Source organism: Marmota flaviventris, chromosome 1, assembly GCF_047511675.1.
Source record: "Marmota flaviventris isolate mMarFla1 chromosome 1, mMarFla1.hap1, whole genome shotgun sequence".
In the NCBI taxonomy this organism is placed as follows: Eukaryota; Metazoa; Chordata; class Mammalia; order Rodentia; family Sciuridae; genus Marmota; species Marmota flaviventris.
Window position 1 is genome coordinate 110817949 of NC_092498.1, and position 72089 is coordinate 110890037.

The following is a 72089-nucleotide window of genomic DNA, read 5'->3' on the forward strand; positions in this document are numbered from 1 at the left end:
AAGACAGACTGACTTTTATGGGGGTTTATAGATAATGTCTGCCCCAAACTTGAGTTATAAGTAATTCCTACTGATTTCTCCCCTTTAACACTTTCATTTTGCTTTTAGTTCCATAGTATCAGGGAACAAAGAAATGATCCAGTCGTTCTGCTTGTTTCAAATCCATTGGCAAGTTGTTCCGTGTATAAAGTGCTAGCAATACAATATACAAGGTCTCAGTCTTTAGGACAATCAAATTTCTGATTAGAATTTTACTTCCTCCACCAAATTTTTCTTTCCTTTTTTAAAAAAAATTCAAAAGACAGCATAGTATAAAACTAACTACTAAATCCACTTATTATATCAACTAACCACATTTTTCAAATTTAATAATGATTCTGCCTATATGTAATATATAGGTAACTATCCATTAATTGAAATAACTATGTCTTATTTTATCTTTGATCATCTAATATACCTGAAATGTTAATAGTTACAAGTATTTAAGATTAGGTTTTAGTCTCTAAAAATTATCTTTAATGGAAAAGAAAGTTGTAAAGCGATCATTTTAAAATAAAGTTTTAAAATGGAGACTATATGAATAACTGTTGATTAATGAGAGAAAGGAAAATTTATTCTCACTGAGGAGGAACATCAGCATAAATGAACATTTGACAGAAAGAAATATTAGAAAATATTTAAGAACAATGATAAAATACTAGATTTCAGTAGTGTCTGTGGTAATATATTTTTTTTTATCTCAGATTTTATTAATTTGAGTTTTTCCTTCTTTCTTCGGTTAGCTTGGCTAAAGGTTTATCAATTTTGTTTGTCCTTTCAAAAAAACAATATGTATTTCATTAATTTTTGTATTTTTTATTATCAATTTCATTTATTTCAGCTCAGATTTTAATTATTTCATGTCTTCTGCTGACTTTGGTGTTGGATTGTGCTTCTTTTTCTAGGTTAAGAAGTAGGTTTAGATTGTTTATTTTGTATCTTTCTATTCATTTAATAGATGAGCTCAATTCTATGAACTTTTCTATTCATTTAATAAATGAGTTCAATTCTATGAACTTTCCTCTTAGAATTCCCTTTATACAGTCCTGGAAATTTCAATGTTGTATCCTATTCTCTAGAAAGATGAAAAGTCTTAAGTGTTCAGGAAAAATAAACATAATATTACTAAAATACAAAATAACGGGAATGTTAGACCTTGAATGTTTTAATATATATACTATAATGAAAATGTATATTGTGAAGAAAATATTATCCTATAGATAAGAGCTGGTCTACATCAGGCAAACAGGAACTAAAGCATTCTTGAAGGAAGGAATTAACATATCTCCACTTGTGTTTTATAAGATATGATTGTGACAATGTGGTGGAGAATAGAACTCAAAGGAAGAGTGGACATAAATAATAGAACTCAAAGGAAGAGTGGCAGCATAACTGAACACAGATCTGTGATTTAAGGACATTATGGTGCCCTGAGTTTTAGTATTATAAACTGTTACAAGCAGTGAAAACAGATTTGAAAGATATTTTACCTATAGAAATTCCATTACTCATGTGAAAACGTGTGAGGAATGATGAAGAGTCAAGAAATAAACTTTCTTGAACCATGGGAGTGTAGTTATGTCTTTATTGGAGATGCAGAATGCTGTGGAAGAGATTTCTCAGTGCCTATAATGGAAAGAAGTCTCAATATTTCAGTTTTATGTTTTCCAGGTGGCCTATGGTTTTTAAAGCAGTCAAAAATGTCTGTATTGAGCTCCAAGATGAGGTTTTTGTTTTTATCTGATATTTATCTTTTTGTGGTGACTGGAATTTGCCTTAATAAAGTATGGTCAGACATATAGTCTTGGAAAAGTTTGAAATAAAGGGAAAGGTTTCTGTTATACACATAGTACCCTCAAAGGACAGACAGCAGGTCAAACAAGGTGACCAAGTGCAGCGGCCAGGCAGAGGGGGAAGAACTATGGACAAGAGATAGTAGTGGTTCTCCTGAGAGGAGATGGCCAAGAAAAGGCTGGCATATGAGCAAGTTTAGTTTGGATCATTTAAGTAACTTGGCAGTCACTTGACAATAGAGGTGGTCTCTAGTTGTCTGACATTGAGTCTTGTTGTGCCAGAGAGAGACCAACAAAAGGAGGTATTGAGTATCATTCAGGATTAGCTGGTTGTCGTAACAAGGGCAAGCTCTCAGGAAAGATGTTTACTATCTCTAAGAACTAATTAAGCCTGGAAGGAATAGTCCCTCTAAGTTCAGCAAAGTCTCAGATGTCACAGCATCAAGAAGGCACACAACAGACTGGGCACAGTGGCATATGCTTGTAATCCCTGCTGCTCAGGAGGCTGAGGTGCAAGAATCATGAGTTCAAAGCAGGCCTCAGTGATGACAAGGGGCTAAACAACTCAGTGAGACCCTGTCTCTAAATAAAATACAAAATATGGGACTGGGGATGTGGTTCAGTTGGTTAAGCACCACTGTACAAAAAAAAAAAAAAAGGCACACAACAAGAAAATGTATAATTATGTACAATGAACTAAATTCACGGATGTTAATCTGATGTTTTGGGGAGAGTTTATATACGTTAAAGGAGAGCTGACTTAACTATAATTGTGTAGTAGTCCTTATAAATACTGGGGAAATTGTCAGTTTATTGTCTATCCATTGTGGATATGAAGTTAAGTGTATGTTCTGATCACTGCAACTTCAAAAGTGAAGACACTATTAGGAATAGAGAGAGAGAGAAAGAGTAAAAAGGTAGTTTTTATTCATTTTCTCTGTGCTTTAGAAAATAACTTTGGATTTCATAGAGGTCAGAACAATTAGTTGAACATTTCATGACTTCAGAATTTAAGGGATCTTTGACATTTACAAGTTAGGATATGTACAGATTTCTGTATATTTTCTCATTTTTGTCTTCATATCATCTGAAGAAATAGATAAACTTTAAATAAACACACCTTTACAACTTAAAGACTTAACTTAAAAGTCTAACAAAACAATTGAAAATACCATCATTGGACTTTCTTTAATAACATGAAATACTTGAAATGTGACCATATTATTTTTAATGACTCTAAAATTAATATTTTAAAACAATTTCCTATTTCCATACAGGGTCGAGGCATGGGAAGTATTTATTTTTTATCAAAGGTATCTCTGTTTTTGAACATATTTGAGAGATATTTTAATTTTTATTTGTCATTGAATTTCAAATTGATAGTTCAAATTGTGATTTGACATTTGAACATCAAATAAATACTAAGGAAAATAAGGAAGTTAAATTGAATAATTTATAGCTATGATATAGTCAAAATAACAAATATTTATTCCTCAATTTCCAAATAAAATATTTTAAACAACATTCAAACTATACCCATACTAAAACGGAAATTATAATCTCACACTAAAAGATCCAGGACTTTCTATTGAATATATTTTATAGGGGAATAGAATTACATTTCTCCCTGACTCCATTCAAGAAGAGAATAAAGGATATTCCAAAAATAAGAGATATTTTATAATTAAAAGGAGTAAGTCTGGCACAACCAGGGATGACAACTCTCAATTCCTCTTAGATCACCTAAACCACGAAGTAATAGAATAGCTTCAAGAAGACGTTAAAGGTATACAGTATTTTAAGATAAAATATATCTACTAAGTAATATGTATGAGATCTATCATCAAAGGATGTCTTTCTATGGTTGTTATGTTTCATTGCATAGGCTGTCATATTATAGAAACAGACAATCTCACACTGCCTATCACATGAGAGCCTACTGGAGTGCTATGCTGGTCATCGTCAACCAAGGACCCAAGCTGATGAAAATGACATCTTATTTATTGCTGAGTAAATAAAATTCCATTGTGTCTATATGCCATGTTTTTTATCCATTCACCCACTGAAGGGCATTTAGGTTGACTACACATTTTAGCTATTGTGAATCGTGCTGCTGTAAACATTGATGTGGCTGTGTCCCTGTAATATGCTGTTTTTAAGTCCTTTGGGTATAGACCCAGGAGAGGGATAAAAAAAGAATAAAATTATGGCATTTGCAGGTAAATGGATGGCGCTGGAGGAGATAATGCTAAGTGAAGTCAGCCAATCCTAAAAAAACAAATGCCAAATATTTCTTCTGATATAAGGAGGCTGACTCAAATTGGGTAGGGAGGGAGAATATGGGAGGAATAGATGAATTCTAGATAGGGCAGAGGGGAGGAAGGGAAAGGGAGGGGGCAGGGTGTTAGCAAGGATGGTAGAATATGATAGACATCATTATCCAAAGTACATGTATGAAGTTGCAAATTGTTGTTAACATATTTTATATACAACCAGAGATATGAAAAATTGTGTGGGGTATATGTGTAATAACAATTATAATGCATTCCGCTGTCATTTTTTAAAAAATCAATAAAAAAGAAAGTGTTATTTCAGTACATACTTCCATGGATGATGGCAAATCATGCACTACCATGTAATTTCCACTTAACATTTTATTGGATACAACTTGTCATATGGCCACATTCTCTTTCTATAAGACATATGAAATTCTATGTGCCTAGAAGTTTGAAATCTAAAAATATTTGGTGAACAAAATAATGACCCTTATGGTCCACTTTTCTTGTCAGCAAATATTCCACTCAGGTCTCCTCCTGCAGAAAAATGCATTTACCTATTCACCAAAGGAGTCAATCCCCCAAGTCTTACCCAGTAGTTACTTTACTTCCACATAAGTTATGATGCAGTAGTAAAGTGCCCCAATTCATTGCTCTAAAATAGCAAAGCTTTATTGCAGGATTGATGGGGCTCTGCTCCAAGTTGCATTGAGGCTTGGGCCTAGGCTCATGCCAGAGCCATCATCTCAAAGATTGATACTCATAATGGAAAAGTGTGTTCTAAACACTCAAGCCAGATCACACTTTTCTTTTCACAGCAAAGAAAAGTGATTCCCCTATTTCCCAAGTACCAAGATGTCTCAAAGTTAGATAGTAGGAATACTGGTAAGTTTTTAGAAGCAGGTGCTCCTTTGGGGAGAATGTGAAATATCAAGGGCTGTGTAGATACTGGAAGTGATGCAATGGCATTCCAAAATTGAAGGCTGAGAAGAAGAATGTTGGCTCTCCTAGAGGGCATCAAGGTCCCAGATAACAAACTTAATAAATACACATTCTTTACACTAGTCAGAGACCCTTCAGTGTGACCTCAGGGATAAGGCAGCATCACTCTGCATACACTGTGTTAGTCTGTCTTCTGCTACTATAATAGAACACCTGAGACTGGGTGTTGGTAGTTAATTTTTCATCACTCTAACAAAATAACTGATGGAATAAATTTGTAAAGTAATGTGTTCATTTGGCTCACAGTTTTGGATATTCCAGCCTATCATATGAGTTGCCAAACGGTAATGACAGAGAAAAAATAGCAGAGCAAAACTACTCAACTCATCAGTCAGGAAGCACCAAAAAAAAAAAAAAAAAAAAAAAAGAAAAGAAGAGGAAGGGGACTTGCATTCTCACTGTAACTTTCAAGGACACACCTGATGGCCTAAGTACTTACCACTAGGCCTCAATTTCTAAAGGTTCCATCATCTTCCAACAGTGCCACACTATTGGGAGATGATGTGTATTAAAGGACTAAGTCTTTAACACACACACCTTTGAGGGGACACACATGCAAAACATAGCATTGGGTATTTTAGCAGTAACAAATTCATTGAGGTCATAATTCTGGGTGCTGGGATGTACAAGAGCACGACACTGGGATTTTATAAGGGCTTAATTGCTACATCATACCATGGTGGACAGCAGAATGATAGAGAGTACAATGGTGCAAGAAAGAGAGCACTGGACTCACTTTTATAACAAATCCATAATTATAGTAACAAACCTGTTGTCATGATAATCACATTAATTCATTCATGAGTGCAAAACCCTCATAAGCTAATCACGTGTCATGAAGCCCCACCTCCCGACACTGTACCATTGGAAATTAAGTTTCCAACAGTGAATTTTGAGAGACACATTCACACCATAGCACACACTCACCAGGGCCAGAAGCCCCATGGGACTGCAAATGTCCAGCCTCTCCCACCCTGGCTCCACTCACTCAAATTTTCTGGTTCATGTAACACCTACTTCTTTGCATTTCCTACCAACAGGTTTTAATTGCTATCCGAACTACTTGAGCTGAATTACTATATGCTTGATATATATTTAGTCTTTTTTATGCATGGGAGGATCTACAGAGTGGATATAAACATGAAGTTTCACAAAATAACTATGAAACTAAAGACAATTAAGATCTGAAGGAGGTAGCTTCAAATTTTCTCAACAATGTGGCATCTATTCTTTTATCTTTACTGGATGGTGCCTTTTTTATGTCTGGACAAATTTCCTGTATTTCAATAAGCCATTCTCTACTCTCTTTAAAGTCAGGAAGTTACATGAAGTAGTTGTCAAATCCTATTCTTTGACAAATAGTTGCTGGTTTGGGAAAAGAAAGTAATGATCTGAGAATTATCAATTTCCTCAGAATGTTTAGAATGCTCTGGTCTAGGAAGAAACTTTCAAAGGCTGCCTGATCATTGTCATTTACCTGGTATTCCTAGGAATGCCACTCTAGGAGGCAAACACAGCATTGAATTTTTTAACTCCAGGGATGGTATCCATTCACCCACTTAACAGTTAAATTCATAGTAGCAAGGTCACTGAAATCCATGTTCATGTATCATGGGTTAGGCTACATGTCCAAATGTGACTGTGTGATTTTGAGAATCTCAAGATGTATATAGGCACATGAACCATTATGATGATAGAGGAGGAAAGCATATATATATATATATATATATATATATATATATATATATATATATATAATGAGGTTTCATTTGAACTAAAAGAGATAGTTTACATGATGTTAGGTAAAAGGTTATGCCAGGATACAGACATGTGGTGACAGATGATCTTTGCCAGAGTTGGCATATATCACATGCTCGATAAAGTTGTTCAGAAATTAGTAAGACTCATTGGTATCTGCATTAACCTTACTATTCCAGAGATCAGAAAAGGGCTGGCAGCTAAGAGAGAGCCTTTCTATTGCTTTCTATTGTTATTCATTATGTTAGAATTTTTCTTGAGTTATAAGGGCTTTTGTCTTCAATATTTTTACCTATTACTAAACAAACAGCAGTCTCAAAATACATTATTTTTAGAGTTACAAAATTAAATCATGGCTTCTTTCATACCAGCAAGTGTCCTTTACACTGCTGGTTATGGGAATTTACAGGAGACCACACTTTTTAATATATAAGCAACTTTAGTTAACATACCCCTAAAGGATGTTAAATTCACCCTGTGTAGCTGCTGCATTGAAAAAAAAAAAAAAAACCTACAATCACAGTGAGACTAATTCACAGAGGTTTTACAGTGACTTTTTGGAAATTAAATTAAAAAGTAGATTTCGATTACATTTTGTGACTTTCAAGCTTTAAAGATCTTATCAAGAATTAAATTAGGCTAACTTTCTCCATTTTCTCCCCCTTAGGGAGCATACATTGAAGTAGTTCTTTCCTTTAGTGGTCGGATAAAAATATCTTAATTTAGGTGTTTTAAGGGGTGATAAAACTGACCCTGGATGTTATAGACCAATCAACTTCATTAATGCTGCAGTTAAATTGCACATGAGAATTTTATTTCACTAGTTGGAAATTATGAAAAAAAATGTAAAAGGACAGATCTAATATACTAATGGTAGTTAGGTAATTTTCCAAATATCCCAAAGCAAAGCAATTTTTCTTACTGAAAATTGATCTGTTCTTCACTGATATTTCAGTATATTTATTCAAATTGGGATGATATACAAAATGTAATTTGTTAATTCACAGACAGTATCCTTTGGGGTCCGTGCCTGGACTACATTGCAGTACCCTCTCTTTGCATTCAGGTTTTTACCTGATATTAGGACAAAATATTAAAAATTCACAGCTTTAAATTTTGGGGATATCTACTGAGGAGTGGAATAGCTAGGTCATATGGTGGTTCCATTACTTCTTTTTTTGAGGAATCTCCATACTGCTTTCCAGAGTGGTTGTACTAATTTGCATTCTTGCCAACAATACATGAATATACATTTTTCCCCACATTGCCATCAATTATTTGTATTCTTGATAATTGCCTTTCTGACTGAAGTGGCAGAAAGATCAGTAGAGAGAGAGGAAAGCAGGAGGAGAGAGGAAGGGACAGTGGGGAAGTACTGGGGACTGAATTAGAGCAATATATATCCCATGTTTTTACGATTATGTAAAAATATGTGTATTTATATATGACTAAAAAGAATCAATAAAAAATAAATAATTAAGAGAGAAAGGATTCACAGCTTAATAAACAATAAAATATTTGAGAGGGATCCAAAAAGTTCTCTTTTCACTTTATTTATATGTGTGCCTAATTTACTTAGACAAATATATTTAAATGCATATTTATATACCCGACCATAAATATTTGTCTGTGAATGAATGACTATACATGTAGGGCAAACTAAATATCATGAGTGATTGTATCTAGCATCATTTTAATTCCTCTGCATATATTCACTCCTTCAGTCCTCAAAAGAAAGAAGCCTCTATGAGCATGAAGTCCTACATGAAAAAGTCGCATGAGAATACATAAGAACATGAACACAAGCCACAGAGACTCAACCAGGGGTGTATACTTTCCAGAGAGTTTATAAGGGCTCAGACCCCACTGTGCACCTGCTGAGTCACCTCAAGGATTAAGACTCAGCAGTTTTACTTTTAACAATTTCTCAGATAGTGCTAGTACTCACCAAAATTTATGAATCACTGTCTTGTACAGAAATTGTCTTATTTATTTCATATTATTTTTTCAATAGAGATTCTAAAAATGGTAGTTATGTGTTTCAGCATCATTGCATTCTATGCTCCAATTCAATCCTTTCTGACAGTTTGTAACGGTACTCAGATTCACTCCAAACACAGTAATCATGTCTTAAAGAGTTATTGCTTCACACGATAGAAAGTTTTTATCACTGATAATATATTCCCACTATTGAAGAACTTCCATTTTGACCTTTACAGATTTTTAATTGCATTCTTGTATAATGACCTTCTTTCCCCTTTAGTAGCAAGCTGCATTGTGTAATACTTTATCTTTTAATTCAATGTTCTTTATTGCTTTTAAAATTTTCTAGTCGTAGAGGCCAATTAACAGGCCCCTGAGTCCCAGATGGGAACTTTCCCCATCAGGAGATCATGCTCACAGCCACTCACTGCTAATATTTTCTCTAAGGACACTGCAGCTTCATCACTAGCCTGTGATCACACATCTTTGCCTAGCACTATGGTCTTTATAGAGACTGGCACATCTTTTTGTCTGAAAAGATTTCCAGATTTACCTGTTCATAAGCATTACTTCATTCCTTTCTGTCAGGCTGTATCATACAGAAGAAAATAGACCTTTGTTATCTCCAGTACCATGTTCCCTCCTCCAGCTGGTCAAAGCTCTCAGTGGCGTTCTGACACTTGGATGAAAACCTCTGATCTAAGAGATGCTCTATCTTGCACATCCTAAGGATCCCTGAGCTCTCTTTGCTCAGCATGATGGGAGGGTAGATTATCTGCCTTTTCAGATTTGGGAGAGAATGAGCAGCATCCAGGCAGGTTCACTCCTGGGAAATACAAACAGACATTTTCTCTATGATCTTTTTGGTTTCATTTTCAGATTTATTTTTATAGACAGCTTCATCATAGCATCTTTGGGAATAACTTTTAACAGTGAGATGCAAAAAATAAAACATGTTTATCACATTTATATTGTGAGGTATAGAGTTTTTGAAGCAGATATTATAAAATATCAAGAATTGGATCCCACCTTTAATTTTTCATTTCCTTGATGCCATAATATTAAATGGAGTACAATGCACATACATCTATTAGTATAACGTATAAATCTGAAGAAGCCTTGTGAAGGTCATTCAAGGTTATTGTAATTTATAAATTGAAATCCTATTTATCACATGTTTGCAGACATCCTTAAATGGACAGTTGGTTAATTAATTATATAGCATATCACAGAATGGAAGAACTGAAATGGACATTCAGGAAAATCCATCCCAATACCTTTATTTAACGATGAATAAATGAAGTCTAAAGAGATTATATTATATACCCAAATGCTTTAGTTTAGACATTATAAGACAGATGAGGCTGGAAACCCAAGGAATTTTAAGGAAGCAGGTTTATTTAAGCTGCAGTGTTCCAGAGGGACGAATGCCTAAAAATCTCTAGATCCTGGGTCTGGAAATTGTTTTAGATTTATACCCAGTGAGGTGGTTACAGGACAGTGGGTGGGTATATAGCAGTTATTCTTTGTCCCATATTTTTAGACTAGACAGAGGTTTCACGAGTTTTTACCAAGAAAACAGAGACAGTATCTTCTGCACAACAACAACTTGATTGTAGACCTAGCTCTTACAAAAAAGAGGAAGCTCAAACCACAATGAGAGATCTCTGAAAAAAACGATGCTAACATTCTTTGTAAAATCTAGTTGCGGAAAAGCTTAATTATGGTGAGGGTCCTTGGAGAAGCTTAAATATGGTAAGGATCTTTTGGGGGGCTACAAAATATGAGGTGTCCCCAAAGCTCACAGATGGGAAAATGTAAGAATGTTCAGAGGTGAAATAATTAGATTAGGGGAGGTATAAATTAATGAGTAAATTAGTTCACTGATAGGAATTAACTGGACAGTAACTGTGGGCAGGTTAGGGTATGACTAGAGAAGGTTGGTCACTGAGGGGGAGCCTTTTGGGTTTAAATTTTGTCTCTGGTCCCTTGAGCTCCCTCTCTGCTTCCTTCTTGCCATATTCTGAGCTGCCTTCTGCCATGATGTTCTGTGTCACTTGGGCTCAAAGCAATGCAGTTGGCCAACCATGGATTTTACCTCTGAAACTGTCAGCCAAAATAAATGTTCCCTCCTTCAAGTTGTTTTGTCTGATCTTTTGATCACAGAAATGAAAAGCTAACTAAAACACCAAGGTCACAAACCCTGTTTAATTACCATTTCCATAAATATGATAAATCTGTATTTGTAAGTAGCACTCATTTCCTCACAGACAGAGTGTATAAAAAAGCACTTTGTAAAAGAACATAGGGGCAATATGTAAAAATGAAAATTGTTGCTAGAGAAGATTGAGGATATTTTCAAAGTCATTGTTGGTGTTCTATAGTTTCATTTAAAAATGTGAATTTAGAAGTTGTTATTTAAATATATCTATATAGATGTTTAAGGGGACAACTTTTCTGTGTAAGAGTTACTTTTTTGTGTGTGTTTTGTTATACTGCATTTTGTTGTTGTTCTTGACATTACAGGGTCACAGGGGGAATCTGATAGCTGTTGACAGAATTTCTGAGAAGCACTTACCTTCTCAGTAGGGTAAGGGCAGCTGGTCATGGAACCTAAAGATAAGATTTCCAATATTGGTGCTAAGAAGAATGTGAGACAAGGTGAGATGAGAACAGTTCAACAGAAACTAAGACTGTTTCTAGCAATATTTTCTTCAACAAATAAAAATATCCCTGTAAGATTATCATCTGCTTCTTCATCTTCTTAAAACAAAAACAAAACAAAATAAAAATTTAAAAAGCTTACCATAGGATGTTATTGAATTCTAAATCTAAACTGTGTAAACTTCAGCAAATTATTCAAATTTTTTTGTCTCACTTTAGTCATGTAAGAAATAAATGAATGCCTATAAAACACCCAGAACATCAACTCACATTCTATCCATCATCTCTATAAACTGCCACAATAATTATTAGTGATAGCTCTCCTCAGAATTATGTACAGTCATATAAATTTCCAGAAAACATTAAGTTCCCTGGCATATTAGTAAGCTTTCTGTCACTCTGACAAAAAATACTGGAGGTAATCAACTTAAAAGAAGAAAAGATTTATTTTGGCCCATGGTTTCAGAGATTTCAGTCCATGGTCTATAGGTTCCTTTGCCATTGGGTCTTGACAAGGCAATGCTTTATACAAGGAGGGCATGGTGGAATACGTTGCTCACACCATGGCAGCCAGAAAGTGAAAGCGAGAGTGGAGAAGAAGAAGGCTGGGGCTCCAATTTCCCCCTAAAAGCATTCCCCCCAATGACTGAACTTATGTCTATTAGACTCCACCTCCTAAAGGTTCTACCATCTCCCAGTAGGACCATGGGCCCATAAGTAAGTTTTAACAAATAGGCTTCTGGGAGATAATCAGGAATTTTATTAGACAAGGTTCTCTAAAGGAACAGAATTAACAGGAAGTATAATTATAAAAAGGGGACTTATTAGGTCTGATCACGTGACCAGAAGCTGGATAGTCCACAATGGCCCTCTGCAGGCTGGAGAGCAAAAAGAACTAGTAGCCGCACAGTCCAGGAGGCTGGAGCCCCAGACCCAAGGCTTCTGGGGAATCACTGGCAGAGTCTTGCATTGCAAGAGTGAAGACACAAGAGTCTGATATTTTCAGAGGATCACAGCAGCAATCAAGAACTTGTTCCAGGGCTGGGATTATGGCTCAGTGTTAGAGTGCTTGCCTAGCTTTTGTGAGGCACTGGGTTCAAGTCTCAGCATCACATAAAAAAATAAAATAAAGATACTGCATCCATTCACAGCTAAAAATATTAAAAAACAAACAAAAAAGTTCCAGAAGAATTGAATTTGCATCTACTGCTGCTTCCTTGGTCTTCCAATTTTTATTTCATCTAAGCCATCATCCTATTAGTCCCTCTTGCCCAAGCTTAGGGAGGGTCTCCATTTCAGTTGGCTATCCCACATGCCAATCATTCCTAAACACACCCTCACTAACACACCCATTATCCCCTTAATCCTAGGCATCTCAATCCAATCAAGTTGACAATTCAAATTAACCATTACAGGAACCAAATTATAGAATTTGAAAAAGAAATATTGTAACTAGCTAGTGTTGGTTATTTTCTCTTGTTCTGTTTCATTTAAATTCTATTCTTTTGAGAGCTTCCCTCAGCAATCTTTCTTAACTTGAATTCTCATCTCTTACCTGCATTCACATTAGTGGTAACTCTGAGTTCCAAGACTATTTGCAATAGAGTATTTTGTAATATTAATAAATCAGGTATCAAAGAAATAAAACAGGCATGTAAGTAGACCTTGGCAACAAATAGAAAAAGAATACAGCTATAAGCATGTTCAGGTGAAACACACATTGAAGATCTACATGCTTGTTATCCTACATGTAATTTAGAATTTGGATCTGTGGTTCAGGCAAGAAATAAAGATAAGAGAGATAACCTTTGTTCAAATCATTATTAAAGAAGCAATATTTTAATTTATATGATAAATAAAATCTCAAGAAAGAAAGCATGAACAGACACACAACCCCACATAATAGGATCAAATAGATATAGCAGGTAAAAATGCAGTATTATTCTCAGATGCAATGAGTATAAACCAGAAACACATGATAAAGAATCTGAGACTTCTCTTCTGGAAGATGCCTTCAGGGATTTAAGAATGAACATGACATCAGACAGTACCAACCAACCAACAAACAAAAAACAATAACAACAACAACAACAACTGTAAAGCTTATAGATAGGCCAGAAATTTACAGAAAGCCAAAAGGCTAGCATTACTGAAAGGCCTGAGAAGGAAAAAAGAAATGCAAAGTTGCAGTGTGAATTTTGACTAGAAACAGAAGAGTAGTCTCTCACCTTGTGCTATTGCCTTCAATTTATGTTATTTATTTCTGTACTCTCTTCCCATTTTCAATCATACAGACTTCAAATTCCTTGTGTTTTCATTATTAACTTAGAGAGCACATAAAACAAATAACAAAGAGTTAGAACCATGGTTTCCTGGTAGAGCATTTGTGTAGCATGTGCAAGGCCCTGGGTTCGATCTCTATCACTGGAAAAACAAAACAAACAAAAACAATAGGAAAAAGCAAAAAAAAAAAAAAAAAAAAAAAAAGATAACAAAAGTCAATCCCTGAGAAACCACCTCTATAAAGTTACTAAATATTGTTTATAAAATGTTTAAAGAGTTAAATACAAGATTGAAGATGAATTGCATGCAATAAATAGAAATGTAAATAATATAACTAAAATTATGTAGTAAGTTTCAAAGTAGCATAAACATAGCTGAAATAATAATTAGTTAATTGGAAAATATATCAGAAAAGATAATCCAATAATGCAGTTTAGTGATGCAAGAAGATGAATTAAAGTGTAAGAGACAAAATAAAGTGAAAATTCTAATGAGCATTCTGGTGGAGTCCTAGGAAGAAGAGCGAGACTAAGGGATTGGATGAGATTTGGGAAATATAAGGACTGCTATACTTCTAGAATGTCATAAAATCAAATATTCAAGTAGAATTTTGAACAGCTGGCTGGAAAATATAATAATAATCATAATAATTACATAATAATATATAAACTTTGGAAAATAAAGAGGAAGAAAACATTTAAGTAGAGAAGAGAAAAAAAACAAAATATTACTTTCAAAAGTAAAATAAACTGACTACTGTATTTTTTTTTTTTTTTGCACCAGGAATTGAACTGAGGGGCACTCAACCACTGAGCCACATCCGTAGCCCTGTTTTGTATTTTATTACAGACAGGGTCTCACTGAGTTGCTTAGTGCCTGCGGCTGGCTTTGAACTGGCGATCCTCCTGCCTCAGCCTTCCAAGCTGCTGGGACTACAGATGTGTGCAGGGTGATAGCTGTATTTTGACAGATGGAATTAGAAGAAAATAGAATGATATCAATAAAAATCTGGGAGAAACTTTTCTGTTTATAATTATATTGCAAGTGACTATATCCTGTAGGAATGAAATTTAAATAATGACATTTGCAGACTAAAAAATATTGAGAGATTTCATCATATCTGACTCATAATTTTAAGAAAATACACATAATTTCTTCAGGATAAAGTAACATGATTACAGAAGAAAAGTTAGAGATTTAGGAAGGAAAAATATAACAAGAACAAACTTAAGTGAAAATTGAAAGGAGTGAAAACAGATATAAAAAGAGAACATGCCTCACATACTAAGAAAATGTTTACAAAGGACTCATATGCAGGGTACATGTAATACTCCTAGATTTCATGAAAAGATAAGTAACATAATAAACAAGTGGCCAAAAGATTTGAGTAGACATTTCAACAAAGGTTTCTCAGCATCATTAGTTATTAAGGACATGGTACTTAAAATAACAATGAGCTATATGTCCACCAAAAAATCAATATTAAAAAGTCCATTCATGACAAAAGTATGAAGCAAATAAACTCTCCAAATTGTTGGTAAGAATTTAAAAGTGATAATCTTTTTTGCATTTTCTTCAAAAGTATCACAACACATTAAGTAATATAAAAGTATATAAAAGTAAAAACTGGAAAATATAACACTATGATTCAGGCATTGCAATCCAAACAATGTAAGAGAAGTGAAGATATATGTTGACCTAAAACATTCATAAATGTCCATAGAAGCTATACTTATATATAATAGCTAAAAGAAATAGATAATTATATAACTATAAAAATGAATCCTAAATTCATGTGACAATGTAAACTAATATAAGGTAAGTATGCTGTGCAAAATAAATTACATGAAAATAATACATAATTTATGATTTCATGTACTAAATTATAGAATTGTTGATTATTTTGACAAAAAAAATGCTCACTAGTTGTTCATGACTAGAGCCCATGATTATAATGAGGGTGGACTTTATAGCTGGGTGGAGAAATTTAAGGAATGATCACTATGTTCTTTATCTTGATTATTATGATTCATACATATGTAAAAACTCTCTAAAATTTAAACCTTAAAAATGTTCATTTTACTACAGGCCAAATATATTATACCTCAAAAATCCTGTTTAAAAAGAAAAAAAAATAGACAAACAATGGACTAAATCCTGCTATTTAATGACAAAATATCCAGACTAGATTAAAAACAACAACAAAGCCATATAGTATTTAAAGAAATATAATTAAAGAATAAAAAAGCTTACATGTATAATTAAAATAATTTTTAAAAAGTGCTGCCAAATAAATCAAAATAAAGTAGAAGACAACAAATAAAACAGGAGGAACTAGAAATCCATTTCAAATTATATTAATTCTAGGGAAGAAGAGTTGATGTAACATTTAAATGACAGAAAACATACTTCAGTACATTAATGGAATATAATATGATCATTTGAATTATACAGAGCAACATTTAATAAAATTTTTTTGGAAATAGCAACAAAATTCACAAATCTTTAAGTATATTGCTCTAGAAAAAAAGAGAAGATGCAAATGTCCAAAACAAAAATAAATGTATATCACCAGTGAATCTATAAAAATTAAAAGAATTATAGAAGAAAATATTAAATAATCTCATTATTACAAATTGAAAACCTAAAATAAAGCAGATATTTGTGGATACAACTTATCAAAACTATTCCAAATAGAAATGGAGACTATAAATGAATCTATATCAAGTAAAAATATTTAATTATTAACTAAAATTATTCCCCAAAGATTTTACCAGTAATTATTAGCAAATATTTAGTTAAAGAAGTGATTACCAACAATCTTCAGAAATTTTGTCAAAAAAATAAAGAAGGAAAGTCAGGCACAGTAGCACATATGCATATTTCCAGCTACTCTGGAGGCTGGAGCAGGAGGATTGTTTGTGCCCAGGAGTTTGAGACCAGTTTAGACAATATAGCAAGACCTTTTCTCAGAAATAAATAAATAATAAATAGACAAGGAATACAGGAACACTTTTCAACTCATTCTGTAAAGCTGATATTGTCCTGTTACTAAAGCTAAACAAAAGACATCAAAAAACACACAAATTATAGAGCTGCAACCTACATGAATGTATATGCAAAATACTTACAGAATATCAACAGATAAAATCCAATATCTTATCAAAAGAAATATAAACCATTTACTAATTCAGCATTTATTTCAGATATAAACAACATTTAATGAAATACACTATAAAAATACAATAAAGAACAAATGCAACCTTATCATCTCAATGGATGAAGAAAAGCACTTGATAAAATGAGATTTCATTCAACTCTCAGTGAACTAGCAATAGAGAGAAAATTTCTCAGTCTCAGAACACTGTAAACACATTCTGAGGGATGTGAATGTATCAATGATTTCCACTTAGGTAGAGAACAAGATGAGGATGTTCTCTTTCATCAAAAACAAAAACAAAACAATGATGATAAATTGATTTTATTATTAATAAATGCCAAAATTTTGAATTCTAAATGTATCAAATCTCCAGCAATTCATGCCACATATGCAGACATGTACATAAAATTATTAGAACTCAACTTTCAGTAGTCTCAGAAAATAATACCATACAGATAACAATTAGTTATCCTAAAAATGACAAACAGACAATGACATTAAGAAAACAAATTTAGTCAAACTAACATTCAAAAAGTCAAAATATGTATGAATAAATTTTTATAATAAATGTAAAATATACAGTAAAAGGGGCAAATATGATTTAGAGAAACCAAATGTAGATGCATTACACGTTTATGGGTTGGACAACATATTTTCCCCCAAATTAATTGTAAGTCAATGTAATCACAATAACAAACATTCTAAATGCTACTCTTTTTTACTAACAATTGCAAAACTGATCCAAAATTGTATTTGAAAATGCAAAGGACCCAAAATTGCCCAGTTAATTTTGGAAAATATGAAAAAAAATGGGACTTGAACTATTCAACTTCAAAATTTACTGAAAACTAAAAGTTGATTTTGACCCAAGAATAAGCATAAATATCCATGAGACATGGTTGAAAGTCTAGAAATAAAGCCTCATTTTTGTGGTCAATTGAATTTTGACAAAAGGGCCATGAAAGGTGAGGGGGAAAGGACAAACTTTTCACAAGTAGTGTGGAGGCAATTGGATATTTACATTAAAACAAGGACTCGGATCCCTATAACACGATTGAATGAGTTCTCCCCATTCCATGTGTTGGTGATTTCACCCTTAGTAAAAGGGTGTTGGGAGGAAGGGCTGATTAAAGGTGACTTTAATTTTTCAGAAATGAGTTAGTTTTCTGGACAGCAGGTTTTTTAATAACTGAAGTATTGGACTCCCAACATCACCCCCTCTTGTTCTTCCACCTTCCCTTAGGAGATAATGAAGCATGAAGGCCCTCACTACATAAAAACTTTTGATAGTAACAAATTACCTTGTCTGTGGTGATTTTTTAGAGCAGGAAAAAAATGCACTGATTCACACATAGAATATTGACCTAAATGTAAAAGCCAAAGGTCTAAAACTCATGGTAAAACATAGGAGAAAACCATGATGGCATTGAGATGGGCAAATGTTTTCCATTATAACAATGAAAGCTTGACTCATAAAGGAACAAATTGATAAAACTGACTTCATTCAAATTAAGAACTCTGTGCTCTAAACACACTAATAGGAGGGAAAAATGACAGAAACTGAGAATAAATTTGCATATTATATACATGATTAAAGACTGTGGTCATGAACACACTAAGAACTTATAATTCAATTACAAGACAACTTTAATATATGCATAAAATACTGAAATCAGCATCTCACTAAAGAAGGTGTATAAATGGTTAATGCAATATATGGAAACAAAATGTTCAATATCATTAGTCATCAGGGAAATGTAAGCAGAAATCACAATAAGACATCCACCACTACATACACACTACATAGAATACAATTATAAAAGACAACAATGAATATTGAAAATAAGAAGAAAACGGAAACTTCTCTTTGCTGGTGGGAATGTAAAATGATAGTTACTTTAGAAAATAGTTTGTAAATTTTTTATAAACTTAACCATAAATTTTATATATTACTCAGCCATCCTACATTGGAAATCTTCCAAAAAGAAGTGAAAACAAATGTTTACACAAACATGGGTAGCAAATCAAATATTTTTAGCAATGTTATTCATAATAGTGAAAATAATCCACATATCCAACAACTGGTAGTCTTAACATGTGATATCTCCATGATATATCCATATATTCTTCATTGGTGAAAAGGAAGTACTGATACCTGCTTTGGCATGGGTAAAATCGTATGCTGTATGTTAAGTAAAAGATTCAGACAAGGATTATATGTTATATGATTCCATTTACATACATAAATGTATACAGAGATAAATAATTAGTGATTGTCTGTAACTAAGGTAGGTATGACGATTATCTAAGAATAAACCTAAAGAAAATTCGGGAGTGATGAAAATTTTCTGAAACTGTATTTAGTGAGATTTATACAAGTTTATAAATTTACTCAAAATAATTGAATCATGCATCTATAGTCCATGAATTTTATGATTTATATTTTTCATAATAAGGTTATTTTTAATAATATAAAATAAATAAATATAAATATTTAAATGTCAAGTATATAGATTAGAGGAAAAATAATTGCCACATAATAATCAAAATTAAAAACCCCTTCTATTTAATATATTTTATTTTATACACAAAAATTACAATCAATAAATGAAGATAAAATATAAAATTATATAATAGACTAAAATAAGTATTTGACAATAAACTAAAATAAGTATTTGACAATAAATGATATCTAATTGCCCAATAACCATAAGAAAGAAAACCCCTAATCTCCTTACTGATCAGAGAAATGAAGATAGAAACCACATTAATATACATTATACTCACACAAGAATGGTTAAAAGTTTGGAAAAAAAATCTCGTTGTTGTTGATATTTATATGCCTTTGGAACTTTCATACATTTTTGGTATATCCACTTTGAAAACCGATAGATTGTGATTTTTAAAAATATTTTTATTAAATATTTGTTGATAGACCTTTATTGTACTTACTTATTTATATGTGGTACTAAGAATTGAACTCAGTGCCTCACACATGCTAGGCAAGTGCTGTACCACTGTGACACAACCCCAGCCTACATTGTGATTTTTTAAGTATGGAATGCTTCATAAATTTGAAGGCCATCCTTGTGCAGAGAGGATGCTAATCTTCATATCAGTCCAATTTTAGTATACATATGCTGTCAATGGATGACCAGGTGGACAGATCTTACAATATGGAACATACTTGAGATGTTTAACAAGAGAAGTGAACAAGTTTGATATGAGGAGCTTCATTAGCAACAATCAAAATCTGGTTGTAAATCAAGTCATGGCATCTATAGTCAGGAGACTGTAAGAACAAGCATAAATAATTTACAGGTGTATAACAAATAAGGTCAAATCATAGAAGAAGGATGTTGAGTAAAAGAAGACAGGAATAAAAAAATATGTTGTGTGATTCTACTCCAAAAGTTTAAAAATTTAGAATAGTATACTTTAGATCTCAAAAATGATAGTTACTGTAGCATAATTATACAGAGATCAAGTAGATGGTTAATAAAGATTGGATTAAGGTGGGAAAGGGAATCCATTGTCAAAGATTTAAGGGGGCTTCTGACAATTGGCAATGTTCTAATCTGCTTTTGGATGTTAAGTACATTGGTTATAGTTTTGTGAGAAATATATATAGTTGTATATTGATTCTGACCTTCTTTTATGTTCATTGTGTATGTATGTGTGTGGTGTGTGCTATTTTAAAATGATCAAGAATAAAAAAAGAATCAAGAATTTTGGTTAGCAAATACAGTGTGGTAGATTTTCTTTATAGAGAAAATAATTTATTTTAGAAAAGGAAAATTATATCTAACATGAGTTGTTCTTGAACTTTTTTTAGAAAATACCAATTATTGCTATATTCATAACTTATTAATCATTTTCTCAAAAGTCTCATGTATTGTAATATTCTTTTTGGATAATATAGAATATGAAAAAATAATGATAAACATTCTTAGACATTCATCTCCAATAATGCATTAACCTATGCTTCAATTTTTATTTTGTATATTCCTATCAGATGAGGGAGATTGGTTATTAATAAACAAAACTATAGTATTATCCAAATTTATTATTTTTGTCTTAAGTAACTTATATCCTGGCATTACCAATCAATATTTGTTAATAAACCTTATAAATAGAAGTTCATCTTATTATTTTATCATACTTTTGGGAGCAATCTCATAAGTGTAGGGGTTCTGTGTTTGGGATCAAGTTCTCTGATAGCTTTATGAGTGTGGCATGCTTGGTGGCTAGGATATTTCTGTGCAAAGACACAAAATGCCTGACTGCTGGGAAAACTTCTGTGCAAAGACACAGAATGCCTGGCTGCTATAGCAATGTCCTTCATGGTTAGGCTCTGTGTTAGAGTCTCGATCAGCCTCGACCTTGATCTCCAGCACACAGTTCCTGGAAATAAAAGAACTCTTTTGTTAGACAACTACAGTGTTTCACTGAGCCTAAACTTGTCCATATAACAGTAATTTTATACAATAGACTCCCTTGAGAGCTACACAAAGCTCCTAACTTTACACATTTCAACTTAGTATGTAACTGAGGAATAATCTGCAAATGTTGCTAAATCTGTAATCTGCCTAATAATACAATTAAGTATATGTACTAATGATGTCAATGACCTAAAGTAAACAATTGATATAAATAAAGCTTGGAAGCTTGTCTTTTCTGCCATTCTGCCATCTTTTTTTCTTGCCTCTGCATCTTGTCTCTGTGTTTCTTTTTATTTTTCTTACACATAGGCTTAAAAATATGATTTGTGTCCCCTGGTCTTTCTCCATCTCTCAACAAGACTGATCTTCACAGAATATAAACTAATACTGAACTGCACACTCTAACACTGCCTTCTTCTTTTACTTTTTATTATCATCAATATTTGAAATCATTCATGGATATATGTTTTTCTCCCTCTTTTCCATAAATGTTCAAGTACCAGTGAAAACCATGGATATATAGGTGATAACTGTAGCAGGCAGAGTGACAACACATAATGCCTGAGAATACTTAGTGACTTAGTAATTTAATATTAATACCCCTTCTCTGTCCATGGCTGAATTTAAAAGTTATACACACACACACACACACACACAGAGAGAGAGAGAGAGAGAAAAAAAAAATGGAACTCACTATAATTTGTCTGGCATTAACATTGATAAATAAAGAACTTCTCTCTAACAGTTCTAAGTTTTCTGGGAATCTTAGAAAACATTTTTCTCTTGGTGTGTGTCAAATATGACCTTTAATAGGAAAGTTGTTAAACCAATGGTATATTGCAATTTGATTGCAAGCAGCTGGAATTCATGCAGCCATTTTTAACAGCTAATATGTCAATACTGTAACTAGTTAGCTATATTTCTTCAGTTCATTTAGAATTCTAAGTGTCTGAAGAAGAAACACATATGAAAAGAAAAGGAAGCATATTTTAGCATTAGCATATACACATTTCATATGTAGTAATACAGACTGTTAGAAACACAATTTGTATAGCAAAAATGACATTAAATTAAATATGGACTATAGGTGCCTCCCTATGTAACAAACTGTAACATAACTGAATATGTAAACATAGTGCAACTTAAATCAAAAGTGTATTCTTGTTAACAAGTAGCCAAATCTCTTTTAAAGGACAGGGAAGCTTTCAGGCACTCACAAGCTATAAATTGACAAAGCATGTTCAAATAATGCAAACTTTGAACTGTAACTGATCAGGCTCTTTTTGTATGTCATTTCCCTTTTCTGACCAGAGATATTCCCTGCCCATGTTGTGGACTCAAGCTCTCAGAAACACCCTTGGACCTGCCTGCTAGTGGCTCCTGAGTCTGTTTTTTAAATCTATGTTAAATTTAAGTTGAATAAGCTTTCTTTAAAAGAGCATAAAAATCATTAACTATTTTTACTCCTCAATCAAACATGTTGAAACCACCCAAACTTCTGGATGTTGGAATCAAATAAATCAAGAAAAATTCCACACACACACACAAAAAAATTAAATCTCAAACAAAAAGAATTCTATAGACAGCCATCTGAGAAAAAAAATAATTCGGCTTCTTAATTTTTCTGACAATCCCATGTAACTGATTAACAACTCAGTAGAAGAGATAATTTTTTTGAGATGCATTTGAAAACTTAACAAGTCAAAAAATGAAAAATTTAAAAAAATGATCAAAAGACTAGATTAGACATTTCTCTAAAGAAGAAATACCAAGAAACAATTAGAAAGTGAATAGATATTTAATATCACTAGTCATTAGAGAAATGCAAGTTAAAACCAGAATGAAATACATTTTTCATACCTATTAAGATGACCTTAATGAAAAAATAAATAAAACTGAAAGTATCACATGTTGCCTTTGGTGAAATGTTGATGGAAACTTAGAATGGTGCTGCCTCTGTGTAAAACAATGTAAAACAATGTGAAGGTTCCTCAAAAAATTCAAAGTAAAATTACCATATAATCCAGCAATTCAATTTTTGTGTAAATACCTAAAATAAATAAAAGCAGGGATTTGAACAGACATGTGTCCCTGCCATGTTCATAGCAACATTATTCAAAATAGCCAAAAGATGGAAACAACTCAAATAATCATCAATAGATGAGTGAATATACAGATTTTAGCATATATATACAATGGCATTTTATATTCACTCTTACAAAAAGAAGTGATTCTAATACAATATAGACATTAAGACAGAGACATCAAGCTAAATGAAATAAGCCAAACAAAAAAGGGCAAATATGATATAATTTCATTTATACTAGATACCTTTAGTAGTGAAATTTAGAGACAGAAATTAAAATATGGTTTTCAGGGTGTTGGGAGACATGTAACAGCAATTGTTTAATGGCTGCAGAAGTTAGAGAAGTTGAAGATCTTTTTCTGGAGATAAATGGTGGAGATGGTAGAACAACAGGATTAACATATTAAGCAAAAATAACTGTACACTTAAAAAACAATGCAAATATAATAACAGTATAAAATTTTCTCTTAAGTAAGTTTGCTTGTTGACAAAAAAAATTGTAGTCAATGTGTATTGTGTATACCTTCCAATTGTGGTGTCAATTGACTTCTTATATTTCTCATTCTTGAACACTATGTATTCATCTTGTTCTGTTTCTTGTCACCGGATACTTTTTTATTATCTTCTTCACAGATACACAGAAGAGTTCTAGTTCCTACCCTCCTTGAATTTATTTACGGGCATTTTACTTATATTAGTTACTGGATTACATGTGTCACTTTTAGGAGAAACATTTAATTTGCAGTTTGATTTAAAACCCTTTATTCCAAAGCTGTAGTAAATATGAATAAAAACACTGGTGTGTGTATATGGAAAACTGGAGCCATCAAACAGAAAATAGGTACTTTGAAAATCACCCAAACCTTAATGTGACTGAAGATGGAAGAAACAAACTTTGATCATTTAAATACTTTTTAAATTGACACAAAGAATTTAAACACATATATTGTCACTCAAAATTAAAACATTTGATGGGGTATATTTGAGCAAATTTGTTAGGTAATGGATGACTTCTCTATACGCCAGTGGTGACAGTAAAAATGGATGCATACATGTTGGAGGACCAATTTATATTATAAAATTTAGAATGCATGTATCCCTAGGTGGCTGAATTTCAACAAGACATAAAAATGAACATACAGAGATGCTTTAGCACAGCATTGTTTTAAAAATGGAAAAAATTAAATTGGGAAAATATTAAATGTGTATTGGTCAATGACATAAAAATATCATTCATAAGTAATATAAAATCCTATGGGGCAACATAAGAAGCATGAATAGCTTGGTTTATTGTTTCAGAAATATATTCATATATTTCTGATGTATTAATAATGTAATAACCTATGAGTTCCCTTTTACTAATGGAAGACCAAGTAATTCAAATCCAACTAGACCTCTGAGAAAAACTGCATAAGCCAGAAACAAGCAAATAACTGCTTTTTTGATATCATCAGAGAGGTAAAAGGAATTGAAGAATTATACAGTCAAGATCCAGCAAAGAAAAGTACTAAGGCATTTGTTTTAAAAATAATAGAAGCTGAGAATCAACAGGATTTTGGAAGTTTTGTCAGATGTAGACATCACTAATGGAAGCACAAGACACCAATTTAAGGAAGACCTTGTTATTTCTATGTTATTTGAGTTGAGATAGTTAAGTTTAGTGCATACATAAGGGTTCAAAATCTAGCACTGAAACCTCATATTGGATTAAGTTGAGATGAGATTATTGACACCTCTTAGATCTCTTCTAGAAGCAAAACAAAACCAATTATAAACTGAGAAATTGGACACAAACATAATGTTCAAATAATCTCCACAAATATTCATACACATTATCTGTGATGTTATTAAAACTATCCAGGCACACAGGGAGTAAAAATTTGTGACCAAGTAATAACAGGAGCTATTATGCAATAGATATAAATCCTTAAAAATCTATCTAATGAAGTTTTCAGATACAAATTTTAAAATAAATATGCTAACATGCTAAAAATCTGTTATTCAGTAGAATACTGGAAAAATGGAAATGGAAACACTAAATTAAGAATTAAGATAACTGAAATGAATCAGTAGAAAAGTTTAATAGCTGATTATACCTACAAATAAAAATAAAATATACTGAAATAAGAAGTATAAATATTACTTTATATTAAATGTGAAGAGAAGCAAATAAGATGTGAAATGTAAACTAAGAGACTAAAATCACAGTGGATCATAGAAAATGCTTATAGTGGAATGTGAACAGGAAAGGGGAGAATACTTCAGTGGCAGTACTTGAACATAAAATTGCTGAGGTATCCCAAAAATTGAAAAAAACAAAAAGAAGGTTTGAAGCCAAAATAGATGATTCTTTATGAACTACAATTAGGATCCCTCAAAACCAAAAAATAAATAAGCACATAACAACATAATAATACAGTTAAAAGTCAAAGTTTGTGAGAAATTCTTGAAAGCATTCTTAGGTAGAAGACACATTGCCTTTAAAAGACAAGTGACTTCTGAGAGGGAAGGAAAAACCAAAGAAAATGGTATGAGATCAGCACATGTGGTAAATAATGCTAGCAAACCTAACATGCTATACCAATTTTAGGAATGAAGCTAATATGGAAAACTGACCAAAAACCCTGTGCTAAAAAAAAAAAATACTCAAGGTTTTTATTTAGGTATAAGAAAAAAATCTGTGTTAAACAAATATATAAATAAATATATCTACTTGATCTCATATATAAGAATAAATTTCAGGATAGGTGTTGATGTTGGGAAAAACAACATTTAAAACAATAGTGCATCTAAGAGATAATAAATTTAAAATTCCAACATCATTCAGGCTGAGAAAGTTGTCTAAAGACACAAGTGCTAACACAAATTAAAAAAAAAATTACAGGAAAATTAAAAATTTTTATTCAATAAAGATATTAAAATGAAAAACTACCTTCAAAGTTGGAGACATATACTCGTACAAGCAAAGGGCAAATTCCTTTTTCAGAATACATAATATTAATCTTCCTAAAAAACAAAACAATGGGGGGCTGGGGTTATGGCTCAGCAGTAGAGCGCTCACCTCACATGTGCAAGGCCCTGGGTTTGATCCTCAGCACTACATAAAAACAAACAAACAGACAAACAAACAAATACATAAAAGTTATTGTGTATGACTACAAAAAAATGCAAAATAAAAACAATATGACAAAACATGAATTTCAGAAGAAGGTGTCTGTGGTAGGCACCTCAGAAGATGACTTCTAATTCTCCCTTTTCCCTGTGGAATACCTTCCTTTTGAGTGTGGGTTAGATCTAGAGACTTGTTTCTGAGTTAAAACTACAGCAATATTGATTGGAAATCATTTTCAAGAGTATGTTATAAAGATACTCACTCTTACTCTCTAGATCTTTGTGAGGAAAGCCAGCAGACATGTGCTGTGAATGGCTGGCCATGCTGAGAGACCTACATAATAATTGGCAGGAAGATCCAAGGGCTGCCAATAGCAATGTGGATGAGCTTGAAATTGGATCTTCTCCCAGCTCAGCCTGGACAAAATGTATGAGACCTTACAGAGACATATTAAACTGTGTTCAAATTCCTTACCCCAAAATTATAACATGACAAATGTATATTTTTAAGCCACTCAAATTTGGGCAATGTCTTCCAATAGATAATTAATACATAATTCAGTGTTCAATAAATATTTAAAAAGTAGCTCAAGATAATTTTTTATTAAGAATAACTAAACTCATTCATTTTTGTCTGGCAGCCATCAGGTAAGTCAAGATGGGTATATACAAGTACATCTAGGAATTATGAGATGAGAAGCAGTCCTATGTGATGTGCTCTCTTCTGAGATTCCTGGGGCTGGCAGTATCACCAGTTCTCTGTACTTCAGAGGACTCCCTGTCCCATTTGGCCTGATAAAGAGCACAGAACAGAGTACAAGGTCAAGCAAGGTTATGTCACATAGAGCATTCTTGACTTCCATGCAGGCCATAAATGCCTAATTCCTAAAGGTACAAACTGTGGCCAGCCTTATGTCCAGATCTCGTACCAGTTGAAGTTTACTCAGAGGCCTTCATTCTGATGCCAAAGAGTTAGCTGGATGCCACAGTGTGGCTCTAAGACTCCTGGATTCTTACTGGGTTGTAGAAAGTTCCACATACAAATTCATTTAGTTATCCCTCATTGATCCATTCCAAAAGTCTATCAAAAGACATACTGAACCCCATGGATCACCAAACCAGTTCACATTCACAGGGAGATGTACTGGCTGACATCTGCAGGCCTCACATGGTGGGTGGGCTTGGAAAGGATCACAAGTTCCACCATACTATTGGTGGTTCTCACCATGCAGCCAAGGAGCAATGTACACCAGTTTCACAATGACTGTTAATATAAGCAATGTTTATAATACTCAAACCTCATAAAGAATTTAGAACAGAGATGTGTGCTTAAAGGTATTATCTGTAAAAACTAGTCTGCAGATTATTTTGTGATTTTTTTTCAAATTATGGAAGTTAATGCAATAGTGTTTGAAGATTATAAATGATTTTTTTTTTTTGCTTTATGTTATTAGGGAGTTATATGTTAGTGTTTAAAACATGCTGAGTGTAATAATAGGTGTAAAATAAATCCTTTAAAACAGGAGTGCTGAAACTAGGTTGGTAGATTTGTTTGGTGCATGAGATAAAACCTATAGTTTTATTTGGATGATGCAGTGTTCTGCTGGTTTATATAAAAGTTGCTAGTTTTTTTTTTTTCTTTTGAGTTTGGCAAGAACAAACTTTTAAAATTGGATTTTGATTAGAATTTTTTAGGATAAAAGGAAGATAGCCTAATCCTGTGCTATGGTCATATGTAGAAAAGTGCAAACTTAACTAACGCACACATTTAAAAATTCAATACAGTTTTTCATTTGTGAAATTGCTGTTTCTGAAAAGAAAAAAAAAGTTTCCAAAATGCCACCAGAAAAATCGAATAAACCTGTGTCAAGAAGTTTCTCTTTCAAGTTAAACAAATCCAGGTAAATTGCCTAAGAGTCTACAATACTGGATAAGTTCGCTTAAAAGGTAAAATTTCTCAGTTTATTCCTCTGGCTGCATGGAATATAGAATCCTGAATTCATTGCACAGTGGTCAGTAGTGATGTTTCTACTGGTATGCTTTGAAACTGACGGAAACTAAACATGAATTAAATAAGAATTATATGACTTAATATTTGTAAGCTAGTAACAAATGCTATGATGTGAAGTTGATAAGCCAGTAGCCTCTCAATAAGTGCCTCTCAAGTGTGAGTTTTGAAAACGAAAGTGAGTATTTTTTTTCTTTTTCTGACATTTTAATTTTACAAGTGAGAGTATAATTTGTTGATAGGTAACAAGATTATTTTATTTTATTAGCTACACATGAAACTACAATGATCTTGGCAATGCATATATTTGAATCAATTGGGGTATAATTTCTCATTTTTCTGATTGTACAGATTGCAGAATCACATTGGTCATACAGTCACCTGTATTCATATAGCTATCATAATGTCTATTCTATTCTGCTGCCCTTCTTATCCCCCTACTCCTCCCCTCCCCTTCCATCATTTCTCTCTATACAATCTAATGTGACACACTTTTTTTTTCTCCTCATAACATCATACATGTATTCTGTATAACATTGAGGGTCTCCTACCATCTTCGATGCAACTCCCCTTCTCCCTCCTTTTCCCTCCCACCTCTCTTCCCTATTTAGTGGTAATCTTCTTCTCATGTTCTTCTACCCTATCCCATTTTGAGACACCCCCCTTATATCAGAGAAGACATTTGGCATTTGTTTTTTAGGGATTGGCTAACTTCACTTAGCATAATCTGCTCTAATGCCATCCATTTCCCTGTAAATGTCATGATCTTGTTATTTTTTTTTAGTGCTGAGTAATGTTCCATTATGTATAAATGCCACATTTTTTTTTTAATCCATTCATCTATTGAAGGGCATCTAGGTTGGTTCCACAGTCTAGCTATTGTGAATTGTGCTGCTATAAACATTGATGTGGCTGTGTCCCTGTAGTATGCTCTTTTTAGGTCTTTTGGGTATAGTCCGAGAAGGGGAATAGCTGGGTCAAATGGTGGTTCCATTCCCAGCTTTCCAACAAATCTGCATACTGCTTTCCAAATTAGCTGCACCAATTTGCAGTCCCACCAGCATTGTATGAGTGTACCTTTTTCCCCTGCATCTTCGCCAGCACTTATTGTTGTTTGACTTCATAATGGCTGCCATTCTTATTGGAGTGAGATGGTATCTTAGAGTAGTTTTAATTTGCATTTCTCTGATTGCTAGAGATGGTGAGCATTTTTTCATGTATTTGTTGATTTTTAATCAAGACTTCAAAATACTTACTGTAATGCTAATTTGTGACCATTATGAATCCTCTAGTTACAAATGATCTAGCTATGTAAAAGTGCATCATCTTTGATTAGTTTGGTCAACAAATTATCTTGGGCCAACTTAGCTTACTCTTTCCCTTAAAGCTAGTGAAAAAAGTCAATTGACATCAAAGCAGTTTCCATATGTGTCTTCTGCTGTCATTTTTTTTTCTCTACCTTGCTCAAACTACCCTCAGAATCCTCACCATTGCATAAGTTTGATCCATCAGGTAAGCATACCAACACATTATTCTGTTTGTGTCACATCGTCCAGTAGATTAGTCTACAATTCCCAGGGTGCATTTGATTGTGGGAAAAATATAGGAGGAATTGCCCTTATAATTTTAAATTCTGAGTGTGGTGACTTAAGATTAGATCTTTTGATTTCAAAATCCAATTAGTGCTTTTCCTGTACTGGCTTTTCTTATTTTCTATAGCGGTTTCAAAATAGTAAATTAATTGATTTCCAGAAAATATACCATAGCAGACTCATAGAACATTGCAAACTTTCTACTTAACAAAATAACAAAACAGAGTTTGGGTGTAGAAGTTGTTTAACTAAAGGAATAAATGTCTATTAAACAACAATAACAGGGCTGGGGATGTGGCTCAAGTGGTAGTGCGCTCGCCTGGCATGCGTGTGGCCCAGGTTCGATCCTCAGCACCACATACAAACCAAGATGTTGTGTACGCTGAATACTAAAAAATAAATATTAAAAAATTCTCTCTCTCTCTCTCTCTCTCTCTCTCTCTCTCTCTCTCACTCACTTTCTCTTAAACAAAACAAAACAAACAAACAACAACAACACGAGGGGATCCAAGATGGCAGACCAGAGGTAAACAGCATTCTATGTAGCTCTGTGACCTGGGACAAAAATAGTGAGAATACTGTTTCTCTGTGAGGGATATTTCTGCTCCCATGCAGGAATTATGGCCACCATGCCTGGGTGGGGCTCAAGGCCTCAGCATCAGAGTAAGTCTCCCAATTACTTGCCCAAACAAGACTACCAGGTGCCTGAGCAGGACCATCAGCATCAGTACCAACAGCATCAGTACCAACAGCATCAGTACCAACACAGAACGTTTGGCTGCGAACCGAGCAGGAATTCTGGACACTGCCCCCATGCAGGACACCCAGCAGCTACCCATGTACAGAAACTCTGGCAGTCACTCCCATGTGGACTCCCATCTACCAACATGGGGCTCCCCCATTGCCTCCATCTTGGAACTGTGCAGCAACAGAGATAGTCTTCTACTCCCAGTAGCCTGCCTGTATCCAAGAACTTTGTACAGGCTCCAAAGACAGCTGAAACTGCATACAGCATGCCACACAGCTGTCTTCTGAACACATCGCTTACATCCAACCATCACCCAGCTTCTCCCACCCAACCCAATACCCCATCACTGAAAGCAGATCCCTCCATCTTGGGTCACCTTATGACCATCTTCAGTGGGACGAACTCCCAGTTTGGAACTCCAGCTCGCCAGGTATCCAGTTTCAAACTCCCCCCTCTCCCTAGCAAGCTATAGCCCAGCACAGTGACATCCTTACCTTCACCATCATGAGGGCGTAGATACCAGCTAACAATAGACGACCCCCCTTATTCGATGAGAGGGGAAGCAGGAAAGATACTAATTTCCAACCAAAACAATTCTTGTTTTTTCCTTCAAGATTTTTTTTTTCTTCTTCTTCCCTATTTTCCTGCCTTCACAACCCCAAGATATGTGAAACTAAGCACTTTACCTGAATTAGTATTTTGAGGGCTGGGACTTCTGAATAGTACAATACAGTTGGATATTCTTTTTTTCCCTCCATTTTTACTATTTTAAATATATATATATTTTTTTATGTACTCTACTGTCCTCCCACTTACTTGTCTACCCAAAATTACTTCTTCTCTATTCTCCTGCTACTAACCTTCTTCTTTAGATTTCTCTTCCACACTTCCTAAGATAATAACTCTATATCCTCACCTCCTACCTTCTCAGTGTATCATCCTACACCTCACCTCTGATTCTTTGTCTATCATCAGAAACTGTAAACCCTTTTAAAATCCTATATTTAGGGTAAAAATGGGAGTTCATAACCCACTTGAATCTAATGAATGAAATATGATATGTCAAGAGTTGTGTAATGTTTTGAACAACCAATAAAAAAAAATGTTAAAAAAAAACAAAACGAACAAACAAAAAAACGTTAAAAAAACCTACTGATTATATTGTAGATAATAATTGAATTTTACCATTTCTGTATATTGTGATCAAACTGTAAACATCTTGATAGCAATTAATTGTTTTTAAGGTTGTATATTGTTTATATTAGAATCTGTTAACATTGTCCTTCCCCTCAAAAGAGAGGTATTGAAACCCTAAAGGAACACCATAAGCCTATAGGGTAAAAACAATAATGCCACGGATCCACAGTTCTAGAAAGGAAGACACATAAGCAACATGAAAGGACAAGAGAGTAAAGTGCCCCAAACAAATAAAGATACCAAATTTTTAGAATCCATTGTGAGCACAGGAGAAGATATGACAAAGAAAGAGTTCAGGAGATACATAATTAAAATGATCTGTGAATTAAAGAATGATATAAGAGAGCAAGTACAGGCAGAAAAAGATTATTTTGAAAAAGAACTACATAAACAAATACAAGTAGTAAAATATTACTTCCATGAGGAGATAGTGGTTCTAAAACAAACAAACAGAAATCCTTGAAATGAAAGGAACAATAAACCAAATTAAAAGTTCAATTGAAAGCATCACTAACAGATTAGACCACTTGGAAGACAGGGCCTCAGACAATGAAGACAAAATATATAATCTTGAAAAGAATGTAGACCACATGGTGAAAATGGTAAGAAACCATGAGCAGAATATTCAAGAAATATGGGATAGCATAAAAAGACCAAAATTTAAAGTCATTGGGATAGAGGAAAGTTTGGAGTTCCAAACCAAAAGAATGAGCAATCTATTCAATGAAATAATATCAGAAAATATTCCAAATATGAAGAATGAATTGTAAATAATTCAGAACACTTATAGGATGCCAAATGTACACAACGGATTCACACCAAGACACATTATAATGAAAATGCCTAACATAAAAATAAGGAGAGAATATTAAAAGCCATGAGAGAAATGAATGAGATTACATACTGGGGGAAGCCAGTTAGGTTATGTGCAGATTTTTCAAACCAGACCCTGAAAGCTAGAAAGTCCTGGAACAACATATACCAAGCTCTGAAAGAAAATGGATGCCAACCAATAATCTTGTATCCAGCAAAATTCTGCTTTAGATTTGAAGCTGAAATAAAAACCTTTCATGATAAACAAAAGAATTTACAGCTAGAAAACTTATATACAGAACATTCTTGGTAAAATATTTCATAAAGAGGAAATGAAAATTAAAAAAAAAAACAATGAAAATCAGCAGAGAGAGATATTACACTAAAGGAAAAACTAATCAAAAGAGAAAACAAGTCAAGTTAAATAACACAAATGGTGGAGAATATAAGTTATATCTCAATAATGACTCTGAATGTTAATGGCCTAAACTCACTAATCAGAAAAAAAGACCCGACAATATTCTGCCTCCAGGAGACTCATCTCATAAGACAAGGAATCCACAGACTGAATGTGAAAGGCTGTTAAAAATCATACCACTCATTTGGACTGTGGAAGCAAACAAAGGTTTCCATCCTTGTATCAAGGAAAGTAGAGTTCAAGCTAAATTTAATCAAAAGGGATAAAGAAGGACATTTCATATTGCTTGAGAAAACCATATACCTACAAGACACAACAATTATATAAACAATGGAGCATCTCTGTTCATCAAACAAATTCTTATCAAGTTCAAGATTGAAACTGACCACAACACAATAATTTTGAGTGACTTTAACACACCTCTTTCAAAACTAGATAGATCTTCCAACAAAAGCTGAACAAAGAAATTATAGAACTCAATAATACAATCAAAAACTTAGATTTAACTGACATAAATAGAATATTTCATCCTTCAATGAATGAATACACTTTCTTCTCAGCAGCACATGGATCCTTCTCTAAAATAGACCATATATTATGCCACAAAGCAACTCTTAGCAAATACAAAAAAGTAGAGATACTACCATGCATTTTATCAGATCATAATGGAATGAAATTAGAAACCAATGACAAAATAAAAAATAAAGACTACTCCAACTCCTGGAGACTAAATAATATGCTACTAAATGAACAATGGGTTCATTTAGTAGCATATTATCAAGGAAAAGATTAAAAAATTCTTAGAGGTGAATGAAAACATTGATACAACATATCAAAATTTCCTGGACACTGTGAATGCAGTATTAAGAGGAAAGTTCATTGCATGGAGTTTATTCCTTAAAAGAAGAAAAAGTCAACAAATAAATAACCTAACATTACATCTCACAACCCTAGAAAAAGAAGAACAAATCAACAGCAAAAGCAGTAGAAGGCAGGAAATAATAAAAATCAGAGCTGAGATCAATGAAATCAAAACAAAAGCAACTATTGAAAAAATTGACAAAAAAAATGTTGGTTCACTGAAAAAATAAATAAAATGGACAAACTCTTAGCCATGCTAATGAAGAGAGGAGAGAGAAAACTCAAATTACTAACATATGTGATGAAAAAGATAATATCACAACAGACATACAGAAGATAACTGGAAATTATTTTGAAAACTTGTACTACAATAAAAGAGAAAATATCAAGGGAATCGACACATTTCTAGAATCACATGATTTGCCCAAATTGAACTAGGATAATATACACAATTTAAACAGATCAATTTCAAGCAATAAAATAGAAGACACCATCAGAAGGCTATCAACCAAGAAAAGCCCAGGACCTGATGGATGCACGGCTGAGTTCTACAAGACCTTTAAAGAAGAACTAATATCAATACTCTTCAATTTATTTCAGAAAATAGAAAAAGAGGGAGCACTCCAAAACTCATTCAATGAGAACAATATCATCCTGATTCCAAAACCAGGCCAAGATATATCAAAGAAAGAAAACTTCAGACCAATATTTCTAATGAACATAGATGCAAAAATTTTCAATAAAATTCTGGCAAATTAAATACAAAAACATAGTAATACAAAAACACCATTTGACCCAGCTATCCCACACCTCCATCTCCACCCAAAGGACTTAAAAACAGCATACTACAGGGACACAGCCACATCAATGTTTACAGCAGCACAATTCACAGTAGCTAAACTATGGAAGCAACCTTAGATGCCCTGCAGTAGATGAATGGACAAAGAAAATGTGGTTTATACACAATGGAATATTACTCAGCAATAAAAGAGAATGAAATCATGCCATTTGCAGGCAAATGGATAGAGTTGGAGAATATAATGCTAAGTTAGCCAATACCAAAAAAACAAATGCTGAATGTCTTCTCTGATACAAGGAGGCTGATTCATTGTGGGGTAGGGAGGGGGAGCATGGGAGGAGTAGATGAACTCTAGATAGGGCAAAGGGGTGGGAGGGGAAGGGAGAGGGCATGGGGGTAGAAAAGATGGTGGAATGAGATGGATATCATTACCCTAAGTACATGTATGAAGACATGAATGGTGTGAATATACTTTGTAAAGAACCAGAGATATGAAAAATTGTGCTCTATATGTGTAATATGAATTGCAATGCATTCTGCTGTCTTATATAACAGAGTAGAATAAAAAATACATTTTAAAGAAGGAACTCCCCAGTTCCCAAGATAGAAGTTCTTGACAATTGTTGCTGTTAAGATTTCATACTTGGGTGGTTTTGTGACTGCTGAGTGCTTCCTATTTTTCCTTTATTTAAATGAGTACTCTAATTGCATATACTCTACCTCTGTTCAACTATTGAAATTATCACACATTGTTGCCTGCAGTATAAATTGATAACATTAAGTTTGAAAAATAGATCCAATACGTGTATGTGGTATAACCCAGAAATTTAACCTAGGTTATATAGCACAAACAAAAGAAAGATGTATATTCAAAGAGAGAACTGATAATGCTTGGATTAGTATTGTGTCTATTCATAAAATCCCTAAACTAGAAGCACTTTAAATAAAGATGAAAGTTAGAAAATAAAAATAAATATAACCACAATGAAATACCATAAACTACCATTGAAAAAAATAAACATACATGGAGGTAGGAAGCATAGTAGTATGAGTTGTACATTATAACCCTATGTGCAAATATGATTACACCAGTGTAATTCTACATCATGTATAACCAGAAGAATAAGAAGTTATACTCCATTTATGTATGATGTATCAAAATGCATTCTATAGTCCTTTATAAATAATTAGAACAAATAAAAACAAAAGAAAAAAGTAAACATACAGGTATATGCAAGGGCACAGAGAAAATGCAGAAAAATAACTCTCAGCGAAATGAAAGGATTTAGCTAAAGTCCCTGGGTTCAATCACCAGCACCACAAAAAAGAAAAGATTGGTCCAGAGGTCCACAATGGTTTGATAACATAACATTGATAAACAGGTGCTCAGCCATCATTTAATTTATTAACAGCCCAAATAGAACACCAACAACAACAAAAAGAAAGGTAAAGCGGCTCTCACTTCTTGAGGTGGGCTATCCATTTTCTCTAGCCTATCTACATTGGTGCTCCTAGTTCTCTGGTCTTCAGACTTATGCAAGGGTTCTCCTATTTCTCAGGCCCTTGAACTTGGATTAGAAGTTCACATCTAGTTCTGAGTCCCCAGAAGATTATGGAACTTTAGCCTCCCTAGTGACATGAGCCAATTCCTGATTAAAATTTATATCTATATCTACATATTTATATATATTTATATATATTAAAATTTAGATCTAAATATCTTATTGATTCCGTTCTTCTAGAAAACCTGAAAAATCCAAATATTAAATGTCATTTTAATGTTTCCTTTCTGAAGGAGCAGGGTCAGAATGGAAAGACTTAATGGCCCTCTAAGGTCTTCAAAGTAGTAGTCCCTCATCTGCATAAGGTGACATGGATATTCTATGAACTTCTTTGTATATAGGCCCTATGTGATATTTCTAAAGGTTAAAAATTAAATGAAAAGTAGTATTTAAAAATAGAGGGCAAAAACTTTACTCTCACATTTCTGTTTTGGAGATGAAAGCTTATTTTCAACTACCAAGAGCATTTCTAAATTGAGATCTGTCCACCTGTAGTAAGAAGACATTTCTCCAAAACTTTGACAATGCATTGACTGCCTTTGTTTCACTGTGTCAGTTGTTACATTTTTGTCAGCTAATATAGAAGTGTTAGTAGAAGACACTAGCTCATTAAAAATACTTTATTATTTTACTAAGATCTTAACATCTTTTTTCTAGATTCGTAGTTGAAAACGAACAAGGGAATAAAGAAAGTAAGATGCTACTCCTTCTACATAGTAGCAAAAGTTCTCAAAATGATAAAACACCTGACTCTGTTAAGATATAGTAAAATTCCTAAGTTACATATTACATTTAGAAATTCATGAGTGTGATAAAATTGTTAGAGCTCTTTGTATAAAAAATGCAATCTATTGAAGACTATAATAGAATTTAATCTCTTTCTCAAAAAATGTAAATTTGGTGGAATTTGTTATGATAAAATTGTTCATTAATATGAATAGCAAAATAATTTGAAAAAAAACTTATTTTTAAGAAACTAGAAAATAGCTAAATTATCTATTTACTTTTAATTCTTGAACTACAAACAGAAGAGCAAATGGAAATATAAAGGATGTTGAAAGAAACAAATGAGTCAGAATTTAATGTATAAATTATTGAACTGAGTAAAATGTGAAAGCAAAAATTATTGGTACAGCCAAGGGGGTGGTATTGAATCAAAGGAGTGAGTATGATATTGTGGTTTGATATGTATTTTGTTCTTTCTGAAATTTCCAAATTAGAAAAGTTTAGATATTACGTTGTAGTGTAAAAATAGATGTCTGCATTTTAGAAGAAAAAACTGCCTGCTCAAATCTCTAGTACATGTGGATTTCTACAAAGTTGACAGGTGAAGATTGTTTGGGATCAGATTCTGAGTAATCAAACAAGAAATTCACTGAAAAGTGATTGTTATTTTGATTTTCAATTTAATTTTTATGTTTCTATGGCTCTGGCCATGTGTAATAACCATATCCCACTGGTAGCAATTTGTTTTCCAGCAGCTGGATGAAGGGTAAAGAGACCCATGAACTAATCCAAGTTTTGTCAGTACCTGACTATATGATATATAATATAACTTCCTTCCTCTTTCTTCCTTTATTCCTTAAAAAATGAGTTACTTAGAATAGTTTATTTCTAATGTAACTTCATACTTCCATTTATTCTAGATCAGTGCAAAATTTTATCAGCCAAGAAAACTTGTTATATTAATTTAGAACTTTTATAATACTATGATTAAAAACTTTTTTCTAGTGAATAGCAAGCTAAAGCTTATTTACAACTCATAGGAAACTCCCTTGAGACAGTAGTTGTAGTGGCAATTAACACTATAATTGAATTAATTTGATCATTATGTAAAAAGTTACCAGATTTGCTAAAATTTTTTATTTACTTTCTAAGATAGAAGCTTCCTCAGACATGTTTAAAATTATTGTTGTGAATCACATAAGCTCATCCTTAATTTTAAGGCATTTTAGTTTAATTTTCATGGCAATACAGGATTTAGATTTTTTTAAATAATTTTCTAGTTAACGTAATGGAGCATTTTTTGATTTTCACATTCTAACTAATTGAGAGGAATACTGTTATGCTTCATGCATAGAATTTCTCTAAAATATGCTATCTTACCTTGATGTTTTAAATCTTATTGATATGTTTCTATCTGTTGATTATTTATAGTGCAATACAGTTATTCATATGTGTATTTATTCTTCTTTTGTTAACTTATGTAAAGCTTATATAACATGAAAACATCATCTATGAAGTCATGTTTTCACATAAATAATGTAATAATGGCTTACAGACTAAAATTATTTGACTAAAGTTATGTAATTAAAAGGACAAATAGCATGCTAGACTCGGAAACAGTTTATTATATTAAAAGTTGTAATCTCTCCTTCTAATTGGTTCTTTGTGAAAACTCTCAGTCATATCCTCAAATACTTTAACATAAAGATACATTTTATAGTTACCTGCTTTTTATATAGTTTATTTTAAGGGCCACTGGATATGTAATCTTATTTGGAGTAATCATGAAACCTGAAGAAGAAAAAGCAATTTAGAAATAAAGACATTATCTGAGGCTACAGATTCTGTAGGGATGGAGTAGCAACTGTAGCCTGGACCCTGTATACAGGGCAAAATGGATACATAATTCTAAAAAGGGTCACAAAATTCATTAATTCTTTCTTTGTAGAAGTGTTCTTGTTTTTGTTTTTGTTTATCTAGGAGCTTTCTGCTCACCATCTAAGTGGAAAATTTTACCTGAAAGTTCATTTGTTTATTCATCCAAAATATACCATCACTCAAGTTTCTAAGACCTATATAAAGTCTGATAATACAGAGACATTGATGAACCTATTTTGTTTCAAGAAAGCTCCTTCTGCAGAGAGGAAACAGACCAGAAATCAACAAATCCCAAAGAAGTTTCTGCTGCCAGCACACTGGGATTCAGGGTAGCAAAATGGGTATCTGTGGAGCTCTGACTGCTCTGCAGGAGTCTGGTGGCTGCACACTGGGCTCCTGCTAGTGCCTGCGCTGACACAATTTGTCTACCTATCCTTAGGTCCCTAAAACTGATGATAGCAAAAAGCAAAATTTGAGAAGACTTTTTATTTAAAATAGGTCAGGTATGCATGGGAAAAGCAATATATATCTAAAATGTTATCTGACTTTCCACAGTAAAATGTGTTTGTTTGAAAATATCTAAAACTGTGTTTGTACTTTTCTTCCAAAAGGAGTTGCTTTAAAATATGGGAATTATGAATCCAATTGAACAATTACTAAAGTTCATAATCATCCAAAATTTTCATTGTTCATCAGAAAAATGTAAAAATCTGACTTTCTTTGGGCTGGGGATGTGGCTCAAGTGGTAGCGCGCTTGCCTGGCATGTGTGCGGCCCTGGGTTCAATCCTCAGCACCACATACAAACAAAGATGTTGTGTCCGCCGAAAACTAAAAAATAAATAAATATTAAAAAATTCTCTCTCTCTCTCTCTTTAAATAAAAAAAAAAATCTGACTTTCTCTGCAGCCACCCCATAAATGCTGTCTCAGTATTAATATTTTCCTCCTTGAGAACATACATAATATAGAGCCCTGTCTTTTTTCATCAGTAATTTTATTTCTATGTCATAGTTTTCATGAAATCACATCAAAAACATTACCATCACGTTACCTATTACAAATCTAACAAATTGAAAAACTTAGCAACATGGAAAATCAAACACTAAATTAAAAACCAAGACTTGGAAATGTTGCTACCTCAGATATCAATTGTTTTTTCTAATCATATGGTCATCTTTCTTTATAACATAATGCAAAAAATATCATTAGGTTTCATTTAGTCTGCATTTTCTCTCTCACATAGTCCCTTTTTATGCCCGAACATGCGATACTTTACTTTTTATGGTCCTGTGATTCCAAGCCTGAATTCTGTTTGGAACCTGAATCTTTTCCCCATCATGTGTATTATTTCTGGTTTCCCTAGTCTTAAAAAGATTTTTAAATTATTTTAGATGAGAAAGACTAATTATGCATAGGTATAATTTTATATACAGTACTCTTCATTCTTAGAGGTTCTCTATATGGTTATATAAGCTATATAGATGCAGTAAATTTCAGAATTGTGAAAAAAAACTCTTACGTCAGACTACTTGGGTTCTAATTTTTACTCTTCCACTTACAAGTTTGTTATCTTGACACATTTGTGCTTGAGCATACTCATCAGTAAAATGGCTACAATGGGCAGAAACCAGTTGAGTTGTTTCAAACATTGGAAACAACATGGAAAATTGGTCACACAGTTAGTGGAAGTCTGAAAAATCAGAAAGTAATATTGAATACTCAAGTTAACCCATGAATAATAACCTCAGGAAACATTTATCTCCCTAGGATTTGAGGAACAAAAGGATTTTCAATTGGCAGAACCCTTCAAAAAGTCAACAGGCAAGGAATATGGTAAATACAGTGTGCCACCTTCCAGGACCAGCATGAAAGCACATAATATAGAATGGAATAGAAGCAGAGAGACTGCACATCAGCAGAAGTCCACTCCCTGGGAATGATGAGAGAATTCGATGAATTGATTCACATAGAACAGTTACAGCAAATCCTGGTAACAAAACAAAAACTAAATAACTGTTGACTGGTTTTTATTAGTATCTGATTAACTTAAATACAAGTCTCCTCTCATCATTTCTTTATTTTCTTCATCATAAATTCCAAAACTCCATAATGAATTCACAAAAAAAAAAAATTACAGTGTAAAAGCTTAGACTATCAGGTGCAGGTACTCTAGCAGTCATTTAATTTATTTGTGTTTTCCCTGTAAGAATATGCTCCAATTTCAATTTTCTTTACCCAATCAACTCTCTTCATAAACTTTTTCCCACTGTCTGTGGGTTACATGCTTTCCTTTTGCATGAATGCTTGTAATTCTCCTCTGGAATTTTAAAAACAATGGACATGACCATTGGTTTTATTCACTGCAAGGTAGTGAATATGCAAACAGATATGTGGAAGTATGAACATAAAACATATTAGAGTTGGAAAATGGGTTTGTATTTATAAAGATCACTCAGATGTCTATTTGTAAACTGGATAAATAACACAAGTGAAGAATCAGAGAAGATTTGGAAATCTTTTGAAGTAATATAGTTGAGAAATGACTGTAATAAAACTCAGGTGTTGTCAGTACATATGGATGGAAGAGGAAGTTTCAAGATATGCTTTTGAAAAGGAAATGCCATGGAGTAATGAATGATTGCTCAAAAAATAGTCTTGTTGGTTCTCCAATTTTTATATATTTTAATTGCATGTTTTATACTGAAACATTTTCTTTTAAATTAATTAACTGGTACTGAGGATTGAACCCAGGGGCACTTTACCATTGAGCTACATTCCATTTCTTTCTTTCTTTTCTGTTTGTTTGTTTGTTTTCATTGGGAAGCAGTTACTTAGGGCCTGGCTAAATTGCTGAGGTTGGTCTTGAACTTGGGAACCTTCTGCCTTGGCCTCTAAAGTCATTGGAATTGCAGGTGTATACCACCATGCCTGGTGAAGAATCCATTTTCTATAGAGAGAATCTACATTTGTTTTTCCATGCTTGAGAATATAAGCGAATGTATGCTTTGAGTTTACAAATATTGACATATAATATACATTAGTTCTTACTTTCACATATTCTAAAATATTTTAAACTATGCCACTTTAATACTGAAAGTTAGTTTTTGTTATTACAGTTTAAACATATACACCAATAATCTTAGAGTTTGGTTATAATTCTATTTGAATAGAATAAAAAAGATTCAGAATGCCTTCGCAAGCTTTTTAAATACAAGAAAACAGATATGAATGAGTGAATTCTTAACCTTTCATTTAGATGATATTGCAGCCTAAATTTTAGACATAAAATTGCCAATATTAACTCATTTTGGTGGCTTTCCATATTGATAGAGCCAAGAAGAGAAATTCTGTATTAGGAATGCTTAATAACTAAAATTCAACTTGAACTAGATTGAGAAGAAATGTTTGTTTCACTATAGTCGATGCTATTTCTTTTGAAGGTTTGAAATTTTCTGAAATGTAATATTCACAAACTGAGTAAATAATTGAAGTATTAAAAAAAATAATGTTGAACAATACCATGAAGTTCTTAAATAATAGATGCCTAGTCTGACTTTCCCTTTGGACACTGAAAGCTTAACCAAGTTTTGCCAAAGTAGGAAGTAATCTAAATCCTGGTTGCTTTAGAGTCAGCCTATGAATTAGAAAAGAGTGCGATGAATCTCCTCTAGTGTATACACTGTTGCTGTAGCTGCTAACAGAAGGTAAGAGAATGAAGGAACTTGCTTTAAAACAGACTGCAAGTCAATGATCTAGTCTGGCATTTTGTAAACAGGGCAGGAAAAGCAACACAGCAGTTTTACAACATCAGAAAACCATTAGAAAATGTAAAAATATAGCAATCAGTAGTATTGCTTTTGAGATATGAGCATATTAGTTTATTTCTCTTTTTAAAAATCTTTCTTTTTTTTTCTTTTTTTTTATTGTTGGTTGTTCAAAACATTACATAGTTCTTGATATATCATCTTTCACACTTTGCTTCAAGTGGGTTATGAACTCCCATTTTTAGCCCATATACAGATTGCAGAATCACATCAATTACACATCCATTGATTTACATATTGCCATACTAGTGACTGTCATGTTCTGCTACCTTTCCTATCCTCTACTATCCCCCCTCCCCTCCCCTCCCCACCCCTCTTCTCTCTCTACCCCCTCTACAGACCTTCATTTCTCCCCCTTGTATTATTTTTCTCTTTCCCCTCATTTCCTCTTGTATGTTCTTTTGTATAACCCTGAGGGTCTCCTTCCATTTCCATGCAATTTCCCTTTTCTCTCCCTTTCCCTCCCACCTCTCATCTCTGTTTAATGTTAATCTTCTTCTCATGCTCTTCGTCCCTACTCTGTTCTTAGTTACTCTCCTTATATCAAAGAAGACATTTGGCATTTGTTTTTTAGGGATTGGCTAGCTTCACTTAGCATAATCTGCTCTAGTGCCATCCATTTCCCTGCAAATTCTATGATTTTGTCATTTTTCTAAAAATCTTTAAAAATATGAACATTTCCAATGTTCCAATTGTCTAGGGATGCACCCATTACATTAAATAATGAACATACTGTAATTTGCATATAACAATTTGGAAACGAGTGATAACAATGGTTTCAAGATGTCACTTTGAAGGAAAAGGCCAGCACATTGCTTTACCATCTCATAGAAACAAATGTTACTTATGATGCATTGTTAGATTTACTTATGGTAATAATAACCTAAATGGTTCAGTCTTTCAAATGAAATGAGAAATGAGATTTCAAATGAGTTTAAAAAACATGCAAAATGTCAAAGAAGATAATTTTTTGCATGATTATTTAGACATTCCAGCCGTGCATATGTTGATTTGAGGATAGAATGCTGAGAAACTGAGAGGTACATCAGAATTTTTGGAAAACTTGCTGAGATAAGAAGACAGCCTGCAGTTCAGGGCTTGTCTTTGAGAGATCTGATAATCCCTCTCATACCTATGGTCCCCAAATGAACTTGGCCCACTCTTACATAGATAAAAGCTAAAACAAAAAGGAAAATCTCAAGGAAATTATAACATGTGCTACAATATGTGAGAACCTTATATACAATATGCTAAATGAAATGAACTAGTCAAAAAAAGAAAAATACTATATGATTCCAATTGTATGAGCTATCTAAAGTAGTTGCACTAATTCAACCAGAAAGTAGAATGGCGAAATGATGAGTTGCTGGGCATTGAGTCTATAATTTCAGTTTTTTAAATTGAGAAGAACTATGGAAATGAATGTTAATGATAGGTACACAGCAATATGAAACTTGATAACAGTAAGATATAGATACAAAAGTAGCCTACATGGTGAATTTTATGTTGTGTGTATTTTAGTGCAACAGAAAAAAAAATCAGGGAGGAAAGGTCTTAATATTTTAGTTTCTAATTGAACTAAGGTGATTTCACTTTGCCAGATTTTCCAGACAGCACTGAAGAGAAAAGTTAAAATCCCCTATGAAGAATATATCATCTGAGGTTGTAATTATTTGTAACATTTTAATAACCATTGTCCAGCAAAAATAACACATAACAAGAAATTGAAAGAGAAATTGCTATATTTAAACAGGAATAACAAAATTAGAACAATGTCACAGGGGATCCAGCTAAAAGTGTCATCAGACATCACCTGGAATAACTATCCTTAATGCATTGAGGAAATGGAAGATAATATTGAGAACTTTGGCCAAGAGCTTAAAAATATACAGAGTGACTAAATGGCAATTTGGAAACAAAAATATAGAATACCCGAATTAAGAACTAGAATGAGGAATTTTAATAACAGACTAGGAAAAAAAACAAGCAAAAAAGATAATTGAAAACTGGTAGAGAAGTTAGAAAATATATTCTGAATGAAGCAAATGAAGATTAAGACTAGGGAGAAAATAGAAAAGCATCAGAAAGACAGAGTACCAGTGTGAAAATCTAATATGCGAGTAATTGATGTTCCTGAAGGGGAAGGAGATTGGGCACAGAGGCCACAGGCATGTTGTGTTAGTCAGCTCTGTGTCACTGTGACCTGAATACTTCAAAAGAACAACTTAGAGGAGGAAAAGTTTATTTTAGGCCCAAGGCTTGAGAGTTTTCAGTCTATAGCTGGCCAACTCCATTGTTCTGTGCCACATGTGAGGCAAGAGGACATGGAAGAAAGCTACTCAGCTCATGGCGTCTGGGAAGGAGAAAGAGAGACAGGAGAGGGAAGAGAGAAGAGAGAAGAAAGAAGAAAGAGAGAGCAAAAGGAAAGGGCCATAAGGAAGATGAACCATTCTAGGGCACACCCCCAATGACCCATCTTCCACCAAACCCCACCTCCCTACAGGTACCAACCAATTAGTCCATATAAACTGGAATGGACTGATTTAGATACAGCTTTCATAATATAATCATTTCACCTCTTGAATTAATGCAGGAGATTTGGGGGAACACCTTATATCCAAACTATAACACATGGATTACTAGAACCCCCTCGGTTGTTAAGGAAGTCAGTTCCTGTGCTGACATGTTGAAGCATTGGGCCTACATTATATTTTTAGCAGGTGTACAGGTTCTGATCTAATTCCTAGCTCTTTGATCCACTGTGAGTTGACTTTTGTGCAGGATGAGAGATAGGAGTTAAGTTCCATTCTACTAACATATATTTTCTTCCAGTTTTCCCAGCACTGTTCATTAAAAGGCTATCTTTTTTTCGACTTGTGTTTTGGGCAACTTTGTCAAGTGTCAGATAACTGTATTTATGAGGGTTTGTCTCTTTTACTCTATTCCATTAGTCTTCATGCTGCCTGTTTTGGTGCCAGTACCATACTTCTTTTGTTACTATTGGTCTGTAGTAAAATTATTATTATTATTATTTAGGATACAAGGAAAACAGTACTCCCATACATTCTTTGTGGAACTGCAGATTAGTGCAACCACTCTGCAAAGCATTATGGAGAGTCTTCAAAACCTAGGAAAGGAACCATAATATGACCCATCCATCCCACTCCTTGGTATGTATCCAAAAGATTTTAAATAAGCATACCACAGTAGTGCAGCCACATCAATGTTTATAGCATAAAGAAAAATGGCATTATTGTATTTGCTGGTAAATAGATGGAACTGGAGACTATCATGCTAAGTGACATAAGCCAGTCTCAAAAATTCAAAGTCCAAATGCTTTCTTTAATATGCATAAGCCAATCCAAAATAAAGAGGGAGCCAGTCATTGTGACACATGCCTACAATTCTAGCAACTCAGGTCACTGAGGCAGAAGGATCACAGATTCAATGCCAGCCTCAGCAACATAGCAAGACTGTGAGCAATCTAGTGAGACTCTGTCTCAAAATAAACAGAAAATAAAGGGCCAGGGTTATCACTCAGTGATTAAGCACTTCTTAGGTCTAACTCCTGGTACAAAACCAAACCAAACAAAATAAGCGGGTATAAAAATAGAATAAAGGTCAAAGGATTAGACAAAGGTAAATGAAGGAAAAAGGAAGAAGGGATGGGATAGGGAAAGACAGTGAAATGAATTTGACCTAACGTTCCTGTGTACATACATGAATATACCACAGTGAATCTCACCATCATGTACATCCACAAGATACTAATTTTAAAAAGCTATAAGTAAATAACAGAAAGACCAGTAGAGTATAGGAAAGGAAACAGGAAGGGAGAATGAGAGAGAAAGATGAAGTACTTTGGACTTAATTAGAACAAATTATATTCCATAATTTTATGGTTATGTCAAGATGAATCTTAATGTTTCATACAACTAAAAAGAACCAATTAAAAAAAATCCTCCCAGGCTGGTTAAATTAAAATAAAACTATATCTACTTACAAAATTGTAAAGATGAAAAAGGGGTAAGTGTAGAATAAAAAATAAAAATATTACAAAGATAGATTACCTTTAAAAGATCAGGAATTAGACTGTCAATTTTTCATCAAAAAATGATGTAAGGTTGAATATGGCACATGAAATTCCCAGATGAAAGGTCAGAAATGCTGGAACTAATTAAAAGAAATGAAAGTGGAAAACACAACAGTAACCAGTATATTAGAAAGTGAACATTAGAATTACAACCTATACAGACACATTTGTTAGCTTACTCCTTTCTGCCTGTGGATGCTGCTGAGAAAGCATCATTCAAGTCTCTCTTCCTGCTTCCATCAAGTCTAAATCAGAATCGCTATTCGTCATCAGAGGGCTGGGCTTTGAAACAACTAATGAGAGTCTGAGAAGCCATTTGGAGCAATGAGGAATGAACACTCATGGACTGTATGATTGTGAGAGATCCAAACACCAAAAACTCCAGGGGATTTGGGTTTGTCACTTATTTATTATGGAGGAAGTGGATGCAGCCATGAATGCAAGACCACACAAGGTAGATGGGAGAGTTGTGGAACCAAAGAGAGCCGTCTCAAAGAAGATTCTCAAAGACCAGGGGCCCACTTAGCTGTGTAAAAGATCTTTGTTGGTGGCATTAAAGGAGATACTGAAGAACATCACCTATAAGATTATAATGGGAAAATTGAAGTTATTGAAATCATGACTGATGGAAGCAGTGGAAAGAAAAGGGGCTTTGCTTTTGTAACTTTTGATGACCATGACTCTGTGGATAAGATTGTCATTCAGAAAAACCAGACTGTGAATGGCCGCAACTGTGAAGTGAGGAAAGCCCTGTCAAAGCAAGAAATGTCTAGTGCTTCATCTCGCCAACGAGGTCAAGATGGTTATGGGTACTTTGTTGGTGGTCATGGAGGTGGTTTTGATGGAAATGGCAATTTTGGTCATTGGGGAAACTTCAGTGGTTGTGGTACCTCTGATGGAAGCTGTGGTGGTGGTGGATATGGTGGCATTAGGGATGGCTACAGTGGATTTGATAATGATGGAAGCAATTTTGGAGGTAGTGGAAGCTACAAAGATTTGGAAATTACAACTATCAGTCATCAAATTTTGGACCCATGGAGGGTGGAAACTTTGGAGGCAGAAGCTTTGGACCTCATGATGGTGGAGGCCAATACTTTGCCAAACCACAAAACCAAAGTGCTTTGGTGGTTCCAAAAGCAGCAGTAGCTATGGCAGTGGCATAAGGTTTTAATACTGCCAGGGAACTAAGCTTAGCAGGAGAGGAGAGCCAAAGAAGTGACAGGGAAGCTACAGGTTACAACAAATTTGTGAACTCAGCCAAGCACAGTGGTGGCAAAGCCTCACTGCTACAAAGAAGACATGATTTAGATAATACTCATATGTATGGGGGAAAAAAAAAACTTTAGGACTGTATTTGTGACTATTTGTGTAACAGGTTATTTTAGTTTCTGTTCTATGGAAAGTGTAAAACATTCCAACAAAGGGTTTTAATGTAGACTTTTTGTTGTTGTTGATGATTGTTAAATGTAATAGTCTGATCATGATACTGAATAAATATGTCTTTTTAAAAATGTACTATGTAAAGTTAGTCTTCTCTGAAGCCATCTTGGTAAAACTTCCCCAACAGTGTGAAGTTAGAATTCTTTTAGCATGATGCCAAGTTCAGAAACTTTGGTTTAGTTGTGACCTTCTGAAGTTCACCATTGAAAGGGTCATTGAAGCAGTCGTGGAATTATTTGGTTTATAAATTTAAAAATGATTGTTGGCACATCTATCTAAATTGAATAATGATACCAGATATGTAATAGATGGAAATGAAGCTTGTATATCATCCATTATCATGTGTAATGAATAAATGATTTAATGCTCTTGGGAAAAAAAAGAATTACAACCTATACACTATTATCTCAAAATAATAGAAAATATGTAGTATAAGTGGAAGAAAAACAAGTATGAAGACAGTGTATTAGAATATCAGTCCTCATATTATATAGAAAAACAAATAATGTCAGGTATCTATGTATTTCTTTATCTACATAGACTTTGTGTGCATAAGTATGTGTATGTATACTGCTTCAAAGGAGTACCTACAATTTTAAGGATATACAGATGATGGAAGTAAAGAATAGAAATATCAATAAGAGAAAAACATAAACATACACAAATTCTGGAGACACTATACAAAAATCATATGCTAACATCAAAGGAAAAACATATGAATAAAAAAATATTATTAGGATTGTTGTAGGCAGTTTTTTCACTGCTGTGACCAAAAGACACGAAAAGAATGATTGGAAGAGGAGAAATTTATATTTGGCACTCATAGTTTCAGAGGTCTCACACCATAAGTGTCCAACTCCAATGCTCTGGGCCAAAGTTGAGGAAGAACATCATGGCTGACAGAAATGGTAGATAAAAGTAGCTTGGGACATTGCACCAGGAAACAGAGAGAGAGCCAGCTCCCTTCACCACAGACAAAATATAGACCTCAAGGGCATGGCCTCAATGTCCCATCTCCTCCAGCCAAACTTCATCTGCCTACATTTACTACCTACCTAATCTCTACCAGGGGATTAATGCACTGATGAGGTTAAGATTCTCATATCCCAATTATTTCACCTCTAAACTTTCCTGCATTGTCTCACACATGAACTTTTGGGGATACCTCATATCTAAACCATAATGGAGTTAATGATGGACATTATCATTTAAAAAAAAGGCTCAAATCACCAGAAAGTTAAAACAATTTTAAATTCTGTGTTCACTTGATAACAAGCTTCACAATATAGTAAAAAATAATCAATAAAATTAAATATAAAGATAAGAAATTTTAAGGATTTTCATGTCTTTTTTATCAAATAGTCCAATGAAATAATAATTTCAAGATCACTTTGAATGAAGTAAAAATCAGACCAGATGATATATAAAAAAACACTATTCTCTGAAACCGTAGAATATATATTCTTGTCAAATGTAAAATTGACCTTAGACTGGATAATAAAGCAAGTCTCAACAGCTGTGCAAAGATAAAAATCACATAGAATATCACATCTGACTGTAGTGGAGGAGTTAAAGTAGAAATCAATCAATGAGAAGAAAGACAAGGAGGAGAAAGTGAAGGGAGAGAGAAAACTGATTTTCTATCATTTTCTGTACTGATTTCTTCCCATTTTCTCCAGAAGTAACACTGCCAGTTATTTCAAATTTGCTTGTTTTTATTTGAATGTACAGCTATGCTTTCTTCACACTATCTAACACATCTACACAGCAGCTCTCATTACAATTCCTCCACAGTCAAATGTGTCAGCTCATTGGAGAAATGATTGATTCTAGTGCAAGGGCAGAGAAAATGCAAGATGAGACTGGAACCAAAAATAAGAAAGACTGTGGTTAAAGAGAGAGAAAAAGATATTTATTAAAAAAAAAAAAAAGATCAATGCCAAAGGAGAAGGGATCCAGCCTGAAATGAGCTTCTAGACAAAAACTGGAAAAATTTGATCTATAAAATAAGTAGTAAGACAATTGGATTATAATACAGAGAGCAATAAATAATAAGTATATTTGAGTTTATATTGGAATAAATAAAGTCTAAATGGACAAAAGTAAGTGATAGAATGAATTTTAAGTTAAGGAAAAGTGACAAATCTTCTTCCACTAAAGAATTGCAAATGAAAATCATTCAAATAATAATGGAAATAGAAACTCTAATCTCTGACATTCTTACTGAAAGCATATCACCCCAGTCCAGTCTTGAGAAGAAAAATCAAGCAAGCCCATGTTGGGAGGTATCTCCAAAATAAATGACCATTATTCTTCAAAAGTATCAATGTCATTGAAGACTAAGAAAAACTGAGGAGCTGTCAAAAATGTGAGGAAACAAAGGAGATACAGCTACCCAAACTAATTAATAGGTTCAATTAATAATATTTTATTAATGTTTATTACATATTTATAAATACACCATAGTTATTCAATAAGTTAAAATGTAGGGAAAAATGGGTAAGGGGTAGGCAGTAGCCTTCTGTGCTTGCAATTCTTATGTAAACCTAAAACTTTTTCAAAATTAAAAATTAAAGATAAAAATCAATAAAGATGGTTATTCAAAGGTGACATATACATAAGAATAGGATGATTCTAGAAGTGTTACATTAAAAGTTTGTCATTGGAATTTTTTTTACGTTTTTCTCTCTTCTATGGCCTGTATTTGTGGATGGAAATTATTCTCCATAAAACCAGAGAAACCTGGGCAGAACATACTGCAAAACTTGCACATTTAAGGTTTATATATGATGCTAATACCTTGGAATTAATACGTTGTTATTCCTTTTACATGATAATTAACTAGTGAAAATTACATGAACAGGCTTAAAATACAAAATGTCTTTTATGAGAAAATGTAACTGGGCTTGTATTTGCAGATTATTAAAACTTAAATGAAATAGTATCTCCTAAAATCTCTCATTTATAAAATACCAACATTTTATAAATTTAACTGTTATGCAGTGAAATATCCTCTTTATAATTGTAAATTTTTCTTCTTATTTTTTTTAATTGTAGATGGACACATACCTTTATTTTGTAAATTCTTATTTTTGACTGTTATATATATTCTCTCTAGACACTCAGATAATATATATTTGTAATGTTTTATATTTGTATTAATATTCCTTTTTAATCTATTATCAGTTGAAAATTGGACTAAAATATTGAGTCTTACATAGATAATTTGTTTTTAATGTGAGTTCAACTCAAGTTACTTTCTTAAATACTTGGGGATTCAACTTTCCATTTCTATTAACAAAGATATGGGAAAACTTTCACCTACATAAACAGTGAAATTTTTTATTGAAATCAACCAAAACCAAAATGTAAATGAGGTTTATAAAGATAAACGGAAGGATTTAATCTTTCTGGAGGGACTCATTTAAAATATTGTCTTCTTTTAGGTTAAAACAATTACTTAAAATTCTAAGTTTTATGAAAAGCAAGTACAAAACAGTTTCAACAACTATAAAATCATTTAAATATCACATTATTTCTATCTGATGATTATATTAATTTTAGCTGTATGATTTTTCTTCAAAGTGTTTTGGTTGTATGAACTTTTGTTTATGTAAGATATAATGTTCCAAGAATGAAAAATAATATAAAACCTTCCAATATGTAAAGTGCTTTCAAATTAAAACAGATATTTTTATTAATTCTTTATTAAAACTCATTTTAAAAATCAGTTAAGGAGGTCAATAATGCAATAATAAAAATGTATTAAATCTTTAAAAACTTCCACGAATAGGTGTAAAACAGGGCTGAGAGTAGCTCAGTGGTAGAATATTTGCCTAACACATGCAATGTCCTGGTTTCAAGCCCAACATTACAAAAAAAAAAAAAAAAAAAGACAATTGCAAAACAATGTTTTTGCCAAAATACGCATATACACAAACCAATAGTATATTTCAGTTGCATATATTTTGCCATATTGGGGGTCACCCCAGAAGTCTTAAATTTTAACTATATTTGAAAACCATTGTTAATGGAAGAGTAGGAATATAGATAAACTTCCCACAGCTATTCCTAACTAAGAGGCACTAAGAATACAAATTGAGTTCACACCTTGGGAAAGCAAAATTCCTTTTACCTTATTTTAAGATTTCTATTGTAAGCTAAACCAACATTATTTCCAAAGTGAGAAAGGTCATTTTAAATATTTCAATTATATTATATGCATACATTATAATGTGACTATTACTAGGAAATAAGCCTCATCTTCAAGGTGATAAAACATGATAAATTTCTCATGTGTGTTTGATACAAATGTTAACACGTTTTCAATAATCAATCCATTATTTAAATGCTTTACTGTCTGTTAGCCACAAAAGTCAATAACAAAAGTTAATTTGAAATATTTTTTTTTCTATTTTTGCATCTAAAACTCTTCAATTTTTCTCCCTGAAGCATATCTAGTATAAGCAGACAATGATTTCTGCATTCTCTGACTACCACCATTTTTTAATAGATTGTATGGTAAAAGGCAGTCTTAATGTCAGCTACATGTAAAGGGAGATAATTATAGCACACAATTCAAAATGGCATTTTAAGCCAAGTTTTTATATTAGTATTTTATAGTTCTCTTTTAACTTCATCAGATACTTTTGCATTTCTGTTAGTAATTTAAAAAATCAATAACAACATAATCATCAATAATAATTAAAAGCAGTGGCTCTTAGGCCTGTAGATGCTGGACAGGTAACTAAAACCAAGATAAAGCTTAGTCTTTATTTTTTGTCTTTAGTTTCTTTCTTAATCTCTGTTATGTAGCCATAGTTTTTCAAGAACAGCAGAACGATCGTCTCATGGAAACTAAACAGTTCCCTTCCAGGTTCACAGGTTTAATAGATAAATGTCCTGCATCCTACAAAGATATTAAAGATATCTAAGGTGTGGTAGAAAAGGAATGCTGCCTATGAGAGGGCATAGAAGAGTTGCACCACAGTTGGGTCAAGGAGGACTCTTGTCACCTCTTGGTAAAATGGTGTTTCTTTAAAAACAAATTTTGTAAGAAATTCTGGAGACTACTATAATTCTTTCTTCTCTTATTTTTAGGAACTTACAAAACAGAAAATTCTTCCTTATGCTTGTAGAAGCCAGAAAACTGAGATGGTGTTTTGACAGGGCCAAATGCTGCCTGGGGGTCCTTAGAGAGAAATGTCCATGTATCCCATAGCTTGTGAAGGCAGCCAGCCACTCACTGGCTTCCCTTGGTTTGTGGTTACATGGTATCATTTCAATCTCTGCCTCCATCTTCACATGGCCTGTGCTTCTTCTCTGTGTCTTTCTATTCTGTCTTTTATAAGGGCTTTGTCACTGGATTTGTGGCATACTCAACAACCACACCTTTCTTTCTAAGGTTAAAACAGAATTTAGTTATACCTTTTTTATATGCTACAAACTTTCTTTATAAAAAAGAAACACGAAAACTTAATATAACCTCATTGTGCCAAGAACTTTAAACATATTAAAATAAAATGCACAGCATTCAATGGCAAATATTTAAGCATAAATTGTTTATGAAAGCTAAAATGATATATTTTAAATGTTTTATGCATCATTTACTCCTAATTAGAGTTTAGATTTAAAAAGCAAAGAGCTTTTGGAAGTTCCAGTTCCAACTTCCTTTATATTAATTCAATTATAATCTATTTAAATTTTCTGTAGTTATTTTAGGGTCAGCTATGTAAAGTCAGAAGAAATGACAATTATGATGCAAACTGAAATATGATTCAAATATTTTAATTGAATCAGATGATCCATTTAGTAGGAATTTTGACCTGGAAATTTCCCTGGTGAAGAAGCACAAACTGTTCCAGTACCTTGATATTATAACTGTACTTGGAGCTCATACTTGGAGCTTCTATTGTAGTTTTTTCTCTTTATTTTATCATTTTCCCTTCCTTTCAACCTAACTTACTGGAACATTATTTGTTCTTTGGTAGGAACACAAAGTGAATACATGTAAGGTATATTACAGGACATTTTCCTCTTTCCTTGGGGAACAGGTGTCTAAGGACCCAGATATGTTTCTAGCATTTCTGAATAAACACCTTAAATCTAACTAAGGAAATTTCATTTCAGGCTTTACTTGAGTGCAAATAGTTTAGAAAATTTTTGTTTGTTTGTTTGTTTGTTTAAATAATACACAGAACAATGTGTAGGATGTGCATACAATAGAATGCAGACTTCAGTTTGTATTACTATAGAAATAGATTTGAATGTCTGCTACATTGTATGCTATTTGTTTTAAAACTAAATATTCCTATATAAAATTAAAACATAAACAAACCCAGCTATGTACTGTTTATAAGAAATATGCCTTGAGCCAAATGGAATAGAAACATAAAGTAATAGTTAATCTATACAAGGTGAATGTAAATTTTTAAAAATTCATGAATAACTAGGTGATCAGAAAAAAATAAAACTGGATATATTAAGTTGGAAACATTTTTTATTTTACTCCTGATGTATACAATCACAATGATGAAAACAGTTAACAGCTTGGTGAATAATAACAAAACATCAATATATACAAAATAAAGTCTGTGAGAAATAAATGAAAGAACATCCCAAATCACATATTAACATAAAATATGAATAAAAGGTAGAGTCATGGACTCTAACATAGATAAGTTTTTCTACTCTAGGAAATAAAGCCATTATTTCTGCTCTTTATTTTGTGAAATTAAGAAAATTCCTAATGTTGGGGAAATTCTGATGAATTTGTTTGAGAAAAATTAAGAGCACATTAATAAAAAATAAGCCATATTAATGTCCAATTGTGCATCCTGTCTACTTTTCTCACAGCATTTATCTCACAGAAATTTTAATTTATTTTGAGATAAATCTATTTGCAAGATTCTATAGAATCAGTGTTTTTTCTATTTAAATTATAATAGTATAAAAATTATGTAATATACCCCTTATTATTTGGCTACTCTTTTTAATTCAACCTAGAATTTTCTACAAAAAAGTATCATAAATAAGAATTGACTGACAAAACAAAGAACATCCATAGCGTCTAGCTGACTAAATGGCAAAGAAGTCATCAGTGATCATCAAAGGACATATAAGCTAACTCAAAGAGGTTCTCAGGGACTAGAAATGAAAACAATTAAAGATCAATAAATTTAAATACATTATTTATTAAAAAATATACGTACACATGCAACAAGACCTATAACACTCATGTATACAAACACCCCTGATATTTCCCACTTGGAGAATATTTAGTATATCAACTATAATCTAAGTATTAAAAGAAAAGAAGCATTATCTTGATTTCCCTGTTCAAATTTTCTGTTAGGGCAAATAAATAGCTGAGGAAGAGATGTGGGCACACAAATAGTTGATGAGGAAATGTGTCCTTTTTAAATTAACATTTATTTTCTCATTTGTTTGTTGATGCCCTACAATTGTACATAATGGTGTGAATCATTGTTTCATCTTCATAACTGCACACAACAAAACAATAAAATTTGTTCAGTATCATTAATCAGTGTTTCCCTTTCCTTCCCTACTTCTTTCCCCTGGTCTCTTTCCTCTACACTGCTGATCTCCCTTTGATTTTCATGAGATCATCCCCATAGCTTTCTCTTTCTTTGTCCTTTCTAGATTCCATATATGAGGAATAACATATGACCTTTGACTTTCTGAGTTTGACTTATTTCACTTAACATAGTATTCTCAAATTCATCCATTTTTTTGAAAATGACAAAATTTTTCTTTATGGCTGAATAAAACATCATTGGGTAGATACACAACACTTTCTTCATCCATTCATTCATTGACAGGCACATAGGCTGGTTCCATAGTTTGGCTATTCCAAATTGTTCTGCTATAAACATGGGTATCCATGTACCACTATAGTATGCTGACTTTATTTTTATAGGATAAATATCAAGTAGTTGTATAGCTGGGTCATATGCAGGTTCTATTCCTTGTCTTTTGAAAAACGCTGATTTCCATAGTGGTTATACTGTTTTACAATCCCACCAACAGCATGAATTGTTCCTTTATCTTCATAATCTCTTCAGCATTTTTTTTTTTCTTTTATGGTACCAGGAATTGACTCCGGGGCCCTCAACCACTGAGCCACATCCCCAGCCCTATTTTGTATTTTATTTGGAGACAGGGTCTCACTGAATTGCTTAGCACCTGGTTTTGCTGAGGTTGGCTTTGAACTTGCTATCCTCCTGCCTTAGCCTCCCAAGCTGCTGGGATTACAGTCATTTGCCAGCTCTGGAGAAATTAGATCAATGCCTAATGTTTGGTATATGCCAGTCCCTGATGGGTATCTGGATCTCAAGAGCCTCCCCAGAATTTTATTCATGGAGCACAAGAGCACACTTCACTATCTATGAATATGGCCTTCCCAGACTTAGTCCTGAGTGTGATCACAACAACCTGTTCTGTTTCCTGACCCTCTTAAGCTTGTCATGTGAGCTTCCAGACACAAAGGGAAAAGTTGCACTCCCTTTCATATCTCTGACCAGCATTCTCCTGGGTACAGTCGTCTCCTTGCCTGCTTCACTCTGTTCTACTATTTATATCCTATGCCACATATTAGATGGTTGCCAGAATAGTATGGCAATATTTTCTATGATCTCCTGGGCTCCTGTAGGAACAAGTGGCAGAGTGGGCCCCACAAGATGGCTTCCCATCTCAGTTCTCTCTTAGCCAGTTAAGAAACACAGAGTACTTTTCAAGCAACAGTTTGCTAAGCAGGCACTGGTTCAGCTAAGTTCCAACTGCTTTTCTGTTCCACGCGTTCTGCTATACCAAATGTGTCTACTATGTTTCTCTCTGATATCCCTTTCTCTGCAGCCAGCAGGAACTGCTCCTATTGCTGCAAAACCAGCTATTCTCCAATGTACCCTTTGTTGTTGTTTTGTTTTGTCCTTCAATGCACCCAAATTTCAGAGTCTCTAGGAGACTGTCCAATATTGAATTTCAAATCTCATGAATATCTCATGACTGAGATTTGATATTTCTGCTGCTCGAATCCTGTGCCATGGAGCAACTGGAAATGCAGCCTTCCTCTAATCTGCCATCTTGAATCTTCAGTTGAGTATTTCAGTTTATAAATGAAGCATGATTGAAAAATTACAACACCCCAATTACAACTCATATTGAACTAATAAATTTATATATGGTTTTTACACCGAAAGAGGAAGACAAATAGTAGCTGCCTCATTTAGAAAAGTAGAAAGTGCCAACTATGGAGCATCTTTGTGAAAATATCACGCTTGAGTCTAATTTAGTTGTTAGATCTAATCATGAATAATGATTTTTTTTTAAAGAGAGAGAGAATGTTTTAATATTTATTTTTTTAATTTACGGTGGACACAACATCTTTATTTTATTTTTATGTCGTGCTGAGGATCAAACCCAGCACCCCGCACATGCCAGGCGAGTGCACTACCACTTGAGCCACATCCCCAGCCCATGAATAGTAATAATTTAAGGAGACAAAAGGACAGGTGAAATGTCATTGCAGTGATTCAGGCCACAAAATGCAAGCTGTGAAAATCTATAGGACTAAAACTCTCAGTCCTTTTTATGAATTATTGTTAAAAAGATTAATGTGTATATTTTCAAAGTATTTAAAGTTCATATCAACAAACTTCAAAAGCTATACATTATTTTGATAGGTAAATTTTAAAAATAAATTAAAAAAATGAAATATAAGACAAATTCAAATAACTTGAATGCAATGTAATGACAGCACTTTTTAAATTTTTAGGTGAAATGTATATATTTTTGTTCTTTGAAAAGTAAACAAAATTTTAAAATATACATTGAAATATTTGCTGATGAAATAACTTGGTATTTGCGTGAACATATTATAGGGGGAGTGGAAAAGTTAGTAGGAATGGAGTTGAATTAAGATGTTTCAATGTTTGTAAATGTAAAATCTTGACATATAAATATAAGTAAGTAGCAGTTTAATATGTTATTTCTCAATTTTTATACATGCTTGATATATGGCTTATTTAAAAGATCTACTCAGAATCTCATGATACTTTTGAAATAATTTAAGAATGTGAACAAAGTTTTTAGATTATTTAATTAATTTGTTATCAGCAGCTTGCAGTTATACTTTTTCTTTTCTTTTGGTAAACCATATTTATCAAGTCCTAAATTATTCAGATTATCATTCATAAAATCATAACTATTTGCCCATTATCACTTAGCAGTTTAATTTAATTGTATAATTGTCATAAAAATTACAAGTGACATAATAGTTTTAGGAATAAATATAATTGACTTTTAGTAAGCAAACAGCTCAGTTGATAGAAAATATGTGGGGATTTTACAAGGTATCCTATTAGTCATTCATTTGCCAGGCATTAGTCAGAAACATTTACAGAGAAATAACGATTATTAATCTGGTAAATTGATTAAGCACAAATTCCTAATATTTCTCCTTTACAATACATCCACAAAATTACATGACATCGTTCTACAAATAAGACTTTATATGAATACATCAGTCCATTTGATAACAGAACTTCACAATTACATACCATTTAAAATTCTTTCTTTTATTTTCATCAATAAAATATAACAGTAAGAGCCAGCTCATATTTGGGAAAAATATTCATTGGGTTTATCTGATCCATGACTTCCCTCTGTGACATAATCCATCTTAGGTTTTCAGTTAATTTATAATGATGTAATTCATTATTATTAGTACTTGTCATAAAAATCATTACTACCAACTGCACATACTGGATTCATCAATATTAAATTATGAAACTAGCATTTTATAAATAAAAACAGTTTCTAGAAATGATAAACTGAATATAAAGTTATCCTGTTTTATAATTTATGGATGAAGAATATTATATAACATGGATTCCATGATTAAAACTTTTTTGTAATTATTTTATAATACAAATGATACTTACAATATTCTATGCCATACTATATAAATTGTATAAATTTGAAATATAATGCTATCTTGGCCAGAAAAGCTTTGTTTAACTTGGTGATTTAAAAAATAGGCATTTGTTTTTCTTATAGTTCCAGAGACTAGGAAGACCAACATTAGGGTGTTGGCCAATTTGGTTCCTGGGGAGAGCTCTCTTTCTGTCTTATATAGGACAGAAAAAGAGGAACTCTGATGTCTCTCTCTCTCTTTTTTTCTTATAGAGGGAATAATCCCATCATGGGACAACATCTCATGATCTAATTTTAATTACCTCTCTATCTCCTAATATGTACCATCTTAACAGGGATTAAGGGTTCAACATATCAATTTTGGAGAGACACAGACATGAGTCAGATATGAGTTGACTCAAGACCATAATGCTGATAAGAATGTGGAGTGTGCTCATGAGATTTCAGAGGAAATTAAGGACTCTATTGGGTATTCACATAGAGGCCATCAGCATTATATTTTGGCAAAGAACGTGGCTACATTTTGCCCATGTCTGAAATTATGTGTGAATCTGAATTTAAAGGTGATAGACTGATTAATCTGGTCAAGAAAATTTCAAGGTAACATAGCATTCATTCAGTGGCATGCATATTGCTGACAGCTTTTAGCCAGGTTTACTGTAAAATTAGGAACAGAAAGCAGAGGTAAAGGATTTTTAAAAATCTGTAGATTGGCCAGAAGAATGCATGTAAAGCTGGAGCCAAGGAAAATGTGGTTGTTGAAGAAATTGGAATCCCTAAAGAAATGCTAAGTACTTCTGAAGGAGATAATTGTAAAGATGACTGGAAGACATTTCAGGAATTTGCAAGACCACAACCACTACAGTTTCTTGAGTATAGAAGAGAAAATCATTTCAGAAGAGAACATGGGGGTGCCCTGCTTGCACAGAAAGTCACAGGAAATTGTTTCACAACTTTGAGCTGTTCTTGCTCAAGAGGACACTGCCTCATGATTCAAGTGGGTCCAGATATGGAGCAAGCTGACAGCAGATCCTGGTATCATCCATATTGTTATGGTTCTGCAGGAATATAAGATGTTGGAGTTATGAGGTCATGAAGGCTTCCACCAAGATTTTAAAGGAAGACCTGAGAAGCCAGGCAAAATGTAGTTTCATTGGAGTACCTTGAGAGGGTGATGCATGTAACTGTGAAGGTGAAGCCCAAAATGAAATGGACACCCAAGAAGAAAGAGATTCCAGTCATGTGGACTGTCTGCCAAGAAACCTACTGGCTGTAGAGATCCAGGCTAAAAAGGAGCCCTCGTGAATGACAATGACAAGGCCACAGAAACAAGGCAGCATAAACCCTCTGTAAACCACATCTCTCTGTCGTGTCTTCTAGATGTTATATGCAGAGTTCCAGGACCTGTTTGCCTGGCTGGTTTTGGTCTTGTTTTGACCCCATTTTTTTTTTCTATGTTCCTATCTGTCCTTTTTGAAATGGGAATGTTTACTCTGTGGAATTGAATATTGTATACAACTTGCTTTTGACTTTTACAGGGCTCACAGCTGTGAGTTTGCCTTGAATCTCAGAGGAAGCTTTGAATTTGAATGTTTTGGCAATGCTGAAACTGTTAAGACTGCGGGACTCTTGAAGATGGACTGAATGCATTTTGCATTATGAGATGGGCATGAGCTTTTGGGGGTCACAGTGGAATGTTATTTTCTGGATATGATTTGTCCCTCAAATGATCCAAATGCAGGAATACTCAGAGGTGTAATTACTGGACTATGAAAATTTTAACATAATTCTAGTACATCTTAGTTTGAAAGGACTCCTTGATTGGTACCTGTAGGCAAGTAGGACATGGATGGAGAAGGTGCATCACTGGAAGCCTGCCCTGAGTGGCTGCATCTTCTGTGCAGCCCTTTCCCACTACCCCCTGCCCACCCCTTGCTGCCATTTGGGCAGCAGATTACCGCTACTGCACATGTCCCATGATGTGTCCCATGCTGTCTCACCTTAGGCATAGAGCAATGGAGTTAGTCATCTGTGAACTGAGACTTATGAAACTGTGAGCCCTCAAAAAATGTTTTCTCCTCTAAGGTGTTCTTGTTAGATATTTTGTTCACAGCACTTTCAAAAACTAAGTAAAACACAGACATTTATTCATAATTCTTGTCTATCTAAATGCTGACATAACATAAATTCTTGTGAACCAAAATAATATATACCAAAAGGAATAACAGAATCTTTTTTTTAGATAATTAGAAAAATATGTCTTAGCTATAGTTTATTTCTGCCTTTCCATGGGACTCTGAATCTTGAAATTGATCTTTAAACCTTGCATCATATCAAGGGCATTTAAAAGCATCTCATTTCCATGAACATCTGATGCTGCATTCTCTACACAGGTTTCCCATAACCAAACTATTGACACAAACAGCAAGAAGGACTGAAGGTTTATTTCAAATTGAAAACATATTTTTTTTGTATTAAAGTTGTATACTATATATGATAGAGCAGAATCAGGATACTTCTCTGGGTTTTACAAATAATCAAATTTGGGACTTGTAATTTTCTAATATTTCCATGTACATTATGGTCACTTCTAACTTATAAAAAAGGCATATGTCCTGGATAATTACCTCTGGTTTTGTAAAAGGTTTAGCCAGAAAATTTAGGCCTTTAATTAATCTCTGAAACTGTGTCAATACAATGTTGCTTTTTTTGCTAGTCACTAAGGAAGTCAAATATAATTCCATTTAATTATAGAAATCTTTAGCTTTGGTTTTAAGTGCAAATATCCCTTGAGTTCCCCTTTACTACTTGACTCTTTCCATTTTATTCTGAGGTTTATTATTTTGAGTTAAATTAAATATTTACTGTCTCTAAAATTACCTTGGTTCATTTGAAATGTCTGTGCAATATATTTTGAAATTTAATTTTCTGAGCATTACTAACATAGCACAGTAACTTATACATAAATCCTATGCATAGAAAAGTATCTTAGTTCATTATAATGGAAAACAGAATATATCCTACTTCTAAATATCACTTTAAATATTATACACATGCAAACAAAATATAAGTATCAAGACTTTAACAGTTAAAAAAACAAAAGAACAAAACACAGCAGTACTGGATATGTTAGTTACCAGAATTTGAATGGATAGCTATCCTTTTTAAAAACAATTTAAGTGAATACAGACTTTTTATCTCCCCTAATGTCTGCATTGATTTATTTCTGCTTGGCATGAAAGCATGTTCACATGTCACCCCTGCACACATTCATGAACTGCCTTTTTTACATGTATCATGTAATATGTTTCACTTATTCAAATTTTGCAACCTGAATATAATAAAGAATAAGTGCATTTCCTTGTGAATACCATACCCCATGGCACATTCATAAGGTTCAGTTCCCTGAAGCAGGAGGGTCTCTAAGAGGCTGACCCACGCACAGTACATTACAGATTGTACAATTAAGTACAGTTTCTACAAAGCTCAACCCTGCTGCTCACATTAGATAATTTTAAAAAATCCAAACTTTCTCATTTGTAAAACAGAAGGATAATTTTGCAACATAGGGATTTTATGTAGAATTAAATTTGTGGGACACATAGTAATGTAGAATGTGTATGTGTGTGAGCGTGCATGCCCTTAGTTTTGTATTTGTATATATTATAACTGAGACTTTTCCCCATGAAAATGAAATATTCCCTATGATTTAATAATGGAAAGAGAAGCTATATGTAACTGATTAGTTGAATTTCTATCCAAAGAAAGGGAAAATCTTTAAACCCTTGTGGTAGGAAATGATCATGTATATATTCTGGCTGTAGAAGGTAGGGATTAGGAGTTGGTGACTGGATTCATCTTGGACTTCTCCTGAGACAGATGCTGCCATAGAAGAAGTGCAAGTGGGTAGATCTACCTAAAGCAACCTGGCCAAGATACCACAGGAATACCTGGGAGTTTCATGGGAGCAACATGTCTGCCAGGTAAGCAATGATGACATGGCTCTGAACCTTGTAACACCTGCACAGGGAAAACTTACTAACTACATGTCAATTACTTGTAAGGGAGAAATGTCCTGTGAATGAACCCTTTACTTGAAGTCTGATGGTCATCCTCAGAAATCAGGACACTAAGCCAAATGAGCCCCAAGTCCAAAGGGTCATAAAGAGAGTACAAACTCATGAGGCAGAATAAAACTCTGAAATAAATTTCTAAACAGGAATAAAGAATGACAAGAATTAAACTAACCCATAAAATAGAAATCAATTTCAAGTAAGAATAATATTAACAACCATGTTGTAGGTACTCAGGTATTGAAAGAAATGACTGTAATTACATTTATTTATTTCAAAAATATACACACAGATTTGACAATAAACTTCTAAAATACTCTTCAGTAAAATCATTGTTTCACTTAGGTCAAGTGAATAGTATGTCAAGTTATATTTCATTATGAACATTATAAAAATGTTAGTAATCAATAATAACACAAAATGTATGATAACACAAAATGTAATAATAACAAAATGTAATAATAACACAAAATCTATTTCTTTTTTGTTCCTGTAGATATCTCATGGAGTCCTTTAGTTCTGTCAGCCAAATAGGAAGGCATTCTCTCTCTCTCTCTCTCTCTCTCTCTCTTTCACACACACACACACACACACACACACACACACAGAGAGACACATGCACACACTGGCATATCCTTTGTTGCTCAAGCTTTGCTTCTCTGCCTACATGATAATTTACAATAAAGTTCTGCTATCTCAGCAGGAATATTTTACTTGAATGGCTCTTGGGGGTTTCTCAGAGTTGAAATTATTTATCCTATAACTTCTTCAAGACATTATTTTCCTTAATTTTGTTTAAAATCTCATATGTACCTATATCAGTTTTGAGACACATCAATCACTGAAAGGTTTGAAAATATGATTCAATTTAAATAGGTATTTCTGTAATTTTAAACTCATCTAAAACTCATATTGTAGAACAGTTTTATAACTGTCCACTGCTTGTAACCTAATACAGATATTTCCAGGGGAGAGTAAACAACCATTGCCTTCTCATCTGTTTCAATTTTCTATTCTTGTCAGTTACCTTTTCTTGGCTAGCCATGGAAATTCATAAACATCAATGTTGGTTCATTTGTATTCCTGTTTCCAAACATCAAATAAAGTCATCCATAAATTAATTTTATGAGCAATTAAGTTCTTCCAAGTCAATACTTTCTAAATTGATTTCTCTTTTACAATCAAGACACAGTTTAGCTTCATTTTATAACATTAGGCACAGCTCTTAGATAGTTTGCTATTTCTTCTTGGCTTCTACTTTCTTTTTAATTTTCACTCCAGCTGTTGGAATCTTCCTGTGCCACAACATAGAGGCCCCCTTCATTGCCAACTAAAATCAGGCAACTATGTAGGGACGGGACCAATGTGCATAGAGATCTTAGAATCAATTTGTGAGGGAAGGGATGATCCATTGTTAAATCAGAGTCTTAAGAGCTAGTAATGCCAATGATAAAGGAACAAATCAGATACATAGAATAAGAACCTGTAGAGACAGGTCAGCTAATGTCACTGAAGACATCATCAATGTTGTGAGAAAGGGCCTTTTATCATTAATGCTTGCACTTATCTTTATTTTTATAGAGGATTTTATTTAAGTAAAAAAAATATTTTTGGTACTGGGGATTGAATTCAGGGGCCCTTAGCTGCTAGGACACATCTCCAGCCCTTCTTTGTATTTTATTTAGAGACATGGTGTCACTGAGTTGTTTAGGACCTTACTAATTTGCTGAGGCTGGCTTTGAACTAGCAATCCTCCTACCTTAGCCTCCTGAGCTGCTGTGATTAAAGGTGTGTGCCACCATGCCCAGCTTAAGTCAAATTCTTAAATTTAATTCTCAAAATACTTGATACTATCTTCATTTTACATCTGACAAAGCATATGCTTCCCAAAGTTCAGTAACTTGGCTAAAGTTCCAATGTAGGCAGTGGACCTTGGATTTGAATGGACTTCTATTCTGGTTGGTTTCAAAGGTCTCTATAAGAATTTACCTCGCCTGTCTCAAGGACAATACTCAGAAAATAGAAGAACAATACTCAGAAAATAAATACATTGGTGATTTCTTCCCAAAAGGATTTTGAAAAGACTCCATAGTTCTTCCAAACCATCTGAACATTATTTGGATTTTAGATTACCTCCTGATTCTATATTTGTTCAGGATGTCCCATTAAATGAGAGAATCAAGAATCTCTTCTCTTTGTAAATTAAAAAAAAATACACGTTCCAACAATTTGAATGTGTATTCAACTGGAATCAATCCAAGTAAAACTCAATATCTCATCTCATTTTGAATGCTTTAATGTGAATATTTATAAACAAATTATAATTGTTATACTTCAGCAAATATTAAGTGATCTTTGCTTAAGTAGTAAGAAAACAACAGCAACTAAGCAATGGTTTTTATTTTCCTGGAATGAACACATTATCAAAGAGGAATGAATGCAAGATATGATTGTCATAATATTTGATATATGTTATGTGTATGTACAAGACAGAATAGTGAAAACATTTAAAATATTAACATCTTTTTGAGGAGATGTAACATTAAATAATTACCTATGTGTGCAGCTGCTAATTTTGCAGGTCATATATGATAGACATTAAAGACACTCCCTTTATACAAGGTAGAATTAATTTTAGTAATAATATACAAACAAGAGCAAAAGCAAAAGCAAAAATGATGAGAGAGAGAGAGAGAGAGAGAGAGAGAGAGAGAGAGAGAGAGAAGAAAATACATCACCTGATTGGGGAAGCACCAACACCTGCAGTCATGTAGCTAGGGGGTCCCAGGACAGATTTTTAGGGTCCTGACTAGGAATTCTCTAGCAGAGCATCTTCTCTACAGGTGAGACTGCGAAGTTTTATTTCAAGTGGGGCTCCTTAAATACAAATTAGAACAAAGAAAGATTCATTCTAATAACCTGTGTGACCTATTAATTCCCTCAAGGACACTTTCTTTCCCCAAGGACTGGCCAGGTCCCTGAAGGAATGAGATAAGTGAATGACTCTGAGTTTTCTTGAGTAAGCCAAACCCACTGAGAAGTCAGCCTTCTTTAGTTGTTCCATCAAGGGTATGTGAAAGTCACAGCAGGCAAGTGGACAGGGAAAATCGTTCACATTTTCCTTTGTCCTTTAGGAGGATAGAAAATGTGTCATGAAAAAAAATATTTGTCTTGGGACTTGAACAAAGAAAGTGTATTTGAAATAAAACACAGAGATATGGAATGGTAATGTGCAAACTGGAAACCTTAGATCCTTTGAATATCTTCTTTTGCTCCAAGTAACATCTAGAAGGAAAATATTAGAGTCTTGAGAGAATGTGGACTTTTTCTAATCATAACTGTGAGCATGAGACATAATAATAACACTGAGGAGAGCATCCTTGGTCTCTGGTTGTGGGCTTTGCTCACACTGACCTGCTAAATGCAACATCAGGAAAGGCAGATAGCTAGTCAATATTGCAATGCCAACTTACACAATATGATAAAGATAAGGAGACCAGGTGTCAGAGTTTTAGGAAAGAACCTTAAATTGGCATTGCATTCCAGGCAATGTGGTGCACAACTGTAACTCCAACTACTTCAGAGGTAGAGGCAGGAGGATCACAAGTCCAATGACAGTCTTGGCAACTTAGCAAACTTCTGTCTTAAAATAAAATATAAAAAGAAATAGGATTGTAGTTCAGTGGAAAACTGTCCCTGGGTTCAATCCTTAGTACTTAAGTTGGTATTCAAATAAGTAATAAAGCTAAAATTATTGAAGATAGAGACAATGGTGTGGTTGAGTGTCTGAGAATGTGTATGTCCCAACAATACAAGTAGAGTGTTTCAATGAGGGACAGAGAGGAACAGTGGGTGGAAGGGTTAAAGAACTACATAGAATGAATACTTATCAGTTTACTGATTTTTCAATTTGTACCCCTAAACACACCTAAAATGGCATTGCTCATGTAACATAATATTTCTAATTCAAGAGTTTACACAGATGATGCTTTTTCTGTACTTTCCTCTAGGAAAATAACTTCAAAATGCTACTAATAATTATCTAGTATTGGATTATACCTTTGCAGAGTATAAATTGACAATATACCATTCACTTGACAATAATGAATACCAAAGTCCACAATATTCTTAAGGATATCATTCAAAGTGAATATATATTCTAACAAAATATCCTGAAGATTTCAGTTCCTTTTGCTTCATTTCTCAAACTGTTAATACATATATAATCTATGTCTTTTCTTAAGAAAACAAACTATTTTCTTTTTTAAGATTAAGATAAAATCAGTGCGAAGTGTTTGTGCAAATACAAGTGAAATTCACATTTTCAAAGGATATGATAAAAGTGATCCCACTTTTACACCCCCTGGAAAGAAGAACCTGTCATCTTCTGTGGTGGATTCCTAAGAAGTTTCTCATGCCAGAAGCATTAGTGACACCTAGGATCAAACCTGACCTCAAGAACAGAGTGTCATTAACCCAGGAATTTCAACACTCCCCAAGTTCTGGAAATTTTTCCCTCCCAAACAACAGTATAATTACAGACACCTTCATAAAATAACATCTAAGACTTTGGCTGCAGCTCGGCCATTTCACCTACCATACAGGCCACCACAACTAGTCCCCTTACTTTTTGCTGGTTCTCGGTACTTGGCCATGTTCAGTATCACCTACCACAGAGAGGGATTGAGACTGAAATAGGCATTTTGATTCTCGTGTTTTTCCCACTTGTCTAATATTAAAGATCTGAAAATATAGGAATAATTACATAAATTTTACTTATAGACCATAGAAAAAATGCAACATTTGAAGTTTTTCCAGTGTTGTATTTTTCACTCACTGCAAGACTAAGAGCTGAAACACAAACAGTAAGAAATCTTGGAGCCCCTATGAAAGCCAAAAGCAAACTCCCTCAAATTAATTGTTCTCAGATTTAGTTTCATTGAATGACTTTAGCTTCATGAATTCTTTCTGCCCTTCATGTTTTTCAACTTATTTTAGTTATCTATTAATAACAGAAGACATGGTTTTAGAAAAGATGTCAGACAGAGAAAACCAAGATAAAGAACAGAAGGTCAACCATTCACATGAGGAGCATCAAGGGACATAGTGGAAACCAGGAAAATCTGGTGAGAGGAAAGTTTCTCTATAATGTAGTTACTGGGAAAAAGGTAAACAATGACCAAGGTATTACAGAAATAGATTAAAAAGCCTATGATTTAACAAGTCTAGTCTATTTTATATTTATTGAACACTCAATTTAGTGGCCTTGCAAAAGGTTTTCTTCCAAATTCTCTAATTTATTCTTGTAATTGATAGAAAATATGATCTTGCAAAATCAAAACATGAGTATATCTATCCATTTGTACAAATATGTCTATGAATATAAAGTGAACTGTGAGCTTCTAAAATTTATTGAGTAATAAAAATTGAAGAACACTATTAAGTCATGTATTGGCACATTGTTTGTTGACATAGTAATAAAGCATGCTTTAAACTGAGAGTTAAAATTGATTTTTGAGATCTATGTTCATGGAGTAGGAAAGAAAATCTTTTCAAAGAGTAAGAAGCCAGTTAAAATTAAATATAATGGGTTTTATAGAGCAGACCTGTTTTCAAAGGCCAGATTATTATCACTGTCCCTAAAATAAAAGCTTCTCATTTCATCATAGTATTGAATTTTATAGAACAGGATGAAATAAGGGTTGTTACAGTAAGAATTTTGACAAATCAATTGACACTCCAAATAAAGTCAGCTTAAATTTATACAAATAACTACATTTTGTACAGCACTTACTGCGATGCCAGTGACACTGGTGGATGTTTTTAAGGCATTACATCATTTATCACAACAATTACATAAAAGAGGTAATAGTAACTCCATCCCAGCGATGAAGAAATCAATCTTGAGATTTAATAAATTAAATAATTTGCCCAATGTTTCTCTTAGGAAAAATATAGATGGAATTCCAGCCAATGTATCTAAGTCAAAAGCACTTGCTATGAACCTCATAGTCATTGCCCCATTTGTCTTATTAAAGCAAGAAATGGGAACTTTAGAATATATCCCTATGTATCTGAGTAAATACAGTAGTTTGCTTTATCCATGGATGATACATGCCAAGAATGTCAGTGGATATCTAAATCCACAGATTATATATGCTGTTTGTTTCCTATATGTGTGTTAGTCAGTCTTCCCTGCTCTAACAAAATACTTAAGACAAATGCTAAAAAGGAAAAACTTTTATTTTGACATGTTCAGACCTGTGGTAGCACAGTATATCATGGTGGGAGCATGTGGCATAGGAGGCCTGTTCAACTCATGGTAACTGAGAATCAAGGTGAGGAACTGAAAGGGTTCCAATATTCCCTTTGTTATGGTTTGGATGTGAGGTATCCATCAAAAGCTCATGTGTGAGACACTAGAAGTTTAGATGGGAAATGACTGGGTTATGGGAACCTTAGCCAATCAGTGAAATAATCTCTTGATAGGGTATATCTGAGTGGTAACAGAAGGCAGTTAGGGTGTGGCCAGAGAAGATAAGTTATTGGAGGTTTGCCTTTGGAGTATATATTTTGTCTGGTGAGAGAGGACCTCTCTCTCTCTCTCTCTCTCTCTCTCTCTCTCTCTCCCCCCTTCCCCCCCTTCCTGGTGTGATGTCTTGAGCCACTTCCCTCCACCACACTCTTCCACCATGATATGGAATGGAGTTGGCCATCTGTGGACTGAGTCCTTTGAAACTCTGAACCCCCAAATAAATTTTTCCTCCTCTTATTATTTTTGTCAGGTCTTTTGGTCAGAACACTGGAAGAGGTATCTAAAACACCCTTCCTGGGCAACCACCAGGAACCTAATGTCTCCCATAAGGCCCCAAGTTTCTGCAATGCTTCTAGGGATTGAGCTCAGGGGCACTCAATCACTGAGCCACATCCTCAGCCCCATTTTGTATTTTATTTAGAGACTGGTCTCACTGAGTTTGCTTAGCCCATTACTTTTGCTCTGAACTCTCGATCCCCCTGTCTCAGCCTCCCAAGCTGCTAGGATCTCAGGTGTGCACCCAGCATCCTCAATTTTTTTAACAGCACCCAGGGCTGAGGATCTAACCTTAAATATGTAGGCCTTTTGCAGGTACTTCTAAACTATAGCAACATGCTTCCCTATTCAAAGTTTAATTTGTAAATTGAGCAAGATAAGAAGTTAACTTAGGAATAGAAAAAAAAAAAACAATTATAGTGATATAATAAAAGTCATGTAAATATGGTCTCTGTCTCTTGAAAGTACAAGACAAACATTAATAATTTCATATATGATTGGCTGCTGGTAACTGAAAGTGAGGAATGCAGAACTGTTGGAAAAGGGGGAAAAGAGGGAAAAGGGGGATTATAATTTTTCAGGTTTGAATATTTTGAATATTTTGATAATTCAGAATGTTTCTACAGCTGGAATTAAAGTCTAGGCCTTGGAAATACTATTTTTGTTCCAATCACATTTTACATTTTATGTATTTAGAAAATCTAATATGGGAGGTTCATGTATTTACAATTTTCTCTACAGACAATATTTGACATAAAATTATGTTATCTAAGTATAGCTACACATGATTTTTAAAAATTTATCATTTGCATAGGATGACTTTTTCCAAAACTTCACTTTTAACTTGTTTGTCCTTAAATCTAAAGTGAGTTTCTTTTTTTTTTTTAATATATATTTTTTAGTTGTAGTTGGACACGATACCTTTATTTATTTATTTATTTATTTATTTATTTATTTATATGTGGTGCTGAGGATCGAATCCAGCGCCTTCCCTGGGATAGGGATAGGGGAGCACTCTACTGCTGAGCCACAACCCCAACCTCTGAAGTGAGTTTCTTTTACACATCATGTAGTGGGATGTTGTGTTTTTTATCCATTCAGCCAGCCTATGTCTTTTGCTGAACTACATTTAAAGTAATTATTGACAGGGAAGTATTCATTATATTGCCATTTTATTAACTGTTTCCTGTATTTCTATATATCTTCCTTTGTGTTTATTCTTTTGCTTTTTTAATGATAGAGTTTGGTTTCTCTCTCTCTCTCTGACTTTCTATCTGGCATATGGGTACATGTTCATGTGTGTGTGTGCTGGTATGTATGTGTATTGGGACTTATGTAAAATATTCTGCAGTTGCAACTATTTACTTTAAGTTGATTTGGTTATGAAATCTACATGATTTCCTCTCCCTTCTCACACATTATATGTTATGTCACAATTTGCATCTATTTATATTGCATTTCTATTAACAAGATTTTGCTAATAACTATTTTCAATATTTTTGAATTGTAGCTTTTATACTAGAATTAAAATGTTTTATAATTTCTTATGTTACAGTGTTGATGTTTAGCAACTTTTCCTTGAAACCAACTCTCTTAAGCATTCCTTGTAAGGCAAGTTTAATGCTGATAAACTTCCTTAACCTTTGCCTGAGAAGAATTTTCATCTTTCCTTTATTTTTGCAGAACAATTTTGCTT

The 72089-nt window shown here is 33.4% G+C and overlaps 2 pseudogenes; one reads left to right on the forward strand and one right to left on the reverse strand.

The window, feature by feature from the left end:
- Window positions 1-20008: 20008 nt before the first annotated feature.
- On the reverse strand, window positions 20009-20106 carry LOC114103653 (U6 spliceosomal RNA; annotated as a pseudogene).
- An 11218-nt stretch (window positions 20107-31324) lies between these two features.
- Window positions 31325-48287, forward strand: LOC114103636 (heterogeneous nuclear ribonucleoprotein A1-like; annotated as a pseudogene).
- The last annotated feature ends 23802 nt before the right edge of the window (window positions 48288-72089 follow it).